At 43.8% G+C, this 72,089-nt stretch overlaps 1 protein-coding gene across 1 annotated transcript in view; it reads left to right on the top strand.

Annotated features, from left to right (window-relative positions):
* Pthlh (parathyroid hormone like hormone) overlaps nt 1-1,900 on the top strand; it is a 6,137-nt gene extending 4,237 nt beyond the window's left edge. Inside the window, exon 2 of the mRNA XM_059257007.1 lies at nt 1,477-1,900. Within this exon, the coding sequence (XP_059112990.1) occupies nt 1,477-1,900 (424 nt within the window). The remainder of the gene's footprint in view (nt 1-1,476) is intronic.
* The last annotated feature ends 70,189 nt before the right edge of the window (nt 1,901-72,089 follow it).

Raw genomic sequence — 72,089 nt, 5'->3', positions numbered from 1 at the left:
TGGCCTTGCTTGAGCTTGGGAAAGTGTTGGGGGCATTAAAAAGATAGTTTTGACTTTCAAGAATCAGAGTCCTGCTTTGTGGCGTTCCTTATGTGGACTGGAAAAAGTCATCTCCTCTCCACATCTCATCTTTCCCATCTTTAAAATGGGCCTAATGAAGCTGTTTATTATTCCTGTTTCTTTGAGGGTTGGTGAAGTTCTATTAAAAAGGCAGAAAGGCCCCAAACACTCTTATGGGAGTAAAGTAAGAATGATTATAAAGTGGGCCTGCAAAATACACTCAGATACTTCTAAAGAGAAGCCATTTCAGACAGCTGGTCCACTGGCAAAGACTGGGGTTTGGTCCAAAGCTTAATTAAAAGCTTTAGATGGTGGTGCATACCTATGATCCCAGCACTCAGGAGGCTAAAGAGGGATTTAAGCCCAGGCTGGGATCCACAGAGAGTTCCAAGCCAGCCTGACTATATAGTAAGAACCTGCCTCAAAAAAAAAAAAAAGAAAGAAAGAAAGGAGGAAAGAAGAGTGTGTAAGTTGAAGCACACCTGATGGCTGGTGTGACAAGAGGAATGTGTGTCATCCTAAAATACAGATAGCCTCAAACTCAAGGCAATCCCCCTGGCTCAGCTTCCCAAGCATTGGAATTATAGGTGTTCCCCCATAGTACTGAGCCCCTGAGATTTTTAATTAAAAAGAAAACATTGAAGTGCCAAAGGAATAGGGGGATCTCATTGAGGCAGAGTACAGAAATAGACCTCCTGATACTCCTTTGGGGAAAATTTATCTATATTGCCCCCTTTTCCTCGACCTTCACATACAGGTTCCTCTTGCATCTTGGCCCCATGGTTCCCTAGACAACCTTCCCATTCAGTCTTCCCTCAGCCTTTCTTGCCTCTTACTCTCACACTTGCTGTGTTCACCTGTTTGTGTTATCATGGTCTTATAGTGTACATGTGCATAAGCTTGGAGGGTGCTCACTTAGAGCAACTTCATTTGTATTTCCTGGGATGGGATCTATCCCAGAAAAGCAAGGAGAATTCTGGGATAGTGTGATGAGATGCTTGTAGTTAGGGTCCATCAACTGGTTAGATTTTCTGCAGCAATACCTCAGAACAACTTTTTATTCTATTCTTTATTACATATTTCCGGTGCTGAAAACTGAACCCAGGGCCTTGCACATGCTGGGCAAGGACTTCGTGACTGAGCCTTATTTCTATGCCTGAGCATAACAGAATCACAGTGTTTTCAGCAGGCATGGCAGCTGAATTCGATGACCCCTTTACTTTATACAGATGACCCCCATTTATACAGAATGCTCCTTCCTGTTCCTACCATGGCGAGACTTGGGGACTGGCTCCTAGGTCTCCCCTTCCAGCTCCCCTCCCTACTCTAGAAATCAACTACTCCCCACATATCCCTGCAGGGGACCCGCTGGCAGAGCCCTGCGGCCTCTGCTGACACTGCCTTCTCTCCTGACAGCAAACGCGCAGTGTCAGAGCATCAGCTACTGCATGACAAAGGCAAGTCCATCCAAGACTTGCGCCGCCGCTTCTTCCTCCACCACCTGATAGCAGAGATCCACACAGCCGAAATCAGAGCTACCTCGGAGGTGTCCCCCAACTCCAAGCCTGCTCCCAACACCAAAAACCACCCCATGCGATTCGGGTCAGACGACGAGGGCAGATACCTAACTCAGGAAACCAACAAGGTGGAGACCTACAAAGAACAGCCGCTCAAAACGCCGGGGAAGAAGAAGAAGAGCAAACCCGGGAAGCGCAAGGAGCAGGAGAAGAAGAAGCGAAGGACTCGGTCTGCCTGGCCAGGCACAGCGGGGAGCGGCCTGCTTGAGGACCCCCTGCCTCACACCTCCAAAACCTCGCTGGAGCTCAGCTTAAGGTACTAGCGCTGTGCTCAGCAGGGCCCCTGCCTCCCTCTGCCATGTCCAACAGACCCAGAACCTTCTCCAATTCTGAGGCCGCATAATTTAAAACCAATATAGGCCACACTCCCAGCCCTATTTATTATTACTCCAGTAAACAATTTAATTTCTCTGCTTCTCTCCCTCTGACCCAATCAACTTTCCTTCTTTCCTCCATCACTCCTCTTCCTTTACCCTCTACCTTCGGTCCTCCCCCCTCCCCTCCTCTCCTTCCCCTTCCCTTCTTCTGGTTTTTGCTTGTTTGTTTCCTTCCTGAGGCAGGGTCTTCCTCATAGCCCAGGCTGACTGCGAGCTCAAAGCAATCCTCTTGTCCCAGCCTCTCAAACGCTGGGACTATAAGGTTCTCCACCAACAGAATTACAGTAATTCCATTTCTTACCTGAGCTTCTGAACCTAGTAAGCCTCATCATGGCTGGCTGAGAAATAATTCATGCTCTCCATGTCAACATCTTGGAAAACCTTCCTGATAGCTTTTTTCTTATTTTTCTTTCCTTCTCTCTTCAAGGAGGAACTCAGAAGGCCCTGATAGTCTCCACCAACATGGCCAGGCAGTATCTCACATACACCCTTCTGTGCCATTCACACATTATTTAATTAAATGTATTTCATTACATTTTTGACTTATTTTGATGTAAACAAATTAAGTTATTTTTTAAACACATTTATTTGATTTTTAATTACATCTAATTCTGGTTTCTACCAGCTTAAGAAAATGGGATGGTTTCTGACATTTTTCAGTCTTAGTTTAGGTTTAAGCTTCCCTGTGTACTTCTGTACCAGCAAGTTGGCGTGATTTTCTCCTAGTAACACAGCAAGAAATAAGGCACCATCACATCTAGAAGCTGGCTTCCCTTTCACACACAGATGCAGAGACTCATGTCACTCACAGGTTATAAAGTCAGGTAACTGAGGGTTAGGTCTTGGTCCAACATTAACATCCACCACCTTGAGCAAATGAAGACTCAGTCTAAGACTTGTTTTTGTCTTCTGGGAAGAAGTTCCAAGCTCATGGAGCTGAGTGATTACAGAGCTGCAAGCACCCAGAGACTCAGTTCTGTTTACTTGATATACATGTGTGTATGCTGTGCATTTTATATGGCAAACGGTCAGGTTTCTGTGAGGCAAAAGGGGATAAATATTAATTTCATTTTACAAGACAGAAAACCAAAACACCTCACAATTGGAGACCTTGGGTTAGTTCATGCAATTGGACAATGCATCCCCACCCCAACTAGGCTTGTTTCCCATTGCCTAGAGCTTGGGCAAGTGTTGTGTTGGCACAGACCTCCCCATGTTCAGCCACTGAGGGGACCTGCTGGAGTTTTCTTTTGGGTTTTGTTTTTTGTTTTTGTTTCTTTTTTTATTTTTGATTTCTCAGTATAGAATTTCTGTGGGTTTTGAAAGAAAGAGGGAAGCCACACAAGAACACATCATATGAAATTCATGATCTCATTATAGAGTTCAAGGGGGAGTTAAAATCAATGCTCCATCATTTCTCTCTTAAAAAGTCCACTAAGAAACAGTAAATAAAACAGAAGTAACATTGAATACATTACAGATTCATTATTCAGTGTGCAACAGCATTCAAAAACTCTCAAGCACAGTGAATGGTCTATTCTGCAACTGGCTAATGGGACCTGACTCACGGACATAACACGTGTACTTTAAGACATAAATATCATGTATATATTTATAACTAATGCAAGGACTCTATGGCCACATCCCACTTTCATCAATTATATCACAGTATACATATGTCTATATTAGAACTAGAAAAACAGAAGCATAAATGACTTTCACAAATATGTTTTTCCTTTAAAGTTTTCACTGGTCTTCAGGTATCTGAAAAATTACTGACAATCAATGCTCATTCATTCTTCTGCCCAGAGATAAGACTTCATTAAAATGCATCTAGTAAAAACGAGGTTGTGGCCTAAGCAAACCCAGGCACAGGCTGAAAGGAGTCACGACACAACCTGCCTCCCATGTGTGTGCTGCTCAGAATATGCGGTGATATTCAAAGATTGAAAGGTCTGTAAGTGACCAACCTTTTAAGAACATCACTGCCATATGATGACTTAGATGTCTGACAGATCAGCACACATGAGCTTTAGCATATATTATTATATAGTTTATTAAAGAAAATGACCAGGGAAATTTAAGTTTCCCTTCTTACTGTTTAAAGGAAATATATAACTTTAAGTTTTAAGATTACATTAAAAGATTTGATATTTAATACAAGATATCCAGGTGCAGTGGGGACTCATTTATTGAAAATCATGTTTTGACCTGCAAAATACTAAGTTAGAAAAATATGAAAACTTTTCAGTTGTCAAAAAAGCTGAAACTCTAAGTTCTCTCTCTCTCTCTCTCTCTCTCTCTCTCTCTCTCTCTCTCTCTCTCTCTCTCACACACACACACACACACACACACACACACATCACACACACACACACACACACACACCTACTTTCATGTTGGTCATGTAATCTTTTTTACTTGGCTTTTCCAAATATGTACCTTTAATAAAGAAAAAATTCAGAAAGAAAGATCTAAGTAAGACCTAGATAGGGTGAAAATTTAGTCCTTGATATGTTTTTCCCTTTCCTTCCTTTTTGAGAAAAATAATTGTTCAAAATACTATTAATTCCCACTTTTGTTACTCTTTAACTCAATTCAATAAGTGCCATTTAGTAAGACACATTTTTGCCAGTGCAATACACAAATTAGTGAATTTTGAAGTATTAGTTATTTATTTTGCTTTACTGCTGACATCTATCCAGTTCAAATATTCATCTTAAACTCTCTTTTTCTCTGTACTTAGGGGCTGTTTAAATATACCAACCAAAACTACTGGTGAAGAGTCAGCCCCTTAAGACTGTATGTTGACAACTTTTCTTTCTTTGAGTTGCAATGTGACACTCCAAAATGGTCAAGAGTTTTTTACTCTTACGCCCACACATGTCTGCAGCATACAATTCCACCCACACATCCGTCTGTTAGTGACACAATCAATTCCTACTCTGAAACCATTTCCTTAGAAATGTGTTCATTCACTGAAATAGACTTTACAGACAGAGAGCACATACACATGACACACTGTCACTGCGACCACACTAATTAGAAAATACATGAGCCCCAGCACTAACTCTGAATAAATACACAAAGCAATGGTAATTCAATTTATTCCTAGGCATCTTATCATTTAAAATAGACTTTATGCAGAGTATAGTGATACACACCTGTAATCCCAGTACTTGGGAGGGTGAGGCAGGAGGATTACAAGTTTGAGACTGGCCCTGGATATACAGTGAGAAACTCTCTTTAAAAAAAAAAAAGTTTGTTTCTTTTGAAAAACCCATTCAAACATACCAGAACACGAGAGACAAATAATTATTAGTTTTGTCTTTGAAGAATGAAATCCAATATCAGCCTCATTATGAGTGTATAAAGACAGCTCAAAAGTGACAGATCTTGTCCAATGTCCCACACTCACCTCCATCATTGAGCACAGCCAAATGAGCATCCACACAAAATAAAGGAACTCTGAGTCACTCAAATCTGATATTGCCGGGAAGTAAACTTCTAAGTGAGGAGTGCTGATGTTTGGTGCCCCAGCCTGGCTTCATCTCCAGGTTCTTCACTGAGCTGCTTTCCTGACATGCTGGCTGGCGGGCAGCAGTCATTCCCCTTTCTGGGTGACTACGGTTAGATATTCAGGACCTCTTTTCTCCCTGTGCTACACTGACCTTTCAGTTGGATCAAGGACTCTAGCTGTAGCTGAGGTTCCTGAGACACGTCCCTTCCATGGGGTACGGCTTGAGGTCCCACCATCCCTTCCCTCTGAGTCCCCACACTTCTCATTCACATCTTTATTGCAGGTTGTGCCGTCTGTAAGGGAGATTAACCTCTTTTCTTCCCCTTCCTTGTCTTCACAGGACGCATTGAAATTTTCATCGCAGATCTTCCAAGGACACGTTACAGGATTTTGTAATAGTAAACATATGGAAAGTATTAGACATATTTATTGCCTGTACATACTGTAAATGCATTGGGATCAAACTGTCTCCCCAGGAAACTGCACATTGGTCATGTGAATATTTTTTTCTTTTTTTGCCAAGGCTAATCCAATTATTATTATCACTGTTACCATAATTTATTTTGTCAAATGATGTATTTATTTTGTAAATGTATCTTGGTGCTGCTGACTCTGTCTATTTTTTGTAACATAATGCACTTTAGGTATACATATCAAGTATGTTGATGAATTTAACATGAAAAAGTGTCTCTATTTTGTGGTTGATTTTAATGAATGCTGAAATATAATTATCTAGACTGATTTCCTTCTGTGCATGTAAAAATGGCAGTATTTTAAATCTGTAAAGAATGTCTAATAAAATATAATCTAAATACACCATAACTCACAATGTGGATTTTTATCCTTTAAAATTTCTAATCTGAAGAACGTAGTGAAATTTTTTTAAAAGTCTACTTGAATATAATCCTAAGCTTAATATGTTGATATGGGCGTCTATTCCAACATGCCCACATTAGCTTTTAGTTAAAAACCACTTAAAGTGTACTTCATCCAATATTTCAGTTCAAGTCAATAGAATGGCTGAACAACCTGGACTTCAAGTTGAAATGAAGACAAGACAGAGAAAAAATAAGCAGAGAAGTCAGGAGAAAGGTCAAAGAGGACTGTCCAGAGTTAAGACCCAGATAGAAGAGGGCCTGAGACTTCAAGACTCTGAATAAATGTTGCCAACGTAAAGTTTAGTTTGTAAGAGCTTGCTGTCATTCATAACAATAACAAAGATCTGCTTGGGAATTCTGCTGGTTACGGTTCCTGCTAGAGGAAGAAGAGTGAGTGATTTGAAAGCTGCAGGACAGCTCGGAAGGCCTGGGGAGTGAGGGCCTCTCTGCGGCGGCAGCTTCAGTTCTGGAGCACACTGGAAGCAGCACAGGGAGCCCCTTCTTCACTTTGAACATCACTCTAGCTCTTCCTCTCTCTAAATTCAGGTGAAATTGTGTTCTGTTTTGTTTTGTTTTGTTGTTTTTCAAGACAAGGTCTCTCTGTGTAGCCCTAGCTGTCCTGGAACTCACTCTACCGACCAGACTGGCCTTGAACTCAGAGATCTTCCTGCCTCTGCCTCCCAAGAGCTGAGATTAAAGGCATGTGCCACTACCACCTGACTTGAAATTGTGTCCTTTAACCATGTTCAGTATAGGACACACAAGCAAAATCCAAACCAAACACACACATGCTCGGGAATGATCTGTCAATGCCCAACCTCCTACTCAATGTCTATCGGGTGTTTGAGGACACTTAAGAAGTAAAAATGGAGTACCTTCCTTCAGGGTTTGTCCACACCAATGCACAGAATACACAAATCAACACAACACTGTCTACATGAAACTATGAAATGTTGCAAACACTGTGTGTATTTTTAAAAGGAAAAAGAAAGAAACGTAGGGAGATCACAACAGGAGTTGGACTGGCTTTATCAATGTTGTCTCTGGCTTCATAACCTTCAAAACAAGATTCTTCTTACCATTTGTAAGAATTCTAAACCTATATTGACAGATAAATACGAGACATTACACTTATTTTCACTTATGGTTGTCAGAGATGATTTCACATCTACAGGATATTCGGAGGTTAAGGGATGCTACATTAGCCCTGCATAATGCAAGTACTTTGGAACACTTCAACAAACAGCTATAACCCATTTTACAAAACTCCATCTGAGAGTCTAAACCTTGGTAAGAATGCACTCAATCTTTCTAAGGTGTCCTCATGAAAGAGGTGTCTCTAAGCCAGGCATGATGGCACATGCCTCTAATTACAGCACTTGGGAGGTAAAGACAGACAGATCTCCATGAGTTTGAGGCCAGCCTGTGAGTTCCAGGCCAGCCAGGGATAATAGAGGGACCCTGTCTCCTGTCTCAATGACTTTAAAAAAGGGAAGGAAGAGAGAGGGAGGGGAGGGAGAGAGAGAGGGAGAGGGAGAGGGAGAGAAATGAAACGAAAAACTGTGTTTCTGGAATGTTCACTTGGCAAATACTCGGATAATGAGACATGGTTGACCTTTAAATGCAAGCCACCTTGAAGTCTGTCTTTCTAAGTAGCCCAGTGCTAGGAGCAGTAGAGAGCAATGTGTAACTATCTACACCTACTCTTGCCAAGGCATGCTTGACCCCATCATCACCTTCAGACATACCCTGGCTCCCCTGGGAGTGGTGCAAGATGAAATTACAGAACAATATGATATGAAGATAAAGGGAACAAGATTACCTTCAGAAAAAAACACAAACACAAAATTAAAACTAAAAAAAAGAAAACCAACATAAATAAATGTAGCAAATTACATTCTGCATCACTACTGCTTAACCTAGACCTAGATAATATTCATAAAGCAGCAGAAATTTAAGTAAAGGTGAACTGGCCTAAGTACTCTGAAATTACGAAAAAGAAGCTAAATCTGACAGTAGAACACTTAATCTTTATACATCTGGTGTTAACTAAGCATCCAATATACTTATAAATGTAGAGTTAGCTCCAAAAGATGCACACCTAACACGCTTGTATGTAAAAACTCTACACTTTCCCATGTTTCCTTAGCCCATCATTGTGAGACTTTATAACACAACTCAGATGTTCTGAGCAAAAACTCAGGTTAACAATATCATCTGGAAAAGTTAAAAGCCAACACTGGCATCTTCCTTCCTTGTTACAAGCATTACTTTGGCCTACTGACAGTGTCAATCTAAAAATGTAAAGAATTTGAACATTAAGAGAAGGCAAGACTGTATACAATGTTGGTTAGGGTATCTCTATTCACAGTGCTGACTGCTCAAAGCAACTTCTAGTACTAGTACAGTATGTCCACTTCACACAAGGACAAAGAGAGCCAATGTTTCCAAATCCAAGTTGCTCTAATATACTATGTAACAGGCTCAAGAGGAAGACAGGGATCAAGTGTGGCTTTATTTTCTGTCCTATATCTGTCCATTAACTAAACACTGAACTACCTATCACAGATGCCCAACCATCCTTGACACACCTGAACTACTACAGCCTTTTATAAGACATTGCAGAACTCTTATTCCATCCAGAGGTGTTACCTTTGGATAACCTACAGCTGAATTCTAAAACAACTTCCTTATGGTTTAGTTGCTACTTTTTCCTCTGCCCACAAAGTTCATGGTAAGACAGAACCCACTGTGGACAGAAGCCAAGCCAGCAAGGCCTTATCTTCTCTAAGTGCTGGAGATTGTATTGGGAACTTGAACTAGGAAGTGTTCCTAAAGCACGTCCTGGAATTAAGGATGAAAGTCATCCCAAGTGCCAATGTTTCCCTTCCTTCCATGACCCAGAAGGTATTACACACAAGGCTACCGTGAAAGATTCTATTATAGAGTTGCCAGGTGCCAGGTTACTCATGAAGTCTCAACTGAGCTCTTCAAAGGCAGAATAAAAACTCTAAGTGCCAGGGACTAAAGTGATATTCCAAAGAGTTCTGTCTCTGTGTGCTGGGGTTCACCACTAAAGACAAACACTACCCCTTGCTGCCTGCTAATCATCTTGTAGATCTCTTTGTTCAATATCCAATCCCCAACCACTACAAGGCAGCCTTAGCACACAGTAGGTGTCCAGGAAATTCTCCTTGAGATTTCAAAATACTGAGATTAAACAAAGCCTCTGCTGGAGGCAGGAAATGGTTCTGAGTTTGGGGTGTTTCTCACCTCAAGCCCTTCTCTCATTCCAGTAAAGGGAAGCTTAGGGAGTAACAGCTCCAAGCTCCACGGTGCACCAGAGTATCCTTTGTTCCTCAGCCTCCGGTTTCACAGGGACTTTTCCAGTTCCTTAAGCACAAGAAGTAAGGCGTTGTGTTGAGGGTACAGCAACCTCCCACAGGAAGGGAGGGGAATTTAAAATATCAGGTTCTCTTCCCGTGAATACACAGCATAGAAGTTACCCACAGGGCCCAGTTGTGCAGACGAGGCACGCTGCACTTTTGACAGAAGATTAATGTACACAGTTCCCAACCGGACCCACCAGCATCAGGATGCGGACATTCACGTCTCTGTGTAAGTCCCTAAAGCGCGTGCAGTGCAGATGGGTTTTGTTTTTAAATTGCATTTTAATTAAACTTTAAAACGTCTTCCTAAGAGCTGGAAGACATTTATAAATTGGAATAAGCAGAGGGTGTGTCACCCTTGAAAAATGGGTTGTTTGCTGGAGAATCCTAGTCCCTGCCGGGTACACACAACTTTAGGGGTCTGAAAAAGAAAAAGTCCATACATCTTCCATTTGAGTAAGATAATTGATGGTCACAGATCACCAAGGTGTCATTGAAAAGCTGCTGGGAAGGGGCTCTGTTGAGGTCCATGTTGTACAAAACAAATGCAACACAATAACAGACTGAGCCGCACTGCACTTAGCAAGTCCATGTTCCCATCAATCTTCCTTTCACCCTCCCAAGGCTTCATGAAGCCAGGCATCAGCACAAAATGTAAAATCCCATACTGAAGAGCTGTAGCCTGACTGGTACAACACATGGAAGAAGAAGACCTTTAGATGTCTCAAGGAGGGACCCATGATTGTCACTTTCCTCTAGAACTAAAGTCATGTTTTATAACAGTTTACATTATAAAGACTACTGTGTCAAAAACAATAAATTATCATAGTTGTGGAGTGAATATTCATTGTTTCCTGGGGGCCTGCTATGTGTGTGCCCCGGTTTGATTTGGATCCCTCACAATTTGTGTGCCATCCACAGAAGTGGGATTCTTAGTCTGTTTTGCGGACTGTGCAAGTTTGTCTTTGTCATAGACTAGAGCTTGCCCGGTCAGTAAGATAGAAACAAGTTCACAGCAAGCTCCACTGACACCAGCGTATCCTGTGGCAAAGGCTCACCCACTTCACAGCTGGGTTCTAGGTGCTTGTCAGAGAGTTCAGGGAAATCATGGCTCTGAGAATCACCTTCCAGGCACTTCCTGCTCCCTGAGGGCAGTCTGTCCAGCTTCTGTCCTGAGGGGACTCTGCCAAGGCTTGTTACTTCTCTCTCTCTCTCTCTCTCTCTCTCTCTCTCTCTCTCTCTCTCTCTCTCTCTCTCTGTCAAGGCTTATTACCTCTCTCTTTCTCTTCTCTGTGTGTGTATTATTATGTCTGCCTCATCATTCTCTTTGATTTCCTTTCTGTCTTTATTTTCCTTTTTCTTTCTCTTTCTGTCTCTAAAGGTCTCTTTATTTGTCTCTGTCTCCCTATATCTATCTCTGTCTTTGTCTCTGTTTCTATTTCTTTCTCACACTCTCTTTTCTCTCTACTTCTATCTCTGTCTCTGTGTGTGTGTGTGTGTGTGTGTGTTTCCGTTTTTTCTCTTTTTCTGACTTTCTGTTTCTGTGTCTTTCCCTACACACACACACACACACACACACACACACGAGAGAGAGAGAGAGAGAGAGAGAGAGAGAGAGAGAGAGAGAGAGAGAGAGAGAGACTGAGAGAGCACGCCAGGAAGCCCAGGTGCTGCAGAGCCCAGAAGTGAGCAGCTATTGCCCTAAGGGAGGTGGCAAGGCGGGCGGGAGCGCTGGCTGGCAGGCAGTGTGTAAGCATACACAGAGAGCCACTTTTTGTAAGAAGGTTAAAACATATTTAAAATGGGACCACCTTGGAGAGGAGACCGTTCCCCTCCTGTTACCTCTCAACCTGCTCCAAAACTTCAGCATTCAGTTTTTCCGAGGCCCGCTCTCCCTGCCCCCTCCCCCTCTGGCGCGCTGGTTTTCTGTTGAACTGGGCTTCTTGCAGAGCCTTTTCACTCCTCCACGGACACTCAGAAACGCTGCTGGCCATCACCCATTCCACCAGCTAACTGGTGTGTGTGCCAACTGTCACACGGGGACAAACAATGACCTGCATCAAACATTCTTTTCTCCAGGTTTCTACTTCTGGGTTGGCTTTCGGAGACTTATTTACTCCTAAGGACACAGAAAAGAGGCAGAAGGGTGTGTTCTGTCTGCTTCCATGGTAACTATGGTGTTGTCTGTCCACCTCTATAGACAACACCTTTCCCCTAATGTCCCAGGCATTAAACAATTAAGGTGACAGGTTCCATTCAGGTCTACTTGATTTAGGAAAAAGGCCACCTAATGTCATGGAGTGTGGGGTGTAGACATTTTTCTTTTTGGAAATCAGCCAGAGACTGATAACAGACCAGTGGGTGGGTGGATCACCCCAAATTTCTCTGGGAAAACCTGGAACTCCCCCAGCTCTAAAATCAGTGGCACACTCTTTTTTATGTCTCTCAGTACACTGGTGAGGTTTCCTGAGCTGTTCAAAGCTGGCTGTCTTCCCACTTCCCACTAACAAGTCGCTTAAAGAAATGGTCCAAATAGATGTTACTGCCTCCCAAAGAAAAACACAGACTTGGGGAAATAGAGGGTTGGACTTTTATTGACTCATTAAATGGGGAGAGATACGTGTGCCTCTAACTGCAGCAAAAGATAGCATCCATCAAACAGGCTTATCTTTATCACAGTTCTTTGTGCCATGTGTTTCCAAGAGTCACAACAGTCTACTTGTTCAAGTCATGAAGCCAATGAGCCTAAAGGCCAGCAAGGTTCCTGATGCTCTACTTGGCCTTCCGGTCACATCTTCCCACAGTGTCACAGGCAAGAGCCCATCAGGGTAGAAAGCAAATGTCAAAATGGATTAAATGGAACTCAGGCAGTCCTGCCATTGTTTGATCCTGGAGTACAATTTGTACACCGAATAAACATTTAATATGTATCATTTAATATTAACATTTAATAAATATTTACCTGTTCTTGCTGTCTGTACATTTCCAGCCTTTACTTTCTAGTGGGTTGATGGTTTGCTTAAAGCAGTGCTCCAGCAGTAGCTTGCTATCTCCTGAACAGTTGTTGTCTGGCTCATCAGAACTGGGAGTTGGTTGTATCTAATCCAGGCTACAGCTTAATGTGTTACAAATCTCTGCTACCATCATTTTTTACTTTTTGTTACTTTTACCATAGGAACAATGTGGTATAATGCCATTATGTAACAGCAACAAGAAGTTGTCATTATAACCCTTCATTCATGTTTAGTGTAACTGTAGACAATCACCACAGAAACATGTCTATGTAGAACAAAAGTTAGCCCTAAGAAATCAGTAATAAAAATCCGAACACCCAACATCTCACATGCTGTGCATAGGCAACACGGTTCTCAAAAAAAAAAATGTAATAATGAATTTAGAGTCTGTGGGATGGGAAAAGAGCATATGTGGCCACAGTGCATGTGTGGAGGTCAGAGGACAACTTGTGGGAGTAGGTGGGTCTTTCCTTCTATCATGTGGGTTTGAGGGATACGCTTAAGTTCCTGGGCATGGTGGCAAGCACTTCCACCCTCTCAGCCATATTTCTGGCCCTTAACAACATATTTCTTAGCAGTAAGAGAATGGCTTTTGGGGCTAGAGAGATGACTCAATGGTTAATTGCAGAAGACACAGGTTTGGTGTCCAGCACCCACATTGGGTGGCTGATAGCTGCCTATAAGTCTAGTTCCAGGGAATCCAGTGGCCTCTTATGGGCTCTGTGGGTACTGCATATAGGTAGCACATATATACTTAGATAGACAGATGATAGATAGATAGATAGATAGATAGATAGATAGATAGATAGATAGATAATCTCTTTTTTAAAATCTTGCAGCCTTTCTCTGCAGCTGATGGTGAAGCGCCTCTGACAACTGAGTTATGTAGAAGCAACACAAAGGTAAGGCTGCCCATTGCTGTTCTAGAGGAGAGGCACACAGCAGGTGTCTGGTGGGACAGGCATCTTGCACATTTAACAAGTATTTCTCATGTGTTAGGAGGCCCAGAGGGCTCAATAAAGACACAGAGGCATGGACCTGACTCAAGGACCAGTAGACTCCCCTTACTACCCGACTTTAGGTGTGCTGTCTGCTGGTGCATCCTAGAGTTAGGAAGGAATTATTTCTCCTCTACAAGCTGTGTCTCCAGTTTAGTGAAGGCATGGTGTGTGTCTGCCTTGGGTAAGCAGAACATCTGTGTACCTGGGCTCAGCAGGAAAACTGCCAGCATCATCCGAGTGGACAATACAGGCTACTCCACAGCTTTGCAACTTATAGGTAATTGTTGCCACATTTTTTCCTGTCTGGTAAAGGTTCAATAGACTTTATTCCCCACACTGTGGAGAAAAAAAATGTATGTCCAATTAAACATTCATTTCAATATCCCATATCAGTTTCTCATTTATGAGCAACATGATCCTTCATTGATTGTTGAATAAAATAAATCTTTAACACAAGTCTGCCTATATATCAGTATAGAATATGATATTACTTTTTAAATTAATACTTTCCCTTTGAAGGATCTACCTTTTGCCATTCCATGTGCTTTTTAAAGTCAGGTAGATTAATAAGCCTCTCATTCCACAAAATCTTCCAAGTTACAGAGTCAGAAAGAGCCTGACCTTAGTTGCACAAGAAAGTGCTTTCTGCCCAACCACAGTGATTGGCTTGGGGTGAGCACATGATCAAAAGTACCCAATTCCAGTGCTGCTGTCAGCCTGACCAGAGCCCTGCAGTGGATGGTAGTTATTGCAGAGACTCATCACTGACTAAAGTGTGGGGGATAAGAACTGTTGCATGCTTAGTCATCTAGAACCTCCCTGTGATCCCCTTCCAAGGCTCAGGGGACATCGAGGAAGAGAGGGTGGAAAGAACACAAGAGCTGGAGGGAGGGGTGGAGTGCGGCAGAGCTCTCTGTTCTGTGTGTGGCATGTCCACAGCAGTCATGGAGGAGGAGGGACTGACAAGACCCCACCTTCTCTGAGATTTACAAGCAGTTGATTGCTTGGGGAGGGAGAAGGCTTCTCTTAAGTAGTGTGACAACTGGTAAGGCTCTTGTGTTCCTGCAATCAACTCTAATTAAACTCATTGGGTCACTACCAAACAAAAAGACATGAAAGGAGAAGGGGAAGTCATCGAGAAGAGAAAGGGGGCCAATGGGAGCTAAGAGGGGCAAAGAGAGGGAATTGAAAGTGAATACGATCAAAATACGTTGTATATGTATGAAAACATTATAAGGAAACCCATTATTATGTATAATTAATAAATGATATTAATAAATAAAAAACAGCAATCCTGTCAAGCATGGTGGCACACTCCTCTAATCTCAACTCTCGGGAGTAAAGGGTAGGTGGATCTCCGTGGGTTCAAGGCCAGCCTAGTTTACATAGTAAGTTCCAGGACAGCCAAAGCCACACAGGGAGATGCTGTCTCAGAAAACAATCCTTTTCCAGGGCCCTTCTAACCGTCTTGGGAATGGATTCCTGATTCCTTTGCTACCTTGGGCTCTATAGGAAGAATGTCAGCATTTTCCCATCTCCCCTTCCTCATGAGAGAAGATGTCCGTGACAGGGAAGGAAGCCTGTCCTTCAAGCACTGTGTGCCTGCCCCCCAGCCACTTCCAGGCCTGTGACCAGTTCCCCTGGCAACAGACTTGATTGGCATCCCCAGTGATGCTAAGGAAAAGTGTGAAGAAAATCAGCTTTCCTTAGAGAAGAGTTGGTGATCCCTGCTGTGCTCAGGCCTTGCTCCTTAGTGGTCTTGCATGCCCTACTGCAGATGCCATGGCTCACACCCATCCCCCATGAGGACTGCTCCTTAATGGGCATGCTCCCATCCACCCCTCCAGGCTAGCTCTGCATTGGTTTTCCTCCACAGGTGTTCTTTTTGCACTAACTACTGACTGTTTCCTCACATCATGAGAGATTGCACATTTTACAAGGTCTATGTATTTTACTCTACCAATAGTACCACATCCAGTAAGGATTTGTTGGGAGAGTATGAATGAATGCATTATCTCCCTAATCTTATCTACACTCTCTACTGTGATTTCCTCACAGTAGTGGCTGGCATTGTATTTACCTCATTCACACATGCGTGTTTGTAATTACTATTATTCCCCTTGGGTCTCTCCTAGGAAGTGTCTGACAAACCTCTGCCTTCACTATGGGCTCTTATAAGGAATTCTGTAATTCCTCCTTTAACATGATCCTTTGTTCGACTACCATTCCTGTGCATACACTCAACAAATACCATTTAGTTGATTTAAAATCTATTATAAATGTATTATTACATTTATGTATTGTGCTTGCAGGACAATGGATTTCCACTGTCATTATTTTTCTCTTTCTCTCTCTGTTTTATCTTTTTGACCTTATCCTCTAATGACCTTATTGTGAGTACACCTCCAGCCAAACACAAATGTTCTGAGGTTTTCATTCAGAGCCCTTTCTGGCTGTCTTCATATCCTGCTCTGTCCTGGCCTTCACCTTCCAGACCAGCTAATTTATTGTTGTGTGGCTCCTTTTGCCCTGGGTTCTTCCTCTCCTGGCTCTGAGCTTTTGCTCAATTTCTTCCATATCTCTGGAACAACAACCCAACCACAGCCTTCTCCTCTGAATCACAGCTCAAGGTCCAGCTGCTTCCAAACATTTTCCCACCCATCTTCCAATCCATCACATCATCACCAACACAGACTCCTACCACAGGACAGCCTTGAAATGACTGGACTTATAAGTATGGGGTGGCTGTAGTTCAATTTCTGGCTTACGTCAATTCTAAACGCCTAATCTCAGAATTAATCAATGTTAACTTGGAGAAAGAACCAAAAGAAATGTTCAATAGTTCCTGAGTCAGCACTGCAGAAAGTTGAGAGTGGTTCCTTCAAGATTAATGAATTTATTCCCTGCCTCGTTCCCTCAAAGAATCTGGGAGAGATCACAATCACACAGGCACAATACAACTGCAAATAGTCACAGTCAGGAAGATAGTGGACAGACTGAGATGGCGATGTTACGGAGAAAACTGGTATATACATAATCTATTCACACAGTGCCATGATCACTGAAGTCGAAATGCCCACTGGCTCCAGTCAATTTGCCACTAAGATTATCAATCCCTGTTTTTACCTAACATTTAACTAACTCATGCTCCTTGAATGAGCTAACCCATGCTCCTTGAATGAGCTGACCCATGCTCCTTGAATGAGCTGACCCATGCTCCTTGAATGAGCTGACCCCTGCTCCTTGAATGAGCTGACCCCTGCTCCTTGAATGAGCTGACCCCTGCTCCTTGAATGATGTGAAAGCTACGAAGTTACTTGTACTTTTATGGAGTTCAGGCAGAAGGATGACATAGATCAATGTTCCCCAAAATGTCTTAACTGAAACATACTACCAAAAGGCATGGCCTGGTGCAGGGTTCCTGTGCTTAGCTGGGGAAATTTCTGAGGAATTCTGCAGAAAATGACCTTGCTTTACTTTTTTAAAACCCAGTACTTTCCAAAATAATTTAAGCCAAATCCCCCCAATTTTTCTCATTATGTTCCCTGTCAGCGTGCCCAGGGACCCCGATGAGAATCAAAGTCACAAAGACGCTTCCCCTCCATTTGTAACCTTTTTATTCTTAAGAAGGTGGCTCTGGGGTACAGGCATTCATTTATACATTTCTCTGGGTTTTTGTTTTTTTTTTTTCATGTGATTTATGTGTTGCCTAGTTACAAAAACAAACCCCAGCAGCTCATGGCCTCCCACATGCTAGGCAAGTGCTCCACCTTTTTACTTAAAATTTTGAATGGCTAACTTTTTACTTACACTTTTGAGATAGACTCTCACAAATTTGCCCGGGTTGGCCTTGTCCTCTCCATTGCCCAGACAAAGCTTTGAACTTACAATCATCCTACCTCAGCCTCCCAAGCAGCTGGACTTGGCAGAAGCACCAGGCCTTTATGAGAGATACATCTTAAGGTTATCTACTAGAATTATTTCAGTCATATTCTTAAATTGTAATTATTTGTCATGAAACAAAATGGTTTTGGCAAGCTTAACTCCATGATGGCCTGGAGTGACCAGTAGGTGGCAGCACCAGCGCCAGCCAGCCTGGAAAGGACCAAACTTGGTAGATTTCTAACTGTGTGCTCTTGCTAGCCACACTTTAGGCAGCTTAAAGAAGACAAAAATTGAAAAAAATGTTTAAGGGAGATAAAAATTGCTCATATGCTTGTTCCCTTCATATTTTTACCCAGTTATAACACACACACACACACACACACACACACACACACAATTTGTTTCTGATCCTTCTAACACTGGGGTCAGCCTCACCTTTAAAAACTTAGGGAAGTTCTAGTTTGCCTCCCTTTCTAAACCAAGTAAGGCTTCTCTGTGCAGCACACACACACACACACACACACACACACACACACACACACACACACACACACACACACACACACACTGGAACCCTTCCAGCCTTCAGATGTTCAACACCATCTTCTGACCTTGCATTGAAAAGCACTCACTTCGTATTGGTCTGATCATAACATATTTTAACCATCTCACCCATTTCTAAGTGTGCAACCAATTCTGTGACTCACGTTGCTGTGTAAAAATCCCAGAACAGGTAATTCTTGTAGCCCTCAAACTCATCCAACCCACGAAACAATCCCACTTGCCCCCAAGCCTAGCAGTCCTCCCACTACCCTGTAATTCTAGGTTCCTCAAACATGCAGAGTCAGGAAGCGTTTGTCTTTCATGATTGGCTCACTTTATTTAATATCCTCAGATCCTCCAGGCTGTAGCTGTGTTTTCTTCTACTTCAGTGATAAACATTGCATTCAACTGCCACATTTTGTTTATTTGCTAATCCATCAGTAAACATCTGTGTGGCTTCTCCCAGCTGTCTACAGTGACTAGTGCAGCTGTGACCCTGGATATCCCAATATACTTTTATCCTTCCTTCTTCCAGCTCCTCTGGATATACAGACACTCATTTTTGTCTTCTTTCTGTTACTGTGATAAAGCACCTCAGCCAAAAACAACTCAGGGGAAAAGGGGTTTATTTGGCTTACAACTCCAGGTTACAGTTCATCACTGTAGGGGAAACCAGCACAGGAACTTCAGAAAGCTAGTCACATCACATCCATAGTGGAGAGCAGAGAGAAACAGTGCACATAGGCTTGCTTGCTTATGCTCAACTGTTCTGCCACTCTTACAGTTTGTGTCCCCTGTCTAGAGAATGATGCCACCCACAGTGGGCTGGGTCTTCTGATCTCAGTTAACATAATCAAGACAACCCCCTGCCCCAGACATGCTCACAAACCAACTCAATATAGACAATCTCTCACTGAGACTCTCTTCCAAGTGATTTAGGATGTGTGAAGTTGATAATTACAGTTAACCATCATGGCCTTCATAGTGTCACAGTCAGACCTTTTTTTTTTTTTTTTTTTTTTTAGGAATCTCCCTTAAAAACTCTTTCCCTTAGCAACTGTGCTGTTTTCATTCCCACCAACACAGTACAAAGATTCTAGTTCCCCCAAGTCTTTACCAATATTATCTTTCACATTCTGATAATAGGGGCAATGAATTGCTTTGATTTTCCTTTGTATTTCTGAGATGATAGAAAAGATATTAAATATCTAATCTCATGCTTGCTGCCCCTTTATATATCATCCAGGAAAATGTCCATCCATAAAGCCTGCAGGGACTTTCCACAGCTAATCCTTTGCTACCTGTGTACACAGGGACCTTCTGCCCTCTACAGAAAGTATCTTCTCTTTCATGATATGCTTTGGCTGTGAAGATGGGACCCCATGTTCAAAGTCCCTAGTTAAAACCATGAGAGGGTAGTGAAGACTTACAGACACTTGAGCTGTGAGCCAAGTGGGCCTTCCTCTGCACAGTCCATCCACAGGTGCATAGAAGACCAGAGCACTGCCCATGCTCATCACTTTCCATCCATAGAGGAGCCTCTGCTTTCAAAGGGGAAGAATTTTTAATAGCAGGGAAAAGTGAGCCTGTTTCTGCTGGTCAAAATCTTTCAGATAGATAGATAGATAGATAGATAGATAGATAGATAGATAGATAGATGATAGATAGACAGATATATATATAGATATATATCTGATTAGGAAACTGGGGTGCTTAACAACCACAGGGTCCCGGTTGATTGCAGTCAGGTGTGTGAGTCCCCTCAGATATGCAGGCCCTGCATGAGTGAGACAATTGAGTCCCAGTGTTGGCTGAGTGTCACTTCCACAGGGGTAACCAGTGCCAAGGAAGGGCTCTATGGTAAGGTGAGTGTGCGCTAGATATTTCTAGGTCTTCTTAGAGTCCTTTATGTGAGCTCCCAAACATATCTGACCAAGAAAATTAACTTTCAGTAGGCTTTATATGTCTAGAGAACTCTTAGGTTCACAAAATTGAGAGATCCCAAGGATTTCTCATATTCCAGTTGTGCACATGTAGCCCCCTCCTTTATTAACACCACAGTACGGTGCTTGTTGCAGGTAATGAAACTATGGTGGCATAGCCTCACCCACAGCCGGCACTCGGCATAGTCAGTCACCTTTGGTGTTACACGTCCTGTGAGTCCCAACAGTAACCCAAGGATGATTTCACAGCCCTAAGGGCTCTCTGTATTTTGCCTCTTCATCTTCACCTCCCCATCAAGAAAGCATGGATCCTTTCACTTTCCCTGCACTTGGGTCTTTTCTGGAATACCGTATCTCTAAATTCATCCAGAATATAGCCTTTGATTGGCTTTGACGTGTGCACTTCTGCTTCCTCTGTGACATTCCATCTTTGTGTGCTGTGCTTTAGTTACTGCTTTGGTTTCTTTTCCTGTTGCTTGTGGGGAGGGACTCTGAAAAGGCAGCTAAACTGCACCCTCCATCTGGGCTGCAGTTTCTATCTCTTGATCTGCGGTCCAAGATAGTTTCTGTTCTCCCTTCCCAATCTGTGTGCCTCTTACCTCATTTATGTCTGCTCCTGCTGTTTTATTGCAGGAGCAGGATTTGCTGTATTAAAAACCAGTATGAAAATCAGCTTTTTCAGTATGAAAAAATGGGCAAAATAGAATTTATTTCCTATTTTTATGAAAAGCAATTTAGCTATTTTTTCAGTTGTTTATGTCATTTCAAAAAACTGCTGCCTAATGAAAGTTAGCAAGAACATACCTATCTTTTTTTTCTGATGACTTCAGCCTTTCAGCTCTTATAATTATTTTATGGCCCATTTTGAGCTATTTTAGTATGTGGTATGAAGTAAGGGTCCAGACTCATTCTTCTGCGGGATGATAACTGGTTATCCCAACACCATTTGTTTTATTTATTTGCGTGCTTGCTTGCTTTTAAAAAACTTTTATTTAAAAACCTTTTCTTCAAAAACATCCTTTTTAAAAAGATTGTCTTTGGTTGCTTTCTGGAGCAGGTACTTGTTCCAGTATCCCTGTATGCTGTAAGGCCCCTAATGCTTCAAGGAACTTTGCTTTAAAATTTTTGTTTTAGGGGCTGTAGAGACTGTTCTATTGTTAAAAATAAGTTGGTTACTCTTATAGAGGACCTGAGTTCAGTTCCCAGCACCCACATGGTGGCTCACAACCTCCTGTAACTCCAGCCCCAGGGTATTGGGAAAACTCCTCTGCCTTCCCAGGGCACCTGCACACACGCAGCATACCCACCCACAGACACATACATCTAAGGAATTCCCAAGTCCAGTCTTGGAAATAGATAGGGTTAACTCCATTATGAGACACACAGAAAACAACAACCAAAATTTATTTATGTATCATTTATATTCATTCTTTAATATATTTTGCATTGTGAATCGAAGCCAGGGTCTTATATAAGTATACAACCTACCACTGAGCTGCATCAAAGCTCATAATGACCTCTTTAAACGGATTCAGACAGCAACACTAAAAACCCTAAGCAGTTGCCCCAAGGTGGAGACCAATGCAAGAATCCAAACCAGAGGTTGGCAAGCAAAGAGGTAGCAGGAAGAAGTCAACACCTGAAGTGTGGCCTGGAGTACACAGTGTGCAGGGCCTCTACCCAAGCCTATGGGAAAAGAGCTGCTGCTAGAAGGTCGAAGACCAGGGCTCAGCTCTAGCTTGGTGAATGGTACTTTTCCAGTCTATTCCTGGGGAAGATGGTTAAATATTAATATTTTAGATAGACATTATATATTCACAGGAGACCCCTAATAACAGTCCCAACACATCTGCCAGAATGTACTTTAAATGCCCCACACAGACGGGTTGCAGTGAAGGAACAAGCCAGAATTTTCCACCCTAATTTAACGCAGGCCTGGCATCAGGGAAGGTCTGTAGGTGGGATTAGCGCATTGTAAATTTCTGTTGCTTTTGCTGGGTCCTTCGACCAGAGCCATGCTCTTCACACCCCCTTGTAGCTTTGAAACTTGGAGTCTCTTCCCTTTCACAGACCACCCTGACCCAGGAGAACCAGCTGAAGCCCTCCAGCTCCACAGAAGCAATGTTTGGCAGAGCCCTGAAGACATGATTCACAGCACACAGGACACTTTGCCCCTTCCTCTCAGGGCTACTACATCTGTTACATCTGCTTCTACAAATGTCTCCGCATCCGTTCTTCTGTCTGTTTCTACGCTATTGAACGTTCTTGATCATGGACATCTCTAGACACTTGCTCTCTGTCATTGGGGGAGGGGCAGCCATGAAAAGTCCTGCCACCGCAGCTGCCAGGGGACCACCGATGGTGCTGTTGTTGGCAAGCATCAAGCCATTAGGAACCAGCTCTCTAATAAAATGCAAACTCTCTGCCTGGAATCTTTGAGGATGTCCAAGAAATATTGTCACCATTTAAACCTGGAGGAGGCCTCGTGCAAAAGGCCTAAGGGAGAACGCCAGCTCGGCTCTCAGGTCATCATAAAACTGACACATACATTTCCAAACATATGAGACTGAAAAAACATAAATGCTGTCAGTATTCTTAGCTTTTAGCTTTTTAGTTGGTAGATTTTAAGGAAATGTTACCATTTGGTTTCTATAATTATCTGATGGAGAGGAAGGAGTGAAGGCGAGGAGCGGACAGAAAGAAAGAAACGCCCCTGTGATGGCAAGACAAGGACAAAAATCAAAAGCCGATGGCTAAGAACACACTGCTTGGTCAGGGCTTTTAAGCTCGCACTGCTACTCTCCAGGCAGAAGGCTTGGACAAGTGACTCACCCTTCAAACTGACTTCATCTATTGTAAACAGGAATGATACTCACCTACCTCATGTGGTTGCCGAGATAAATAAAGTAACCAGGCAAAACCATTGGTTAATCAGCTTTCCCCCACAATAGGAATAATGGAGAAGGGATAGAGAGAATGAAATAAGGTCACGTATTCATTCATTTCCGACAGTTTTACATGTATATTCTCTCTCTTTGGTGTCCAAGGAGAGATGCGGTAGTAGATTCGAAGAGTTAGAAAAGGGCTTGCTGAAGATACCACATACTCTGGACACAGGACTTGGAGGAACTGACCTGGAAGCCTCCACCCTGAGGACTAGCTTTCATAGCATCTAAAGCTGCCAAGGGAGGAAATCAGCCAATAGTTCTACCCAGCTGTGAAGCGGAAGAGCCACAGCCACCGGCACAGCAAGGGTGCAATGGCACATTTAGATCTTCAGGATAACCAACAGCTCTCTAATTGGAATTAAGGCCCATTCAGTAAGAAAGAAAGCATGTCTGTAGTATAAACCCAGCCAACTACCTACAACTGGTGAGGCCTGTAAACCCCAGAGGAGAACCCACTTCTGCCACTTAACCAGCACAGTCCCTAACTTCGTTCTGAAGACCGATCCTTATCCACACAGGTAAGTACAGCTCTCACCCCTCCTCCAAGAATCTTCTTCTGCAGCAGATGGAGATGGTCACAGAAATACACAGCTGGTCAAAATGCAGAGAAGAGCTGACCATGGAGAAGCCGTTCCCAGTTAAACAATACAATCCCTGCACAAGCACCAACAGACACAGGCACACAAGCACACACACTCTCACACTCACAAGCTCTAAATGAACCCATTAGTCTGTTATTTACAGATTATATATATATTTATGCTTATATGTGCCAATAATTGAAGAATAAGAAGCCATGGATTTGAGGAGTTGAGGGTCATAGGAAGAACTGGAAAGGGGAGGGGGAAATTTTGTGGACTATTGTTTTAACTAGGCAAAGATGTGTTACATTTGTATATGCTGCAGAATATTACATTAATTTTACTGTAAATGTGTGTTACTTTTGTTTATGCTGTATTTGTTTAACGATGTAAGGATGTGTGTTTAATTATGTAAAGCTGTGTTGCATCTGTTTCACCTTGCCTGCCTAAGGCACCTGACTGGTCTAATAAAGAGCTGGCCAATAGCTAGGCAGAGAAAGGATTGATGGGGCTGGCAGGCAGAGAGAATAAATAGGAGGAGAAATCTAGGCTTGAGAAGAAAAAGGAGGAGGAGGAGGAGGAGGAGGAGGAGGAGAAGGAGGAGAGGAGAACAAGGGAGACACCTGGGGCCAGAAGCAGGCAACTGTCAGCCAGCTGGATGTAGAGACAGCAAGAAAGTAAGAAAAGGTAAAAATCCCTGAGGCAAAAGGTAGATAAAAAGGAACAGATTAATTTAAGGTAAAAGAGCTAGCCAGAAACCTGCCTAAGCTAGTCCAAGCATTCATAACTAATAATAAGTCTCTGTGTCATGATTTGGGAGCTGGTTGGTGGCCCAAAAGGAAAAGCCTGGTATGAGGAATGGTGTGGCAGTTTTAAAGCGAATGGCCTCCAAGTCTCATGTGTTTGAATACTTGGTCTCCAACTGGTGGAACTGTTTTGGGAGGGACTAGAAGGTGTGGCCTCATTAGAAGAGGGGTGTCACTGAGACAGACATTGAGGTTTAAAAGACTGGCCCATTCCCAGTGTGCCCCTCTCTGCGTCATGGTCTTAGATCAAGATGTGAGCCTCAGCTGTTGCTTCCCTCTGCCATCATGGACTCTAACCCTCTGAAACTGTAAGTCAAATTAAACATTTCCTTTTATAAGTTGCTTTAGTCATGGTATTTTATCACATGAATAGAAAAGTAACTAAGACAGATAGAAATAATATAAATACAATATTCACGCATAAAATTCTCAAAAGATTTTTTAAAAAGGAAAAAGTTTTTCAGAAGACCACAGACTGAATGCTCATGTTTTTCCTGAAGTCTCCACTGAAATCCTAACAGCCTTGCTTTGTGCCGGGTGTGATGTAGCGCACTTTTGGTCCCAGCACTCAGGAGGCAGAGGCAGGTGGATCTCTATGAGTTTGAGGCCAGTCTGGTCTATGAAGTGAGTTTCAGGATAGCCAGGGTTGTTACACAGAGAAACCCTGTCTCAAAAAACCAAAAGAAGGAGAAGGAGGACAAGAAATAGGAGGAGGAAGAAGAGAAAGAGAAGGAGGAGAAGCATGAGAAGGTGGAGACTTGTTCATAAGGTTGAGCTCTCATAAATGGTACTAGTGCTCAAATAAAGAAGACCCCAGAGAGCTCCTTCATCCCTCCCACCATGAGGGACACCGTGAGAAGACAGCCATCAGTGAACCAGGAAGCACATTCTCACCAGATATCAAAGTACTAAGACCTTGGACTGCCCAGCCTCCAGAACTGGAAGAAACTAGTTTAAGCAGTGTGGTTCTTTGTTATAGCAGCTCATATGAACTAAGACAGGAAACAGAACTACAAAGTTATAAACAAGTACATGGGACCACACCCATGTTACAGAAATAGACCACACAGAAGTAAAAAGGAAATTATAGGAACATGTCTCTTAACAATAATTTCCCCAAGATTTTTAATTAGAGATTTCATTCTCCTTTTTATATAGAAGAGAAAGGAAATGATTTATAGGTTTGCTCTCCATGTGACAAATCACCATCTCTGAGAGCATCAGGCTCCTCTCCTGCATCTCATCCTCTGCAAAGCTGGGGCTGCCTGGGGCAGGATGACATCAGGGGCAGGATTTTCTGTCTGCTAAGCTGCTGTTTGGCTGTACTGCATCCTACCAGTAGATAGATCTGCCTCATTGTTAGCTATCTGAACAAAACTGGAATAAGAGAGAATGGGGAAGAAGTCTGAAGGCAGATCCTGGTCCTTATCTAGAAAATGTGCAGTTTCTAAACAAGGACAGACCCAGACACATTTCATTCAGATGCAAGAGCTGCAGCAAGAACCTTCCCTGAGGAAAGAGTCTCTTCAGCTAAAGTTAGTCTGCAGCATCACATCTAGCAGATATTCCTGCCATGAAGCAATCTGGATGTGAGCATTCTTTGCAAACTGAAGCAAAGCAAATGGTTACTGCCTTTTGGTACCTGCGAATGTCTTGGCTTTTCTTTTTAGAGGCATATCTGCTTACAGCATCTATTGTCTGTCAGAAAGTCTAAGTTACAGAGATAAGCTAGATGTGGCCAAGTGTGTACCAACTGCACACGTGGTGCTCAGTTAAATGTCAACTCACATCTGCACACAACTTTATGTAGGTGTGACATGCACGAACTCATCCTTATCAAATCCCACCCATAAGTAAGAGTAGCACAGTCTTTACAGATTAAAGTAAAATGTTTCTGTATGTGTGGGCATGAGTATGTGTAATATATATATATATATATATATATATATATATATATATATGCACACATTTCAGGTACTGTTTTAGAATATCTCTACAGTATAAACTTTATGAATCTTAAAAGGTCTTATAATAAAAATCTCAGAGCCAGATATTGAGGTGAAAGCTGAAAGACCAGAGAAGCAGAACAAGCCAGCCACAAGCTCTTACCTCTAGGAAATCCTCAGTCTCAAGACAGTGAGTTCCTGTTTCCTCATGCTTTATATACCTTTTTCTGCTCTGCCATCTTACTTCCTGGGATTAAAGGCGTGTGTGCTTCCTAAGCAAAGGCATGAGATCTCAAGTGTTGGGATTAAGTGTGTGCCACCACGCCTGGCTGTTCCCAGTGTAACCTTGAACTCTCAGAGATCCAGATCTCTGACTCCCAAGTGATAGGATTAAGGGTGTGTGCTACCACTGTCTAACCTCTATGTCTAATCTAGTGGCTGGCTCTGTCGTCTGATCCCCGAATAAGTTTTATTGGGGTGCATAATATATCACCACATCATGAGGCAAAACTTGTGCATTTTTAGTAAATTTTTGATACTTATTGACTGAAAGAATACATATGTAATAAATTATTTTATTTGCTCAAGATAATCTTTAATAATCAGTTGTCTTTTACTAAAAGTCAAATATTAATTATTACTACAATGTGGGAAGTGGAAAGCTGATTGCTAACAATGCTTGCCCATGGTAAAGTACAGAGCTTTATGCAAGTTCCCAGGTAGATTTGTAACCCCTGAAAATACAGATTTTTTTTAAAATTTGTGTGTGCATATTTGCCTGCATATATGCTTGGTGCCCTAGAAGGCCAGAAGAGGTCATCGAACTCCCTGGTACTGGGGTTACAGATGACCGTGAGCTGCCATGCGGGTGCTGGGAATCAAACCTGGGTCCTCTGGGAGAATAGCCAGTGATCTTAACTGCTAAGCCATCTCTCCAGTCCCGTGATTTTCAAAGGTTATTCTAACTCATAGTCAGCTCTTAGGCTGAAATGCTGACCTATCTTTGCTTCCAGAGAAGGGAAGAGAGCTCTTAATGAAGCAATGGCCCACACACCTTCTCAGTGGCCACGTGCTAGAGAATTCTGATTAGATTAGTTAGGAATAAAAAGTCAGACTGCGGTTGATCAGTATGCTGTAGTTCAAGGATCTTCAGTGCCTTAGCCAAGTTCACTCAGATAGAAGCCAGGCTATGTTCTTATCCCGGGCTCATGGCGTTCAGTGAGAGAATGGCAGCTTTAGCTCCTTCTCTAGATGCTGTTGCTGAGCTGACTTGGTTTCCTCTGCTGTGCCTGGTTTTCTTCAGGTTAGTTTTAGCTGGTGGCTGGGGTTGAGAGGTTCACTATCCCACTGTTCGGGGTGTTTTAATTCCTCCCTTTTGAATCAGCTCAGAGACTGCAGGACCCCTTCAACCCTCCCACTCTCTTTTCCTTGTTGACATGTCTCTGTCATCCCTGCTCCACTAACCCAAGCAATTACTAAATAAAAGGTGAACATACTCTCCTGAGTGGAAGAGAACAGTCTGGAATCCTTTCTCTTACCTTAAGATCTCCATACATTGTCATAAGAAGCAATAGAAAGACAAGAAAGAAATTTCACTTATAGGAAAGAAGGTAAAAGTAACTATAGCTAGTTAGTGCTCAGTCCTACACTCAGAGACAAGGCACACACCCTGTCAGTCAGAAAGCTTGGACTTGAGAGATGAGAGGGTTCTGAGAGAATCATTAGCTTCCCATGTCTTTCTTCTTTCCACCACCAATGAGGAACACTGGGTAATGTTTCCAGCAAGTTGCTTTTTCATTAACCACTGATCGTGGAGGGAGAGGGAGAGGGAGAGGGAGAGAGGGAGAGGGAGAGGGAGAGAGGGAGAGGGAGAGAGGGAGAGGGAGACGGAGAGAAGAGGGAGAGGGAGAGGGAGAGAAGAAGAGGGAGAGGGAGAGAGGGAAAAGGAGAGGGAGAGGGGGAGGAGAGAGGGAGAGGGAGAGGGAGAGGGAGAGGGAGAGAGAGAGAGAGAGAGAGAGAGAGAGAGAGAGAGAGAGAGAGAGAGTGACCTACATGCTCAAAAGAAAAAGAAATGATAGACAAGAATTACGAGTTTTCTTGAGACTGTTTTTCGCTTGAGGAAACAGTGTAGCGGTCCCCGCACTCACAGAGTCCGATGGCATGAATGCCCACTTAGTATTTAGCTTGTTGGATTTCTTGCTTCCAGATCCTCCTGGCCAAATTTATTGCCCATGGCTGAAGAAAGGATTTTTTTCCCTCATGAAACTTGTTTTGGCTTGAAGTAAAGTTCAAATAATATTTACCAAGATTATTAAAAAACTCTAAAGCTTTTTTCTTCTTCAACATCCAGGGATGGAATGTCAGAAAGTGTTGACAATAATTTTTTAAATTAATATTTTTGGAAGAATTCTCTTTAATAAAAGATCAAATAATTACCACAATGCTGGAAGTGGGCGGCTGACTGGTAACAATGCTTGCCCACAATGAAGAGCAGAACTTCAGGCGAGCTCTGGGGTGGCTTTGTACTCGGTGGAAATATAGATTCTCTTCTTAATGAGGAATTAAAATTTTTATTCCAGTTGTGCTCAGCTCTAAGGCCGAAATGCTGACCTCAAAACCACCTTTGCTGCTAGCAGAGGGAAGAATGCTTCTCAATGGAGCACACAGCCCACACACCTTCTAGATGGCGGCACACTGGGGAATTCTGGTCCGTTTATTAAGGAAAACAATTACAGCCTGTTCTACACTCTGCAGTCTTCCTTTCAACATCCAGCCGAAGCAGCTGGGTGTGATGATGCATGCCTGCAATCCTAACACTTGGGAGGTGGAGGCAGGAGGATCAGGCCTTCAGAGTAACCCTTCAACTATAAAGGGGGTTCGGGTCCAGCCGGAACTATATGAGACATTATCTCAAAACAAACAAACAAATGAAAACTCCCAGCCAGGGCAAAGAACTGTGGATCTTACAGCAGGATCACCACCACTTGGCCCCAAGGAACTGTCTCCTCACATGAAAACTTTACCCAATGAGATGCCTCCCTGCCCTGTCAGAGTCATGTGCCCCCATACCTTTTCATCTTATTCTCCATTCTGCATGTCATCTTCTTAAACCCCAAGTCATAGTATTTACTTCCTTAGCTTGGCAAAGCTCTGTGCCCTCCCATTAGAATGCATGCCCCATGTAAGAGTGACCCAAGGCTAGGTCTCATGTGACATGGCCAGTACTCTGCAACCATTTCCTGAGTTCCCACAAATGAAAGCAGAGTCTCTAGTCAGATGCCTGGCCCAGCTCCTGCTCAGCTCCCAGGAACCCCATTGTTATCACCAAGACACACAGGAAAAACAGGATGGAACTTTCTATCGAGTGTTGGGTTGTTGAGATGGTAGGGAAAGATGCCTGCTGCAAAACCATGGCACCTGCGATCTATCCTTGAGACCTACACGGTAGGGGGCCACTGACTCCCTCAGACCTTCGTACATGCCTTGGTATGACATGCACGGACACACACATGCACAGGCACATGCTTGCAGACATACATATAATGAATAAGTGAATGAATGAATGAATGAATGAATGAATGAAGTGTAATTTTTTAAAAATAAAGAACGTGTTCCTCTCCTGTTTCCTTGCCGTCCTGCTTTCTGTCACAGCACTCACGGAGAACCCCATCTTCCAAGTCTATACTCTCTGGAAGATTCCAAGTCAGAATGGAAGCATTGTGGGATTGGTGAGGGAGACCATGAGCAGACCAACTTACATGTTATCCGCTGGATTGAGTTTCCTTCTCTTATTATTTATATCTGTTTCCTCAAAAGAAATATTCTGTTTCTCAAAAAGTTTTCTTTCCCACTCTTAAGAGTTTGGTCTAGTATGCAGAGCCCATCTGCTTGGCTAGTTTGAGGTATCACCCATACCAGCTAGAGATGCTGCACCTCTTCATGGCCAGGCATCAGGAGTGACCACAGGGAAGACAAAGATAAACCCTGCATGTTAGACAGGGTTCTCTAAAGGAACAATAGATAGGGTGAATATATACATGAATATATGGTGATATTAAACTGGCTACAGGACGTAGTCTGTGTAGTTCAATAATGGCTACCTCATGCTGGAGAGGCTGAGAATCTGGAAGTTTCTCAGGCCGTGAGGCTGAATGCCTCAGCTGTCCCAATCTGGTGTTGAAGGCCAGGATTCCTGGTTTGCTGCTGGTCTTTGGTCTACATTGGAATCCCTGAGACGTTGGTTCTGAGAACAGGCAAAGGAAGGCCAGTAACAGCCTAAATGAGCTTACCAGTGAGGTGAGGGCAAACAGACATAAAAGCTTTGACTGAAGGCATACGGGCTATGGGCCCCAGGTCCTGTCTTCTAGGCTGCCACCAGACAGTCCTACCAGATTTAGGAGTGGGGATATTCCTATCTCAAATAATCTGATCAAGAAAATCATAGGGTGCCCAATGGCTTGTGTCTTAGTTGATTCTAGATGTGGCCAAGCTGACAGTCGACTGCCCATCGCACCCTGCTTTGTCAGAGTAGATGGACTCAAGGTATCCACCAGTTCCGAGAGCCAGAATCCTTTCTCCATGGGAGTTTTTCTTTCACCTCATAGTGGACAAAGTGGAGACCCTAAACGTTCTCAGTGTCAAGACAGGAAGCACTGGAGGTGGCCAGACCTAGGCTGGAATCCTGGCTCCCTTGATAGAGGTCTGAACAACCCTGAGGTTAGTTTCTCTGAGTAAAACAGGACAGGAACCCGGTCTCCTTGGGTCATCATAATTACCCGAGTTAGGGCTCGCGTGGCCTTGGCACAGTGCCAGGTCCACATTTCGGCTGCCACGTGTGCTAAGCTAGTGTACCCCTCTCATCCTTACCTGGTGTGGCTCTCACTAATCCCAGAAGACAAACATCTAAATATACTCAGGAGAGGAGGAAGTCAAACTGAAAGATGAACCCACTCCAACAGATGTGGAAATATGACAAAAAACCACAAAAACATATGATACAACCACCCCCCGTGAGCCCATTGTCCACAGCTGGCCAGCCTTCCTGCCTCCTAGCATTTAGGATTCTCCTAAACCCAGAATCACTGAGAGGTGAGACATCTGAGAAGAATCCAGAGCCTTACTTTTTAAAAGAAGCGGCAAACATATGGAAGACAAACACAAACCAATGCACAGATTCAGGAACTCTCACAAGACCTCTACAGGACAGTCTTCAAAGTGAATGAAACAGTTGTTAAACTAGAGGGAAAAAAATCCAAAATATGGAGGAAAAAAACCAGCAAGGAAATTGAAACACTGGAAAACACCCTTCATGAAGCCAAGTCTGAGTTACAGGGACACACAGAGGACGCCAACACCGGAGTAAAGATATCCAGGGCTGGCCAGGGCAGGCTACGTGGAGTCAGAGCCACTAATGTGGAGCTGAAGCCCTGGATGCATGGGGAGACTGAGGGTGACCTGCCTGACACTTCCATCCTCTCCCTGACTCCTCAGAGATGACAGGCACTCACACATCTGCCCCGAGTCCTGCTGGTAAAGGGACTTCAGACACACAGACACACAGCCTCACTTTGGCTTTGGAGCCTGTTTGTCCCAGAGTCTCTAGGTCAAAACATCGGCATAAGCTCTAGAAAGAGGACAGGAAGATGCCATCACCCCTCAGAGAGGGAGGCTGAGTGCTAGAACCCCCCTGGTCTCTGCTTCCACCGTTGCCATGCTGTAGGGTCAGCCTCTTTGCCCTGCTCATACCTGCAAGCTGCATGCTACAACCTGCCCTGGCCAGAGGCACATGTGAGGCTTCTGGCTGCAGCTACTGTGTTGTTGCAAGGTATCCCTTTTTCAGGTTTCTCCTGCCTTTGTCCTGACCCTCCCTCTCTACTCCGTTTAGCTTTCACCTCATGAACCCAGAGTTTCCTGGCTTCTTTTAACTCCCGACTCCAATTTCACCCTCTTTGCCAAGCTCTGGGCACTCGAAGCCAAGCCGAGTGCCTTGTCTGGCCCTGAGCTCTCCTCCCAGGCTTCCCAGGGCTCTGCTAGTCATGATTCTAATCTCTGGATCCTGGCATCTTGGCCCTTACTTGTTCTGGTTTGATGCACACTCACCAAGCAGCTAAGGCCATGCATCTACCCCAGTGCAGAACTTCCTAGACACCCTGGTGCAGACAGACCCTGCAGCATGAGTTCTCTGAGCATAGCTAAGAGGGGTAACACGAAAGGGACAGGAAGAGTTTTGTGGTTTAGAAAAGGAGGAATGAGAGAAGTATTTGGGGAACCTGTTATCCAGACTTTGAAGTCTGTAGGGAAAGCCTCCTGACACCCACTTACTTCCTTCTGCTCAAAGGAACTGCATTTCAGAGCAACGGGGGCATCAATACTCAAAATGGAACCCACTAGAACCCCTTTCAAATCTCTGTATCTTCTCAAAACTGTCGATCATTTCAAAGCTTTGAATCATTTTCCTCACTCCTCTCCTGTTTCATATTCACTAATTCATTTAACATAGATTCTTGATATTTCAAAATATATTAATTTATGGTGTGAAATCATATATTAAAAAACTATATGTCATTGACCAACAATAGACATTGTTTCTGAACCAACGCTTGTCTGAACATGGGGAATACTGATGTCAAGACAAGAAGGACATAGGCATTATACCTCATGGAGCCTGGGAAAGCTGAAATCAAGGTGGGGGAAAGACACAGGCATTCCACCTAACCAGGTGAAAAGTGCAGGCACGGTATGTCCATTTCTGCATGACAAAGACACAGCGTCTCAAACTCTCAAAGCCCTGGCATGCCTAGAAAATGGTAATTTTATAAGGTACATTGGGATAAATGGAGCTGTCTGCTTGGAGCAAGACATAATTGTCCCCAGACACTCAGCAGCTGCCTGGAGGAGGAGGTGTCAGTATCTCAGCACATCTGTAACTCATTTGTGACCCAGTAAATGGTCCTGACAAATGGGTAAGCACTAATCAACTCAACAATCCTGAGGAAAGTCCATCCACGACACTAGAAATCTGGGATATAACCATGAACAACACAAAGAATGACTCTGCCCCCAGGAGTTTTTTTTCTAATGTGAGGACACAGCAACACACACACACACACACACACACACACACACACACACACACACACACACGACACATACATAAGCATACGCTACACAGCTCTTGGGATGCATTGAATGAAGATGTAGAGCAGGGCAGGGGATAGGAAGTAGACAGAAAAGTAAGTGGAGTGGACAGGAAGTGGACAGAACAGGAGAAGTGACTAGAACAGGAAGTAGAGAAGACAGGAAGTATGGAGGAAAGGAAATGAACAAAACAGGAAGTAGTAAGGGCAAGAAGTAGAAAGGACAAGGGAGTGGGCAGGAAGCAATGAGGAAAGGAAGTAAAGAGGACAGGAAGTGCAGAGGACAGGCTGCTGCCTGACAGAGAAAGTAAAGAAAGACTTGGGGAGAATGAGGCTCTTCATCAATTCCAGGCTGTGGAGAAATCCAGAACAAAGACCTTCTGAAGAAGGAGTGCTTCCCGGCTTCCTGAAATATCGAGGAAGCCCAATTGATGCAGAACAAGAGAGGAAAGAGAAACAGGAGCCATGTCAAGGTCCAGCTGAAGTTATAAAACCAGGAAATGCCCAACCCAACATCAATAGAGGAAAAGTAATAAGATTGGTACAGAAATTAATGAAATGCAGACATACAAAGATTCGATGAAATGAGAAGCTGATTCATTGAAAAGATGAACAAGACTGACAAACTTTGGCCAAATTCACCAGACAAAGAAGACCTAAATAAAGAAAATTAATGACAAAGGAGAATGTACCAGATAGTACTGAAGTCTGGAAGATAATGAGGGAATGTTTTGAAAACATGTTTCAATAAATTGGAAAATCTTGAAAAAATGTACATATTTCTAGACACAATCACCTACTGAAATTAAACCAAGCTGATAGATGATATGAACAACCTACAGAGATCAGAAGAAGAAAAAAAAGTGAGAAGCAGTAACAAAGTCCCAAACAAAACAAAACAAATAAACAAACAAACAAGGACCACATGGATTTGCTGTTGAGTTCTACCAGGTGTGTAAAGAAGAATAAGTAACTAATACTCCTCAAAATAGTCAAAAAATCGGAACAGGAAGGAAAGCTTCCAAACTCATTCTATGAAACTTGTATTACCCTGATGCTAAAAGCAGACTAAGGACACAGTGAAGGGAAAACTACTAACCACAGAAAATACACATAGAAATCCTTAATATAACACCTACAAACTAAATTCAACAACACTTTCTATCTCAACACCTTGACTAAGTCGGCTTCATTCTGGGGATGGAAGGATGGTTTCACGTATGGAATCATTAAGTATAGTACAGTGCATAAAAAGAATCAGAGACAAATATTACATGATGATAATAAATCCAAAAATATCAGTATTATGAAGTTCCAGAAAAATGGTAACAGAAAGATGATACTTCAGCATACTAAGGTTTATTCACAGCAGCCCTGAAGCCAACACCACACTAAATGGGTAAACTGAAAGCATGCCCTCTAGGATCAGAAGACAAGGGTGTCTACCTTCAGCACTCTCAACAGAGTAAAAACTCCAAAGATAGAACTAGAAAAAAATCATAACATTCATATAGAAGCACAAAGGCCCTAAATAGTCAGATCAATCCTGAGTACCAAAGAGCAGTGGTGGAGGTCTCACAAAGCTAGGCTTCACATTATATACATGGCCACCATGGCAAACCATCATGGTTCCAGTACATACACACACACACACACACACCAGGTGAATCGGCCAATGGAATGGAATAGAGCCTACAAATAAACCCACTCAGTTAAGCTATGCAATTCTTTTTTTTTAATTCTTCTATTTTAAACTTCTTCATTTCTTTCTTTCATTTTAAATTTATTCTTCTCTCATACATTACATTGTAGCTAGAGTTTTCCTGCCTGGCCCACAGTCAGGACAAATCTCTCTCACCTGCCAGCCCCACAGTCCCTCAGACCCAACCAAGTAAACACAGAGACTTATATTGCTTACAAACTGTATGGCCGTGGCAGGCTTCTTGCTAACTTTTCTTACAGCTTAAATTAATCCATTTCCATTAATCTATACCTTGCCACATGGCTCGTGGCTTACCGGCATCTTCACATGCTGTTTCTCATCATGGCGGCTGGCAGTGTCTCTCTCACTCAGCCTTCCACTTCCCAACTTTATTCTCCTCCTTGTCCCGCCTACACTTCCTGCCTAGCCAATGGCCAGTGTTTTATTTATTGACTAATTAGCAACACATTTGCCATACAGATCATCCCACAGCACTTCCCCTTTTCTTTTCTTAAAAAGGAAGGTTTTAATCTTTACACATCTCCAAAGTCAGCTTGGTATATTTGGGAATTTGGGCGTAGCTTCTCTTACTACTTCCTGCTGGAGGGGGGGCGCTGTATCTTATGAGGACACAAAGAATATTTTAGGATTATGGAGTAGTCCATGAGGGTGTATCATCTGAGCCAGTTGCCTTGAAATGGTTCTGGATGTTGGATCATCTGGGCCATGGTGTCATCGGAGACCTTTCAGGGGGTCTTGGCTGGTCAAACCTGATGTATCTTAATCTGGAACAAATCCATAGCCTCTGGCTTTCTGTAGAAACAAAAGCAGAGCCTTCTTTCCAAAGCAACATATCCTTACATCCAAATTTTGAAGTCAAGGTACCTTTAAAATATACATTTTGGCATAACTCAACAGCTTTTGTAATCAAATGTTTTTCTTCAGTTATGAATATCAAAGAGAACATAATCCAGATTATCTGTGTGGTAGCCATCTTTATGTGGTTTATTTTTTTATATTAGCTTGAGCCTATTGCTTTAAACTGCAGCCTTCTAAGCCTGAAACGGCGCTGGCGATATGGCTGCTGGCTCCGCCCACTTCAACTTCCCAACATGGCGGTGGTACATTTTCCGCCAGCTCTGGGAGCCATCAACTCTCAGAAATAGTGGGTCTATGCTTCTATCAAAGCAGCGTGTAGCCCAGAAACCTCTTTTTTTTTTTTTTTTTGGTACTAGCAAAGGCTAAATCCACCACACAGCTTAATGTGCCACTTGCAGAGGCCTCATTCCCACCATACTGCAGGTCGAGCGTGCACGCCAGGAACCCACCATAGTAGCTCAAACACAAGGCTGCCGCTAGCTTGAAAGAGACAACTAGGAGCTGTTTTTAGCTCTGTTTTAGAATCTTTTTACTCAAGTTTTAGGTGGAAACTCTTGCCAACACGTTGGATGCTATGATGAGAAACAGCATGTGAAGATGCCGGTAAGCCACGAGCCATGTGGCAAGGTATAGATTAATGAAATGGATTAATTTAAGATATAAGAACAGTTAGCAAGAAGCCTGCCACAGCCATACAGTTTGTAAGCAATGTAAGTCTCTATGTTTATTTGGTTGGGTCTGAGTGGCTGTGGGACTGGCGGGTGAGCGAGAGCAGGAAAACTCTAGCTACATTACATCCTGACCAATTTCCTCTCCCTCCATTCCTCCCAGTACCCCCAACCTCCCTTCTCCCCCAGATCCACTTATCCTCTGTTTCCCTTCAGAAAAGAGCAGGTGTCTCAGGGATATCAATTCAACATGGCATAACAAGTTACGATAAGACTTGGCACAAACCCTCCTAGCAGGGCTAGCTGAGGCAACCTAGTAGGAGAAACAGAGTCCCAAGAGCAGGCAAAAGAGTCAGAGATACCCCTACTCCCACTGTTAGGAGACCCACAAGAACACCAAGCTACACAACCATAACATATATGCAGAGGACCTAAGCCATCCAATTCTTAACAATAATATCAAAAATCAATCTGGAGAAAAGGTAGCCTCTTTAACAAATGATATTGGGAAAATTGAATATCATATATAGAACGAAACTGAATTTCCATCTATGTAATAGTATGAATGTAATTGCCCCCCCCCATACACTCACAGGGAATGGCATTACTGGGAGGTGTGACTTTGTTGGAGTAGGTATGGCCTTGGAGGAGGAAGTGTGTCACTGTGAGGATGGGCTTTGGGGTCTCCTATGCTCAAGTACGCCCAGTGTGGACACAGAGTCCTTCTGCTGCCTGTGGATTAAGATGTAGTACTCACTGAGTGGTGGTGGTGCATGCCTTTAATCCCAGCACACAGGAGGCAGAGGCAGGTGGATCTCTGTGAGTTGGAGGCCAGCCTGGGCTACAGAGTGAGTTCCAGGAAAGGCACTAAAGTTACACAGAGAAACCCTGTCTCAAAAAAAAAAAGATGTAGTACTCACAGCTGGAGCACCATGTCTGCCTGCACCCCATCATGTCCTGCCATGATGATAATGGACTAAGCCTCTGAAACTGTAAGCAAACCACCCCAATGAAATGTTTTCCTTTATAAATAGAGTTGCCGTGGTCGTGGTGTCTCTTCACAGTGATAGAAACCCTAAGACAATCTCTTACCCTATACAAAAAGCAACTGAAGACAGATGAAAGACCTTAGTGCAAAGCATAAAACTTCTGAAGAAAATCAGGGAAGACACTTTTAAGTAGACATGTATGCAAGGATTTTTCTGAATAAGACTCTAATAGCTCGGGAAATAATGACAGAATTGATGAATAGATTACATCTAATTAAAAAGCTTGCCATGGGAGGAAACAATCACCAGAGTGAAGAGATGATCTACAGAATAGTACAAAAGGGTGCCAGCCGTTCACCCAACAGGATTCATGTCCAAACTACATAAATAACTCAAAAAGTCAAACAGAAGAAACGAATAATACAATAAAAAAACAGGCAAATGAACTCAACAGACAATTCTAAGGCCAGTTGCAGATGGCCAACACGCATCTCAAAAGTGTTCTCGTTAGCTGCCAGGGAAATGTAAATTAAGCCTACAGAGAGATCACATCTCAAACACCTGCATCGTTACCATCAAGGAAAAAGAAGACAAATCCTGTGAGAATTTAGTTAGCAGAAGGCTAACAGAAAGGGATGCTCACACAGTGTTGGTGGGAATGTAAATTAGTCTAGACTCTATGGGAATCAAGACAGGGACTCCTCAGTAAAGGAAAATAAAAGTACTCTCTAGTATATAGTAGGTGGTGTCCAGGTATATTGCTCATTACAAAAAGGGCTCTCTGTTTACTGTGGCACTGCTCATAATACCCAAGTTACAGAATCAGTCTAGGTGCCACTGAGAGACAAGTGGATAAAGAAGACGTTGGGGCTAAAGAGATGGCCCAGCAGTTAAGAGCACTTGTTGTTCTTACAAAAGACCCTAACTCTTCCTTGCACAGCTTGTGTCCTAGAACCAAGACCAAGACTAGGGGCAATAAGGGAAAGCAGAAATAACAGATAGGCACAAACACACACACACACACACACACACACACAGAGAGAGAGAGAGAGAGAGAGAGAGAGAGAGAGAGAGAGAGAGAGAGAAAGAGAGAGAGAGAAAGAGAGGGTTCAAGTGATCTAGGCTCTCAGATGGAGAAGCCACAGCTCAGTGTGAGGAAAGAGGATCCCAAAGTGACATTTTCTACACACACTATCAACATTCACACTCGACCAGAGGCAGGCTTTGCCATCCTTTTGAGCCCCACCCAAGGGACAAAAGCTTTGCCTTTGCCCGTGGGTCTGAGGCTTTGGTCCTTGATGTGGCCATGCCCATGTCAACATTATACATTCATTCACTCAGGGCATCACTTGATCCCTACAGGTCCACACTTCTGTTCTCTGCCTCCACATGAAGGCTCACAAACATCCATAACTCCAGTTTCAGGGATTAGAATCCCTCTTCTGACTGTACAGGCACCAAGCATGAACAGGGTACACATACATACATTCAGGGTAAATACTCGGACACATAAAATGATAAATTTTTAAAAAGAAAATGTGGTACAATTTACATGTACAAATAACCAACAATGGAATATTGTTGGTCAATATAGAAGAATGAAATTGTGTCACTTTCATGAAAAGGTGTAAAAACCAGAGATCATCATAATAAGAAAAATAAGCCAGACTCAGAAAGTCAAATATTTCATGTTTTCTGCTATATATGAGATCTAGGGTTTTATTTGTTTGGTTGGGTTTTTTGTTTTGGTTTGGTTTGGTTTTTGGTTTTTTGGTTTTTTGGTGGGTTTTTTTGGCATGAAAGTGGGAGTGTTGTTCAGAAAGAGGCTGGGAACCAAGGAGACGGGGTAGAGAGGCAAAAGAATCTAATACATCAATGACACCTACTAGTTCATGCAGTTGACATACACTAATAGAATAGTTTAAATCTGTTCATGAGGGGGATTTCATGACTACAGATGTCAGCTGAGGGGTCACGTTCTTCGTCTGTCCACTGAGCCCCAACAAACCCTGTAATGGCCTCTTCTGGTCAAAGGGCCAAATCCCTTAGATAAGGACACTTCTTGACACGACAGGAGAAAGCAGATATTCACACAACACTTGGGGAAAACAGCATTAAGACTAGAGTAGCCAACATACCCAGAAGGCAGTGTTCCTGACCTCCAGCAGACCACCATGTGGGGGGCTGCCCCCAGTTTTTCCTGAGGAACAGAATACCTGTGCTCTCTGGGAAATGACTGAATGTCCCTTACATGTTCCCCTGCTGTTCCCTCAATGTCCTGACTGATGAATCCTCATCTGTGTCTGTCCCCACCAAAGCTCATGACACTCTCCTCACTCAGGAGAGGGAAGGTGTTAAGGGGGCACAATGACCTTCTCTCCCCAGTCAACGGTCAAGGTCATGTCGTCTCCCTGGATTCCTGTTTCCCAACTCTGAAAAACCCCTGGCTGTGAGCAGAGGACAGCTGTAACAAGATGCGACCCCTCTGCCTGGCCCGTGTCTGCTCGACTGCCTTAGAAGGAAACGACGCTCACAGCATTTATATTTTCCATGCTGTGGTGGATTGGAACCTCATCCAGCTCAAGACAGAATAAATTTACTCCTGCACAAATCTCTCGATCGTTTCTCCTTCAAATGTGGGAGAGCAGCGCGGAGAAGGCGGGAAGTGCAGCGCACGTCGTAAATCCAGGGACGCTGGAGCTGAGGGCTGCAGGAGGCGCATAAAGGAATCTCTGTGTTTTCATATGATTTTCTGTTTAAAATCGACATGTGTGGTTCCGGACAAAGACGTTTTAGTGTGGAGGAGAGAGGGTTCAGTGTCTCTCTTTCTGGAAAAGTGGAGGAGTGTCAGAAAGAGACACTGCTGAGATGTGCTCTGGGGAAGAATCTGCAGGAAGCTAAAAATAAAACCAAGGGCTTTCGAATAACTGTTCTTGGGAAATACACACAGGCAGCCAGCTTCCTGAGATGCCAGCTGGCCTCTGTGTGTCAGTGACTTCTGCATCTTGCCTATCACATCTGAATGGGGACAGGTGTTGTCAGCCTCCCCAAGCTGAGTCAATGTGGTGGGGAGTATTGTCACTTTAAATCTCCCCAGCATGGGTAGGTTATCAGAGCCCTGTATTTTCTATAAAACACTCATCATTGAGGGGTTGGAGATGTGGCTCAGTGGTTAAGAGCACTTGCTTCTCTTGCAGAAGATCCACATGGCTCACCACCATCCCTGACTCCAGTTCCAGGGCATCTGGCACACTCTTCTGACCCCCATGGGCACCAGGCATGCACATGGTACACATACATACATGCAGGCAAAACACATACATAAAATTAATAAAATCTAAAGTATCTTTGAAGTAATTTTTTTTTTACTACAAAGGGCTAGATGGGGGCCAGGGAGATGGCTCAGTTGATAAAGCATTGCCTTGCAGTCATGAAGTCCTAAGTTCAATTCCTTAACACTCGTGTAAAAGGTAGATACAGTGGCAAGTGCTTGTAATTCCAGTATTGGAGACATGGAGACAAGCAGGTCCCTGATGCTGTCTAACAAGCAAGCTCAGCTTAATTAGTGGGCTCTATGCTCAGTGAGAGACCGTGTCTCAAAAAGCAAGGTAGATGGCACCTGAGGAACTACGCTTGAAATTATCTTCTGGCCTCCACATGCAAGCACACCCATTCACACATGCATAGCACAGAGCCAACTGTAGATGGCCCTGTGCATCCGAGCCCACACTGACCCACACTGCCAGGCTGGAGTTCTGACACTGCTCTACACAGTACCAGCTACATCTTCTTGGGTATGTTGATTAATGTCTTCCTGACTCAGTTTCCTTCTCTACCTGTCTCTCTTGACTGTTGTGAGGATTGATTGGTTAACATCTAAAAAGCACTTGCAGTGCACTAGCTCGGCATTCTGATGCATTTGCCGTCTGGCCCAGTCAAGTCTCTTGAATAGCCCAGCCTTTGGTAGCCCTCTAGTGTCATGGCTTGAATACCAAATGTCTCTCAAAAGGATCATGTGTTGGAGACTGGGTCCCTGGCTGGTAGTATTCTGGAAGGCGGCACAAACACTACAAAGTGGGGGTCTAGCTAGAGGAGCTGGGTCACGGGAGGTGTCTCTCTGAAGGGTGTATGGTTCCCTCTTCTCTCCCCGTCCCCCTTTTGATATCTGTGACCCCTGAGTATCTACAGTAACCTCATTCTGCAGCAAGTCCATCAGTTATTGTTGACGGGAGTTATGACAGTCTAGAAAACAAATTACAAAGGAAAAAAATATTTCTATTTCCTTGACTCATGCACAGATTTGCCTTTTTTAAATTCATTTTACATGCCAACCACAAATCCCCCTCTCATCCCTCTTCCTGCTCCTCCTACCACCTCCCCCCCCCCCACCCCCTGCCACCATCTCCTCCTCCAAGAGGGAAAGTTCTTCTGTGAGGGCACAGCTAAGTCTGGTACATTCAACTGAGGCAGGACCAAGCCCCTCCCCAATTTATCAGGGATGAGCAAGGTGTCTGACCATAGGTAATGGGATCCAGAAAGCCAGCTCATGGACCAGGGATAGATTTTGATCCCACTGCCAGAGGCCCCTCAAACAGACCCAATTGTCTCCCGTATGCAGAGGGTCTGGTCCAGTCCCATGCAGGTTCCACAGCTGTTGGTCTAAAGTTCATGAGTTCCTTTGAGCTTGGTTCAGTTGTCTCTATAGATTTCCCCGTCATGATCTTGACCCCCTTGCTCATGTAATCCCTCTTCCCTCTCTTTGACCGGACTCCCAGAGCTTGACCTTGTACATGGTTGTGGATCTCTGCATCTGCTTCTATCAGTTACTAGATGAAGGCTCTATGATGACAGTTAGGGTATTCACCAATCTGATTACCAGGGTAGGCCAGTTCAGGCATCCTCACCACTGTTGCTAGTAGTCTAATCTGGGGTCATTGTTGTGGATTCCTGGGAATTTCCCTAGCACCAGGTTTCTCCCTTACCCCATAATGTCTCCCTCTAGCAAGATATCTCTTTCATTGCTCTCCCACTCCATTCCTCCCCTAGCTTGGCCATCCCATTCCCTCATGTTCTAATCCCCCATCCCCTACCCCTCTATTACTCTCCCCTCATCCCCAGTTTACTCATCGTGATCTCCTCTGTTTCCCCTTCCCAAGGTGATCTATACATCCCTCTTATGGTCCTCCTTGTTTCCTAGCTTCTCTGGAGCTGTGGGTTATAGTCTGATTATCCTTTGCTTTACATCTAGTATCTACTTATGAGTGAGGACATACCATGTTTGTCTTTCTGGTCTGGGTTACCTCACTCAGGATGATATTTTCTGGTTCCATCCATTTGCCTACAAATTTATTGATGTCATTGTTTTTTAAAGCTGAGTATTTAAAACAGTCTCCAACACATGATCCTTTTGAGAGACATTTGGTATTCAAGCCATGACACTAGAGGGCTACCAAAGGCTGGGCTATTCAAGAGACTTGACTGGGCCAGACGGCAAATGCATCAGAATGCTGAGCTACTCCATTGTGTATATGTACCACATTTTCTTTATCCATTCTTTGGTTGAAGAGCATCTAGGTTGTTTCCAGGTTCTGGATATTATGAATAATGCTGCTATGAACATAGTTGAGCAAGTGTCCTTGTGGTATGCTTGAGCATCCCTCGGGTATATGCCCAAGAGTGGCATCATTGAATCTTGAAGTATATTGATGGAAAAAAAACAGAAAACCTAGGATATCTAAAACTATAATTTACAATAAAGCAAATTGTAGAGGCATCACAATTACTGATTTCAAGCTATACTATAGAGCTATAGTAATAAAAACAGCTTGGTATTGGCATAAAAACCGACATGTGGATCAATGGAATCAAATTGAAGGTCCTGACATTAATCCACACAACTATGAACACCTGATTTTTGACAAAGAAGCCAAAACTGTACAATGGAAAAAAAGAAATCATCTTCAACAAATGGTGCTGGCATAACTGGATGTCAACATGTAGAAGATTGCAAATAGATCCATATCTGTCACCATGCACAAAACTCAAATCCAACTGGGTCAAAGACCTCAACATAAATCCAGCTACACTGAACCTGGTAGAAGAGAAAGTAGGAAGTGGTCTTGAATGCATTGACACAGGGGAACACTTCCTAAATATAACACCGGTAGCACAGACACTGAGAACAACAATTAATAAATGGGACCTCATGAAAATGAGAAGCTTCTGTAAGGCAAAGAACACAGTAAATAAGACAAAATGACAGCCTACAGAATGGAAAAGGATCCATATCAACCCCACATCTGACAGAGAGCTGATCTCCAAAATACATAAAGAACTCCAGAAACTAGACAGCAAAATACCAAACAATCTAACTAAAAAATGGGCTACAGATCTAAGCAGAGAATTCTCAACAGAAGAATCCCAAATGGCCAAAAGATATTTAAGGAATTGCTCAACATCCTTAGTCATCAGGGAAAATGCAAATCAAAATGACTCTGAGATACCATCTTACACCTGTTAGAATGACTAAGATCAAAAACACTGATGACAGCTTATGTTGGAGAGGATGTGGAGCAAGGCGAACACTTCACTGTTGGTGGGAGTGCAAACTTGTACAGCCACTTTGGAAATCAGTATGGCGGTTTCTCAGAAAATTGGAGATCAATCTACCTCAGATTTGACTTTTAAGGTGAACGATTTTAGCATGTCATGATCATACAAAGAGGAAGGCATGGGTAAGAGTATAATAATAAGGAGGGCATAGAGTTGGGAGGGAGATGCAGTGAGGTCCTGGGGGATATAGATGAGAGGAATAAGAAATGGATATGATTAAGTACATTGTATCCATATATGAAAGTTTCAAAGAATTAAAAAAGAAAGAAAACTTTTATTCACCCAACCCCTTTGGAAGAAGTAGAAAGAGGTAATGTGCTGCCGATGTGGAACTAACGGGGTGGCAAGCAACAGACTAAAGGGAACAAAAATAAGGAAACATTGGGAAAGGCACATTCTTAGACTTCACACTTTTGGCTAGCCTTGGGAGCTAGTGACATGCTACAGGGTGGGGAAAGGGCTATGGCACAAGAAGAAGTAGAAAAACAAAGGAATATGAGAGAGTAAAGAAAATGACAAGAGGATGAAGAACTCACATATACAAAGGACCAAAGACTGTGTACCAACAAGGATATGGTGCCTGTACAAAGTGCTTCCGGGTAAGGGAGTCCATTTGGGAGAAATAGCTGTCTGTTCCATGAAGAGAGCAGACGTCCCCCTTACTGACAGCCAGGGTATTTGTAAGATGAAAATATCCATGCTACTTCAGCAGGGTGTCAATATTCCACTTTTACTCTGCATAACCGTGTCCAGACTTAACTTCTCAGAAAATCCATGATCTCTATAAAGTTTCTTTCAGCCCGTAGTGGGTACCCAACTCATCTTGGCTAACTAACATCTGAGAGAGGGACCCAAAGGGACATAACCACACAAAGGGCAAGACACATAGCAAGATTAATTAGAAGATTTGGGGCCCACATACCATTTTGGTAGGAATCTAGTCCAAACAAGGAGAGCCAAATCAGGCCCCAGGGAGGAGTGGTGCCTAGAACAGATGTTCCTTTATCCTTCTAGTGGAGACAAGTCCCCACATGGAATGACATGACGCCTACACAGTACTGTGTATTTTCCAATTATTAGTGACGGATGTGGGATACACAAGGGAGATTTCTGTGTGAATTACAACTTAATTAAAACTTTTAAAACAAAGGTTTTTAGCACCTCTCTCTCTCTCTCTCTCTCTCTCTCTCTCTCTCTCTCTCTCTCTCTCTCTCTCTCTCTCTCTCTCACACACACACACACACACACCCCACATTTCTTGCTGTGGTTCATATGGCCTACTTCTCACAATGACACGATGTCTCAATTCAGATAAATGAGAACCATTAGAGACCACATCCAGGAGACATTCTGTGGGTAAGAATTTCATTTTAAGAAAAAAGATGTGGACATTAATACTCTTATTTTTAACTTGGCTTCATCTAGTATGGATTCCAAAACTGGATGTACAAATCTTTTGTTTCCAAGATCAACAAAAAAAAGTTATCTTTTTTCCAGAGTGCACTTCAAAGGGGAAAAAGTCAACCTGTGTTGAAAAGATAAACAGCTCAACTTCAACATCTCCTGACTGCCCGTGTCAGAGCTTATGTGACATATGTGAGTTGCACTTTTAAAGTGACCATGGTACTTTTCCTAGTGATCTGATCTGATATTTAGGAACATTTTGCTTCTAAGGACATGGGTTGGTTCTTCATTCTAACATGATCTCAGCGCTCTCTAACACAGCTTGGTTCCCACCCTCACTGTGAAGTTCAGATGCAAGGTGATGGTCTACCCAATAAGATTTATATAGAAGGGAAGGGCTAGGTTAAGATAGTGTTAACCTCTATTCACAGGAATCTCATATATCGCCTGCTGACAGACCTATATTAAGAATAATTTTTTAATTGCATCATCATTTACTTTTCTAATTATGGAAAAGTTAATATATCCAAAGTGTAGAAAACAGTATACCAAAGTTCACACACCATCACCAAACTCAACAATTACCAACTCACAGTTTATTTTTGCCTCATATTCTCTGCTACACACACATACTATTTTAAAGTAAATTCAATCTGTCGTCCACTTCATTACAAAATATCTGTCTCTGGCCTCTATGTCTAAAAGATAAATACTGTTTGGTTTGGTTTGGTTTGGTTTGGTTTGGAAGGTGGTGCTGGCATAGGGTCTCGTGTAGCCCAGGCTAGCCTCTAACTCATTCTATAGCCAAAGATGACCATGAAGTTTTGATCCTCTTACCTCTGCTTCCCAATGCTGAGACTATAGGCCTGTGCCCCCACATTTCACTAAGAGCAAACTTTAAAGCATGGCTGTAAGGAATCATGATACAGGAGAGAAAATTAAGTCATTCTAAGTCTCCTCAACTCTTCTCAAGCATTGACAAGGGCATTGAATTGTCCTGAGCATCTGTCCCACTACACGTGAGGGGTGACCCATTAGCTGTGTGATGCCAGCCATCAGCCATCGGTGTTTTAGTCTTTCCCCTCAGGGGTATGCACCTTTCCCTGGGACAGCCACCCTCCAATAAGGGCTCTGTCAACAGCCAAGGGCTAGGACACAGGGGGCAGGGGATAAAGGTCATAAGGTAAGCAGGGTCTCTGCCTGATTTCTCTGTCCAACCTCTGAAGGTATTGATGACAAGAGGACTCAGCAGCAAACTCCTACAAGCCATTCTTTGTCACATTGTCTTCCTCACAGGGAGCACCATGCACCCTTCCATCTTCCTCAATGATCCATGGTTTTAGCAGATTCCTGATTTCACCCAAACAAGGTGAGTATTGAAATTGATGGAGGAGAAGGAGTCATCTTCCTCTTCCTTCTTCCTCCTCTTCCTCCCTCGCCCCTGCCTCCTTGCAATCTATTTGTTGAAGAAATTAAGTTGAATAGAGTCACTGGTCATATAGCATTTATGAATAACTTGAGTTTCTCTGTTGTCTTGACTTTCCTATAAATTGGTGGAGGGCTCTAGAAGCCCAGTCACTCTCAGCTCGATTTGTTTGGCATTTACTTTGTATCGATAAGTTCTTCCATCAAGTACCTATGTTCTTGGTATGTTTCTTTTCATGATATTAACCACCTCTCACATGGCATTGGCTGGATGAGTCTATCGAGGGTAACTGACTAGGGAGTCCACCTCTCACATGGCATTGGCTGGATGAGTATATCGAGGGTAACTGACTAGAGAGTCCACCTCTCACATGGCATTGGCTGGATGAGTCTATCGAGGGTAACTGACTAGGGAGTCCTCCTCTCACATGGCGTTGGCTGGATGAGTCTATCAAGGTTAACTGACTAGGGAGCCTACCTCTCACATGGCATTGGTTGGGTGAGTCTATCAAAGGTATGCTGTGGATGTCTTTCTGTACACTATGAATATGTGTTGCTCTGATTGGTTAATAAATAAAATGCTGATTGGCCAGTAGCCAGGCAGGAAGTATAGGTGGGGATAAACAGACAAGGAGAATTCTGGGAAAAGGAAGGCTGAGTCAGTAGACACCAGCCTGCCATCCAGGGAGCAGCATGTAACAGCATACAGGTAAAGCCACGGAAAACGTGGTGACATATAGATTAACAGAAATAGGCTGAGTTTAAGTGTAAGAGCTAGTCAGTGGTAGGCCTGAGCTAATGGCCAAGGAATTTTAATTAATATAAGCCTCTATGTGTTTACTTGGGTCTGAGCGGCTATGGACCGGGCAGGACACAGGAAAACTTCAGCTATAAGGGTAACTGACTAGGGAGTCGTCTCTTCCCACCAGGCCTCCTCTGCTTAAGTCACTGTTGTTGTCTGGTGTTGTGATTTACACTGGAAAGCCAGAACACCTTTTTCCTTAACACTTCTCAAATTCATAAGGTGAATTCCTAACATCTTGCAAGGCTGGTGCGGTGTTTTGAGTGAGAATGCCCCCTACCCCTGCTCCCAGGGATCGTGGTTTTGTTTTGTTTTTCATTTTGAATACTTGGCCCCAGTTGGTGGAACTGTTTGGGAAGGATTAAGAGCTGTGGCCTTGTTGGAGGAGGGGTGTCCTTCGGGGCAGACCCCATCCCCAGTGTGCTTTCACTCTGCCTCCTACATGTAGATTAGAAAAAAGCTTTCAGCTCCTCCAGTCATGGCCTAACCTTCTAAAATCAAAAGCCCAGTTAAAGGCTTTCTTTCATAAGTTGCCTTGGTCCTAGGAAAGCAACTAAGACAGATGTCCAGCTCTGTGATTACAAGCCCAGAGTTGAGCATTCCATCATTCTTGTCTATGCCACCCTGCCCTCCATGTAACACAAGTCCAGTTCCTGTGAATCCAAGTGATACTTGGAAGCTTCTACTCTGTGGTCTAAGTTTCCAGTACTCTTGATGCCAACTGAGTGTCCTACAATTCAACTTAATCCTGACACTAACTGTACTCAGATCACACAAACCCGACACACACAGTAAATCCCACAAGACTGCCCACTCCAATACCAGCTGCAGATAGGTCCTCAGGATGTCACCGCTGGGGGCTCCCAGAGACATGAAGACTGACCTCACTCTACAACTGCGTGTTATTACAGTGATGGCCAGATAAAAAGACGCAAGGGCAAGGGGCTCCTTAACTATATGCTCTCTTGGCATGCTCCCCTGCCTCCACACCCAGAATAACCAGGCAACGACAGCAGCTCCCTGGGTCTCCCTGTTTCCAAGTTACTACAAAAACTGCATTCTGTGGATACAACTAATTAGGCCCAGGATTGTGGAAGAAATCCAGAGTTCAGTGTCCCCCACTACAGAGTAATGGGGGGGGGCGTGCTTGGAACACCCAGGCTGTGTTCTAGAGATAGTAGACAAGAGACTGGACCCATAGAACAGATAAGAGGGTGGGGAGAGGTCCTGGTAGAAGAATTGCACCCAAGTGAGAGAGAGGGCCAGACCTAAGGAAAAGCCATCTACGGCCCTTACTGTGACCCCACTAATTGCACTTCCCCAGTTTTCAGCAGCTTTGCTATCTGGGGCTTTAAGGAATGTCAGGGAAGGAACTGGAGGCAAGGATGTGTCAAAGAGAAGTAAAGCTGCAGCCCTAGGGAGTGTGGACAGGGACAAGGTCTGTTGTGGAAATGTGTCCTCATCCCACATTGGTACCCTCATGTGCCTAGGAAAGGGGCTGATCCTACAGAACACTGTATGGATGTGTAGGGCAGCAGCAAAGAGGTTATAAATATCTTTCACCTTCTGGAGACAGTGAAAGCAGATCTCCTGTGTTACCCAGAAGCATCACTCCTGAACTCATATCCAGAGAACACTCCATCAACACCCAACAAAGACACCTGCTGTCTTCAGCCCCAACGCCCAGCAATGCCTGAGGCCAGAGGAACACTAAGTTTATAGCAAGAGCATGCAACTTGTGAAGAGGCTGTATCATAACATTTTTAAATTGAGGGTGGAAAGCTATAATTATCTTATTAGGTGTGATGGCACATACCTGTGATGCCAGTACTCAGGAAGAGGAGGCAGGAGAATCAGGGGTTCAAGGTCACCTCTGGCTATGTAATGAGTTCAACTAGGGATACATGAGAACTTTAAGGAAAAAAATCTACAATTAAGAACATTTTGGTCTTAGTTACTTTTTCATCACTGTGATAAAATACCCTGACAAAAGCAACCTAAAGATTAGAGGGTTTATTTTGGTTCACAGTTCAAGCGGGACAGCATCCATCACGGCAGGGAAGGCATGACAGCAGACACAAGAAGCTAGCTGGTCACATTGTGTCCACACTCAGTAAACAGGAAGCAGTACAGTCTCAAGGCCCGCCCTCAGTGACCCAAAGATTCCACAGCCTTCCCAAATAGTGCCACCAGCTGGTGACCAAATGCTCTAACACATGAGCCTGTGAGGTACATTTCACATCCAAACTACCCAACCTCATCCTTAAATGCAAAGAGTGAATGCTTTTGATTTTCATATCTGGGAGCAACTCTGGTATGCTGGTATGCATCTCAGAATCCCACTGTGAGAAGCCAATAGTTGTGAGTCCAGAGAGGCTGTGCAGGTCCTGGGCTGGAGAAGACAGATAGGAAGCAAAGGAGGAAGTAAATGTCTGTGTATGAGATCTGCACCTGTGCTTCATTTGCCAAGTGAGGCTGCTCAGATCCTGGCTATGGTGGCTAAGGGAGGCAGAGCTGCAGCCACCTACCATCCCAGGAGAGAGCCGGATTTCTTCTCTCTTCTGTGCATCTCTCTCTCATAAAGAAATAATATTTATTAAATGTATGCCATTCTACTAGACACTTTCTAGATCCATGAATAATAACAAATGTACTTCTCTCACCAGCTAACAGCTCTGTGAATAAGTCAGCCTTCCGTTCTCAGACATCTTCAAAGAATATTCCCAAGTGTTTTTCTTTCTAAGTGAATCCAGTCAAAAGTCTCAGGTTTCTGGCACTGAAATTAAGTTATTACTGTTATCACACATTTTCTTTTTTCATTTCACATCATGACACACACATCTCATTAGGTTTCTCCAAGCTATGGGAGTGTGCATGTGCACGCGCACACATACATACACTCACACACACACACACACACACACACACACACACACACACACACAAACTTCAAAGAGACTAGTTAACATAACCCACTTTTAAAAGTTTCTTTCCAGAATATAACTTCATTTTTTCTAAGTTTCATCTTTGTTTCCTAAAATTAAGAGCTAGTATAACATAATAATGCCCAAGAGTTAAAGAAATGGCACACTCTCTTAACATATGAAGTCCCACTTTAGAAAAATTCATAAGTGAGACCTAAAGACAGGTTTCCTCTCATGCATGAAATACCTTGGAAGTTTAAAGGGCACCAAGCATCTTGTGATCGTCCTAGCTGGTGATGGGATCTTGGATCATTCACTGATTTATTCACCCATTCACTTTGTTAATGATTAACCACCTCGTGTTCTGGACACCATGCAGGGATGGAAGGTGGAGAGCAAGCAGACAGGAGCCTCTTTTTCTTGGGATCTAGAATGGGAGATAGACAACTATGGAGGAATCATAAAGGAGAGCTACTGGGACCAAAATGGGAAGATTTGACTCAGTGAAGGGGGTGGAGAGGAAGTCTCTGAGAAAATGGCTATGATCTGGAACAAGAGTAGGAAGTGTCCATCATGAAAGGGGAAGAAAATGGTCAAGGAGAGGGAACATGTGCAAAGGTCCAGTGGCAAACTTGGTCAGGGGAAAGGAGTAACAAGAAGCTGTAGAAGAAAGGCTGGCCTCTCTCTCTATACCCATCCTTCTCATTCTCCACCAAAGACTTTGACTCTAGATTCACCAGACATGGATTAACATTCAACACCATCAACTCAGCTACAATTATATCCGAATTCCTTACCTCTTTCTTTTTCTTGGAGAGCCACAGGCTCTTCCTTATGCTCAGAATCCCATGAACTTTCTCTGAGGCTCAAAGAGAATGTGAGCTTTAGCATCAGAGTGCCTGAGGGGCTCCTGTCTCTGCCTCATCCACTGTGGAACTGAAGGTGGGTGGGGACCTGCTGAAAACCCAGTTTTCATGCTTGTACATGGGGACAGCAATACTACACAGAGTTGTCATGCTCATTTATAAACACCCCATTGCTTGGTATATGGTAAGTACCCAAAAGATGTCAACAGCTATTGTTCGTCCAATCTCCTCCAACATCTGTTTGATGAATTATTCATCCTTTTCCTGTACTGTACTGTCAGATTTTTCTCATTCTGAATAAGACCAATAACAGAGTTTTAGGAAGAACACAGTTGTTAGTTGTTATTACACAACTTGGGAATTCATTAGCCCCAGGTTTAACTCCTAGCTTCTCAAACAACTTAACAAGTGACCTCATTGAGTAAGCCCAATAGTGACTTCAGGGAACATTTTCCTCCTGCTGAAAATAGAGAAAGACATGCCTACCTTGCATGGCTACTGTGAAGACAGGTCAAAGCTCCAGAACAATGCAGTATACAGAGGTGATGAACACTATGTTGGCAATGTATCTTGACTTTCCACGAAACGTTTTGTTAACTGGGGTGGTCATGATGACAATGGTGGTGAAGCTGGGTTTTGTTTTGTTTTGAGACAGGGTTTCATGGAGGCCAGGCTGGTCTCAAACTTGCAATGTAGCTGATGACCTTCAATTTCTGATCTTCTTGCTTTACCTCCCAAGTGCTAGGATTACAGGTGTGTGCCACCACACCCAGCCTGTAACAGTAGGTGTGGGGGGCGGGGGGAGGTTGAGACTGGTTCCTACTATTTGATCTCAAATGTATTTGACCATTTGATCTCATGCACCGGCCTCCTGAAAGCTGAGATCACAGGCATGCACCATCACATCCCAGTGGGTGACAGCAATCTAACTCCTTCCTTTTCACTCTTTCCTAGAGCAGAAAAGCCTTCACTTAGCCCTTCTCCTTTATCCAATGCCTGCCTCTCCTCCTATTCTCACTCAAGCTCAAACATAAGAACATTAACGTCCTAGGCTCCACCTCTCAGAGCCCAGTCACTCTCAGTAAAACTACAGCTAGGTTGCCTTTCCATTGCCAGTCTTCTGGACAGGGCACTTCCAAGCATGTGCCCTTGGCACAAGAGATGCCTCCTTCTCTTTCCCTGACTCTTTCTCTAAGTTCATTTGCCCTAATCTTTCTTCCCCAGACTGCTTTTCTCTTCAGTCTACACCCTGTCATTGGGGAAATCTTACAGTCTTCATTTGCCTATATGCTGGTAATATACACAAAAAAAATCATGTATTTTTTCATTTTCCTTCCTAGGAGTTATGAAGTGAAGCCTAAGCTGCAATGGAGTGTGGGGACCTGCCCCCACTTCTTCCCCCAGGGTACTCTTGAGCAAGGAGAAACAAAGAAATATAGCTAGAAATACAGAGGAGCGCTTGGGAGGGCCTGGGTCAAAACCCACTAGTCCCTTCTGTCTCTACTAAAGGGCTTTTAAAGGATGCCAAGAGGTGGGGCAAAAGACCTCCCCTCAGCACAGCCAAGTGCAGACCATCTCAAACACCTGGTGACCATGCACATGGTCAAGCCATCCCCTAATGCAGCCCTGCTGCATTAAAGCAAGTGTAAAGCTGTGTAAAGCAAGCTCAGATCTCACTAGGAAGCTTTCGTGGGCTCCCACAATGGAGACCCCAGTATGCTGAAAAAGTTGCAAGTACTAAAATCCATGAAGCCACATATGCTGCAGGTGGCAGAGCCTCTGGGAGCCCCAGATGCTGGACATGCACCTTCACGACTTTGTGTTTGCTCTTCTGGATTTTGAACTCACTTTATTCCAGTCTTTCCTCCTCTTTAGAAGACAAATGTTTACTCTGTGTCATCATATGTTGAAAATAACTTACATTTTGCTTGTATACAGGCTCATAATTAAGAGATTGCCTTGAATCTTAGAAGAGAATTTTAAATTCAGGCTTTGACAGTATGAGAGCTGCAAAATCATGAGAACTGTTGAAACTGGGATAAGTGTATTTCTCATTATGAGATGGCCATTTGCCTCTGGGAACCAGGATCACAATGTTATGGTTTCAATATGGAATGTCCCCTAGAGGCTCTTCCTAGTTAGGTTTCCATTGCAATGATAAAGACCATGACCAAAAGCAACTTGGGAAAGAAAGGGTTTATTTTACCTTACAGCTTTCAGGTCTATCAATGAGGAAAGTCAGGAACCTAGAGGCAGGAACTGAACCAGATACCATGGAGGAATGCTGCTTATTGGTTTGTTCCTCCTGGCTTGCTCCGTTTGCTTTCTTATACACCCAGGCTTCCCTTCCCAGGAATGGCTCTGCTCACAGTGAGCCAAGCCCTTCTACAGTCACTGATCAGAAAATGCCCCAAAAGCTCGCCTACAAGCCAAACTGATGTGGCATTTTCTCAGTTGGGGTTCCCTCTTCTCAGATGACTCTAGCTTATGTCAAGTGGATAAAAACAAACAAACAAACTAGCAGAACAAGGTTGGCGTCTTTGACTCTTGGATCATGGCTTTTAGCACTGTTTTAAGGAGATGTGACGCCTACCTGAAGGAAGTGGACTGGTAAGAGTTAAGCACTGGGGATGAGAGCTTGGCTCTGCTCTGAGCCTACTGTGATGTGAGAAGTTCCAGCCACACAGTCTGCTGCATAACCTCTGCCATGACCTCCATCCAAGGACGGACTGTGCCTTCTTAACCCATGAGCCAAATGAGTGCTTCCTCCCTTGTTCTTGTCTGGGATTTGAGAATGAGAAAAGTAACTGATAAAGCACACCTGTGAACAAGTCACTTCCTTGCATGTTAAGAAGCAAACAGGGTAAAGAAGCTGCCACCGGGGCCTCAGGCTTCATTAGTATAAGAGAAATGCCAGAACATCCCCACCTGCCTTATATTTCTCTCTCTGCCCAGCCATATCACTTCCTGTCTCCACCTTCCTAGTGCTGGGAATAAAGGTGTGCAACTCCCAAGTACTAGGATTAAAGGTGTGAGCCATCACCCTCTGGCTCTGTTTCTCTTTTAGACTGGATCAATCTCATGTAGCCCAGGGTGGCCTTGAACTCACAGAGCTCTGTCTGCCTCCGCCTCCTGAGTGCTGGGCTTAAAGGTGTGTGCACCACTATGTGTCCCTGCAAGTTTTATGTGGAAACCCAATCCCCAAGGTTCAGATGTTAAAAGTTGGGGCTTCTGAGAGGTGACTGAGTCACAGACAGATAAAACATCCTTATAGACCACAGAAAACCTTTTCCTCTCTCCTTCCACATGAGGAAGAGCAGGAGGTGAAAACATGGCTTCCAATGACAGGAAATGGGTTCTTTTCAAACTTGTGGGCTTCTTGCTGTCAGGTCACTCAGAGCCAGGAGCATTGGGCTTCTGCTGTATACGAGGCACCCATGGTATTCTTTAATAGCAGCATGGAATGTTGTGGGATATTTGTTTAACTATGTAAAGATGCACTGCATTTGTTTAACTGTGAAGATGGGTTGCTGTTTTACCTTGCCTGCCTAAGGCACCTGATTGGTCCAATAAAAAGCTGAATGGCCAATAGTGAGGGAGGAGGTACAGGCAGAGCACAGGAGATTAAGTAGGAGGGAGAATGTAGGCTCTAGAAAGAAGAAAGAAAAAAAAAAGACAACAGGGGCCAGACAGACAGATATGGAGGAAGCAGAAAAGTAGGATATACAGAATGAAAGAGAGGTAAAATGTAGATGAAGATAAATAGGTTAAATTAAGTTAAAAGAGCTAGTGGGACAAGCTTAAGCTAAGGCTCTGCATTCATAATTAGTAGTAAGTCTCCATGTCTTTATTTGGGAGTTGGTTGGTGGCCCAAAGAAAATGCTAACTACAATGGATGGTCCAAGCCAATTGACTATTTTGTACACTGGACTACAGCTAACAAAACTGAGCAATGATGGGGCCTATGCTAGTGTAGTGGCTGTGAGGAAAAACAAGTCCAACTTCTCAGATATTTCAGAGGTAGCGTTGAATAAGAGTCACAAAAGGGGAGAAACCAAAGATGGTGCTCAGGCCTCAGCTTGGGCTGCAAAACCCGGTTTCTGTCTTCACTGGGGTCCTCTTAATGCTCTAGCCTCCTTCTGCAAACCCAAGGTCCCCAGTTCCTCCCATTACATCTGAACTAAATAGATCACCACCCTCTGAATGTCTCTTTTGTCCCAATGTATTTTAAAAGAGATACTTCTAAATTACTTGAAAATCACTTTCTCAGACAACGGGCATCTCACCAATCTACATCTATGTGGACAATACTGAGGTGTCCTGGGATAAAATCTCCTTATCAGTGACTTTGATTTCTTAAGCTATATAAGTAGACACAAGCATCTTAAGTGCAGAAGATGGCTTAGCTGTTATAGACACTGGATTCTCCTCTGAAGGACTCAGTCCCCAGCACTCACGTTTGGCAGCTCACAACCCCAGCCCCAGCAGATCCCATGCCCTCTTCTGATCTCCCTGAGTCCCTGTACACCTGTTTTACACACACACACACACACACACACACACACACACACACACTTTTTAAATTAAATTAAAAAATAACCACCTTAAAACATGAAAAGTAGATCAACTTAAGCTAGATCAGACCCCTTCTGACTGACTCAAGTTATCACCCCCACAGCTGTTAAATTCTTTACCTGCAGCAGAGGAGAACTGCAGAGGTGAGAAATTCCTTCCTGCCTTTGAAATTGCCAAGGGAAAAACCCAAGAGAGCAACTTCCAATATGAGCCTTAGAAATCCAACCTACAGAGTACCCAAGACAGAGCGCCAGAGGGAAAAGCACTGTGGGCATGGAAAATAACCGCCTGGACAGTCCGAGGCCTAGTGTTGATTTTATTTAGAAGTTACCTCCTACTGTGATGGTGTGTGAATTCAGCCTGTAGTGCTGTAAAACAGCAGACAGCCATGAGAAGGGACAAGAGAGGAAAGCGGTAGAGGGTAGTCTGGCATGCCCAAGGCCCTGGGTTCAATCCCCAACATCGTAAATCATCACCATCATAATCATCAATATTTCCTTTTCTCAGGATAGCCACTCTCTACAGTATTTTTCACCCATGCATGCCAAATTCAAGTATGAACAGAAAAGAAAAAATGTGTGTGAACGATCAGAAACATAGGACACGCAATGGACAGAGGTGAGGAGACGTGACTGAGAGAATACAAGAGCTGAGGTGTGGGGGGAGGAGGGGAAGGGAGACGGAATTCAGAGCTTTGTGTGTACCTTACCACTGAGCTACAGTCCCGCCCTTTAATGGTTTGCTGGTTGGTTTAAACTGGTTTTGTGAGGTCAGGTCTTATCATATAGTCCAGACTGGATTTGAATTCATCCTGCAGAGCAGGAGAGCCGTGAGCTTGTGATCCCCCAGTAGCTAGGTTGACATGCCTGGTACTACCATCTTTTTAAAGATTGTGTGGCTGGCAAAAGCCTCAGAGGGTGAAGACACCTGCTACCAAGGCTGATAGTCTGAGTTCAGTCCCCAGGACCCATGTGGTGAAAGGGAAGAGCCACTTCCCACCAGTTGTCCCTGACCTCTACCCCACTCCGGTGTCACCAGCCCCCCTTCCCCACCTCAGGTACGCATAAAGAATTAAAAGTTTTTAGTTTTAAGGATGAGGAACTCAGGAGAGGCAAGGCTTTCCCACGTTTCTGGGAATGGCCTGTCTCAACACTTCTGCCTCCCCAGAAAGCTCACTGAAATTTCCATTGACATCTGTCTCACAGAAGAATGAAGGTTTTTAGCTAAGGAAGTGTGCAGGGCCAATGGAATCCCAACAAAGCAGACAGCACTGGCATCCATCCTGGGTGCCTCTTGTCCTACAGGTGACAACAGCTGTTAGAATCCAGTTCTGTTACTGCTGCAGTTTAACCCTTTCTGTACCATCCACCCGTGCCACAAGAAACACTTCCAGTGGGACCTGGTGAGTCATGGTGAACATGAAAAGCAACATTTGAAGATGATTGAAACCAAAACTTTGGGCCTCCATACTCCTCATACGATTGTTGAGGCAGCTTATACCCAAAACTGAAGCATAAAAGAAAAGGCTGAAGAAGAGTAGAAAGATCTGGAAATATGACAAGAGGGAGGGAGGGAAAATTCAAATTCATATTCAAAAGGGTAAAACTCAATGATATTTGTAGTTACATAAATCCAAGTTCACATTAAAGATTGAATGTTGTGGGATATTTATACATTGTGTGAAAATATATTGCTGTGATAAAAAGCTGAATGATGTAATAAAAGCTGAATGGCCAATAGCTAGGCAGAAGGTATAGGCGGGACTTCAGGGCAGAGAGAGAACTCTGGGAAGGAGGAGGAGACAGCTAGACTTGGAGGAAGCAGTATGAGCAGTACAAAGAGATGACATAATAAGTCACTGGACAGAACACAGATTAAAATAGATGGGTTAGTTTAAGTTATAAGAGCTAGTTAGGAATAAGCCTAAGTTATAGGCCAAGCTTTCATAATTAATAAGAAGTCTCCATGGAGTATTTGGGAGCTGATGGTACAGAAAAAGACTCTTTACAATTTAATGATTGGGGGTTATTTTTGTTTGTTTGATTTGGTTTGGTTTGTTTTTTTGAGATAGGGTTTCTCTGTGTGTAATCCTGCCTGTACTAGAACTTACCCAGCAGATCAGGCTGGCCTCCAGTTCATAGAGATCCACCTGCCTCTGCTTCCCAAGTGCTGGGATTAAAGGTGTGCCCAACACCACCCAGCAATTGAATGATTTTTTTTTAAACTGTATGTTTTCATTGGAATCAGCTTTACCAGGGTGTAACAAAGGAAACCAGCTTTCCTTTGTTCTTATTTCTACAGAATTCAGTTTCATTTTGTTATGTTATCCATCTTGAGAAAGTCTGTGTCTGTCTAGAAATCAGACACAAAATAGTACTGAGAAGATAAAAATGTGAAAACAGGAACTAGGTGTAGGGAACAAAAGGCCATCTCCAGTTTACATGTAGACATGCGCTATACAGATTATGACATGGGCCAAGATCCTAATGCTACAAACCAGGGGCAGGACTCAGTGAAAAGCAGCTGACATTGGGTGTCCAAGGAACATGTATTAGTTTCTTTTCCACTGCTGTGATAAACACCATGACCAAGTTTTTAATTGTAACTTACAATTCCAGAGGGATAGGAGCCCATCACTATTACAGAGGGGAGCTTGGCTGCAGAAAAGTAATCACGGCCCCACAGCAGCTGGAACCTTCCATCCCCATCCACAAATAGGAAGCAGGCAGTGCACCGGGCATGGCAGACACTACTGGACCCTTAAGCCCGCCCCCCAGTGACACACCTCCTCCAACAAGGCCACACCTCCCAATTCTTCCCAAACAGTTCCACCAACTGGAGACCAATTATTCAAGCATATGGGGTCATTCTCAATCAAACAACCACAGACCCAAAAAGTAAACAGTGATGTAATCTGTCATAAAATTATTTCTGACAGAATGCCACTTTTGGGTGATTCTATATAAACATGGCTTAGAGGTCAGAAGCCAGTGGCCTTTGCCTTTTGTCTCTACCAGCCAGCCTATGTAGGCCTGTATCCTGGTCTTTGTGTGTACCTGGGTACCTGCTGGCATCTGGCTCCCTAGTAGTCTGTGTGCCCTGGAATAAATTGTGTCTTATCTACCTACAACTCCTCATACTCCTTCCTGTACTGAGAGCTTGGACATTGTAGTAGGAGAGCAGCTTGTTGGCAGAGTGAGGCTCTTGGCTCTGGGTTCAATTCCCACAAGTGACCATCCTTGCAGTAGCAAGGATATTCTAAGAGAGACACTGGTGCCCCTCCCTTTAACTGTCAGAGTATTGAGACAATGGGCCCCAGAAAATTGAAATTCCTCAAGAATCCCAAGCAGGGGGAAAGAATGGCTGAAGTCCTACTGCCAGCCAGAGCAGGAGCTTGTCTTGCAGGAAGAGATTTCACCAAACACCTTGCAGGAGAGCCTGGGCTGAAAGGATGATTATCTTGCTTAACCCTTTGGCAGAAAAGACTACATGTCTTCTACACTTCCCACATCACCAATTTCTGTTCTCCAGACTGTCACAGTAGACACTGGGATGACCTCCAGGTACCAGTAACATCACTTTTCAACTTCAATTGGCATGAGCTGTGTCTTAGAGTTCTCTAGAGGAACAGAACAAATGAAGTGTGCACGCGCTCACGCGCACATACATACATACACACACACACAAAAGACTGGGATGCTTGGTCCTTGAGGCTCCGTTTCTCAGCAGTCACATCTGGCCCAGAAAACCTGCAGACTCCCAGAGTCTGGTCCTTAGTCAGTGGTGTGGGCCTGAAGTGCTGGTTCCCATGTCAGTGAAGGAAGCAGTAGCCAACAAGGTAGACTGGCCAGTGAAGGCGGAAAATGTTCATTCCTTGTGCCTCTCTTGATCTGGGCTGCCACCAGAAGGCACTGCTGTTGGATTGATGAGGCTCTGTGGAAATAGAAAGCAGGCATCTCCAGGAGCAGAATTTTCTTCTAAACACAACAGCTGAAGGGCCACAGTTGGTCTGTAGAAGAGGAGACTGCGCACACGGCACAGGGGCTTGAGGGTTTTATAGGATGGAAGGGGGACTTTGGGGATGCAAGGCTCCATCTGCAGGTCAGTTCCCCTACAGTTTGGTAAGTACCATTCGAGGAGGTCTGCTGATCCTCTCATCAGAAGCATCCTGGAACCTAACAGGGATAGCAGCAGGTGCTATCGGAGAAGATTGCGTTCCCGTCCAGAGTTTCTCAGTCCACCTGGAGTGTTAGGTCCTAAACCCTTTAGTTCAGACCTGAGGACAGATGAAAGGATCAGGACAATGTATTCTCTCATTGGCTGCTTCCTACATGAGGCAGACAATGAAGCAGGGGCTAGACTCTGTCCCCAGGGTCTGAGGGGTTAGGTTGAGTTGACCTCACGTGGCAGGAAGAGACTTGAACGAGTCTGGTGGCTCATACCGTTGCTGTGGTCATGTGCTCCTGAAGAAACCCTTTAAAAACAGTTAATTAGAGCCAGGGCTCTAGTGCCTAAGATGAGACTAAAGACCCGTTAGGGGACCTAGCCAGGACAGCCTCTGTCCTAACAAGGCAGTGATTGATCCAGGAGGAACTTCTGTTCAAGGGTTAAAAGACAGAGTAAAAACAAGGATGAGGAGGAAAGAGTGACCAAGGGGAGGAGCTGGAGTGGGAGAAGGCTTGTTGTTGAACTTTTTGTCTGGTCCTAAGACTCTGGGTCCCATCTTGCACCAGAGTAGATTCGTTGAAGAAGCAGTATCGTTCCTGGAGGAGGACACAGATCTAGTCCTCCTTAGTTTTGGAGCGCTGTAGCAGCCAAGAGCAGAGTTGGTCCTGAAAAATGCTAAGGTCTTCTGAGAGCGGGTGAGCAGGGATATTAACTGATGCAAAGACACCTCAGTTCTGCTGGCTCGGTCCTGAGTCCTGAAAAGATGCCCACAGCGGCAAGAGGATGCCGTTAGATGGCCTGTTGGCCCTTTTTAGAGGTCACAGATCTAAAAGGGGCTTGAGGGCACAAATCTCTCTCAACTGCTTTGGGCTGGCAAAAGAGGTGATGTAGAAAGCACAGCAGTTAGAGTCCCTCAGAGGAGGGTCCGGCTAAGGGGCCACAACAAAATTTAACAGGTGGCAAAGATCCAGAACATAAGGCAGCCATGTGATGGCAGCATGAATCCTTGGAGTGTGTTATATGACTGAGGTAGTGTGTGTGACATATATAAAATGGGACTGTTGACACTGTTATGAAATTACTGAGTGTTGTTAGGAAAACAGTTAAAGTTTTGCCCTTACTGGAGGAAGAGAGCAGGCGGAAAAACCATCCAGAGAACCCTTGTAGGCTTTGCCACAGGTGTTAACAAGACTGAGGATTCTTGTCACTGTTGTAGCTTTAGACATTTGTCATTGGCCAACACAAGTTCAGAACTGGCCGTCAGGTCTCCTCTATTACATCCTTGTGGGGAACATTAAGAGACAAATGAATGAGGAAAATCTTTTCAGATTCTTTTTTAATTAATGTATTCATTTATTTTACATCCTGATGCAGTTTCCCCCTTCCTCTGCTTCCACTCCCTCCCCTCAACCCTCTCCTCTGTTCCTACCCCCCAATTCACTCCTCTGTTTCTGTTCAGAAAGGGGCAGGCCTGCCATGGATATCAACAAAGCTTTGCATATCAAGTAGGACTAACCTTGAATTAAGGCAGGGCAAGGCAACCCAGTATGAGGAATAGGTTCCCAAAAGCCAGCTAAAGAGTTAGGGACAGCTCCTGTTCCCACTGTTAGGAGTCCTACAAATAGACCAAGCTACACAACTGTCCAAATAGAGGGCCTAGGCTGATCCCACACAGGCTCCCTGGTTGTCAGTTCAGTCTCTGTGAGCCCCTATGAGCCCCTGTGAACCACGTTAGTTGTTTCTATGGGATCCCTTGTGATGTCCTTGATCCATCTGGCTCCTACAGTCTTTCTTCCCTCTCTTCAGCAGGATTTCCTGAGCTTGGCCCAGTTCTTGGCTGTAGGTCTCTGCATCTATTCCCCTCAGTTACTGGATGAAGGCTCTCTGATGACAACTGGGGTAATCATCAATCCCCCGAATTTCCCATAGGCAGGACAGACTATAGGTCAAAGGTTGTGTAGCTGGGCCTGAGTCCCAATCCCTCCACTGAAGACCTGCCCAGTCACAGGAGATGGCCAGTTCAGGCTATACATCCACCATTGCTAGGAGTCTTAGCTGGGATCATCCTTGTAGATTCCTAGGAGTGTCCCTTGGCCAGGTTTCTACCTGACCATGAAATGCCGCCCACCTGCCCTTTCCAGTCATTTATTGAGGAAAACCTTTTAACATCAATGGTTAACATACATCTTGTTTAGTAAGGTGAAATGTAATTGTATAATGGGCTGGACCATGGACCAGAGCCCTGTGGAAGGATAACTAGCCAGCTGTTTGTTGTGTCAAACTCTTGTGTCAGCAACAAGCACCTGGAAGCTTTGTATGAGAAGTCAGTCAAAGTCAACATCTAAGTGACAATTTAAACGATAAATAGAGTCTTTGGGGGCCATTGTTATGGGGTTGTCTTACAATGTTCCAAGGATATCACTTGAGTATTCTGAGTCATTTCCCAACTTGTGAGTTTAATGACAGTATCTGGCAGTCTCCTCTAACCAGAGGACATGGGTGGTTACAATTCAGGGACATGTCACAGCTGCGAGAAGTACTCTTCCAGAAAGAGGTAATGTTCCACAGTTGACGAATACAGTTTTTAGAATTTTGCCTCAGTATTTAAGAAGATGGGCCCATTTTCTCAGCTTCAGTTGACACTGCTGTGCTGAAGTAATCCAGGGATGGTCTAGTCCTCTATCTGGGTGGTATTGTTATGGGAGCCCATCAGAGATGACCACTATGACATGGTTTATAGCCAATTGAAAGTCTTTATTCCAGCCCCTGGGAGTGCACTCAGGGATTTGGGACCTAAGTGTAGGCCTGAACATTTAGACCAAGGGGCTTTTAAAGGCAAACCCACACCCTCTCATCTCACTCTGCAGCTCCGGGGGGGTTTGCAGAGGCAGGCTGTTTAACAGAAGCTAGGACAAGAGTTTAACTGGGGCATCTGGGCCTCCGATTCCTAAAATAGTGTGTGGGTTAATTTCCCATTGGATTCTCCATCCAAGAGACCAAACTCTAGTCAAACCTGAAATGGCCTGAGTAAGAATACAAGATGAAGAAGCCTCCACACTGTCTTGCCCTGTGTGTGCAGGAGAGGGGATGTGTGGGTGTGTGAGTGTGGGTGTTTATAAAATCAGGAAGAAAATTATTAGTGAGAAATAGTAATCCAAATAATAACATTCACGTGGTTAAGTTTAGTCTGAGGACTGCAGTCCCTTGAACTGTTAAACATTTTGATTCTGGTTATACTTTCCTGCTGGGTGTTGAAGGCCATGTGGGTAGCCAGAACTAGTTTTTGTACTGTGTCAAGGCAACTGAGGTTCTGGTCCTCAGGGGTTGCTTGGGCTTGTGAGGACTCTCGGGCTTCTTTAGCCTCTCTTGTCCACCTACAGAGGACAAGTGGAGGCCTTGCCTGGCCTGGCTGTGGCTTCCCCAGAAGCACTGAGCAATCCTTTCCTCTGTGTTGACCCTCCTCTTTGCAGACTGGACACTGATTAGAATTCAGAGTGTGGTCTCCATGGCCTCTACAAACAAGAGAACAGGTGACTTCCCACAGATGCAGAACATTTCTAGAGACAGCCACAGTTCCCTAGAACCTCATTGACCCAGGAGGACAAGGGGAAAATATCTTTCAGTCCCTCTGACCACATTAGAGCAGCCTCCAAATATGATCATTAGACACCTAGAAGACCAGTTATATCATTCTGGTATTTATAACTGCTGGATAATATTTTAATAGATACTTCTTTTCTGTTTCATTTTGAAATTGTATTTTAGTTACATTTCTCCCTTCTCTTTCCTCCCTCCAAACTCTCCCATGTACCTTTCCCTACTCCCTTTTTCATGAAAAAAATCCATTCTTTTTTCATGATTGTTATTACATGCACCTATGTATTCCATACACATATACAACCTCAAATGTGTTTAGTCCATATAATGTTACTCATATGTGTGTGTTTTCGGAGCTGACCGCTGGGCACTAGACAACTGCTTGGTGGCTATTTACCTTGCTCCCCCTTTCTTCTCTGCCTCCTGCCCAGGCATGGGAGAGCTTGGTTACAGACACATACTCTGAACCCCCTCTTCCTCAGAGAGTTTAAGAAGAGAGCTCCCCCCTCCAACTCCTGCCTCTTCAGCCCTAACTCTTCAGAGTCCCTGCCATGCTGTTTACTGTCTGTCTGTCTGCCTGTCTTCCCATGGTATTAATAGCTTTTCTAATAAGTTTCTTACCTCCAATAACCTGTCTCAGTATTCCCCTTGAACCTACATCCTAGATTTTTCAAAATGAGAATACATTTAGCCATAAAAGTTTTGTTACATTACTAAATCTTATATCAACTACATAGATTTTGATAGATTTTTCCCCAAAAGATTTTAGAAAGAACTTATAATTACTTTAAATAGTCAAAGAAAATGAAAAGACATAAAAATGCTTTATGTCAAATAAAATATCTCTAAGCAATATACATTAAAAATTATTAGATTTTTTTTCTAGGAATATTCTTGACTATGCAAGTTATAAATGTGTCATTTTTATTAAGGTTGTGATAATGACAAAATGATGGACATATATGTTTGTCAGATATCATTATGTAATTTTTTTTCAATAATAGGAATCACAAAAGACTCAACACCAATCAACAGTACCATTTAGGACTGGGTATACTTGCCCTGCATGTGACAGGAAAAAAAAAAGCTACATTGTCAAATCTGTCCAATAAAGAACTCTCACACCTAAAGGGTAACTAATTTTTTTAAAATATGCTTTTGTTAAATTCTCCGAAAAGTCTGTATTCCGTTCTTTGCTAGACAAACTTAAGAAGTAAATTTAAAAGATGAATTTACGTGAGAGTGGGGAAGGGGCAGTCACTGGGCACTTTGTTCCTCTTCCCAGTGTGGCCACATGAGCAAATCTCCTTTCTCTGTTATTTGTCTCTTTAATTGGCCTATTGAGCATGAGTAGCTAAGCTGAGCTTGTGAAGATGTCAGGGCCCAGGCTTTGACCTTAAAAACTCCAGTAGCAAGCACAGAAAAAAAATCATTAAACAAATATGCAAAGAGCACCCTGGAGGTTCTCTGAGAGGGAGGCGGTGATGTAATGGCTGTGGCACGACCACCCTTGGCTGCCATGCCCAGGAGCATGACAGACATAAACAGCACCTCCACACTGAAACACGTCACCCAAGCCACATGAAATGCAGGCCGCTGTGCACTCACCCTTGCAGTCACCATGGATCATTTCGGCTTCGCCTCTGCTGATGTGGAAGGTGAGGTTGAGGAGAGAGAAGCCCTTATGTCTACCAACCTCCCTGTAATGAAACTCATCCTCAGAATTGGGATATTGGCTCTGATTACATGCTAGGGTTTACATATTCAGAGCTTCTGGTAGCTAACAAAGATAACTACGTGCTCTCACTTCCATATCTTAGTGGGAGTCAACAGGGAAGAGCTACTGATGCCAAGGTCTGTAAAGGATCAGAGGGGTATGGGCAGCCTTCCCCTAGGTGAGTGTGACCTACAGAAAGGGGTAGAAGGGTCCTGGATCATTTAACATGGCTGGGAATGCATACGACCTGATTCTGCCCCTTACTCCCTGTGTGGCCTCAGGAAAATTATAAATCCTTCCAAAATTCAGCTTCTCCCTTTGTCACAGTTAATGTAGGTTCAGGAAATCATCAAATCAAGCATATGTATGAACATCTTAATGGCCACTCTGTGGCATGTATTCAAGTGGCCAACAATGAATGAATCAGGTGTTTAGGAGGAAGTGGAGCAATCGGGAGAGACCTTCAGCAAAGCAGGTACAGTGAGGCAGGTATCTCCAAGGATGGTGTTGTGCTCCAGGCCGGTCATGGTGGCACCCGTCACATACCCCTCAGCTTAGAGGAGCTACTGAAGGAAGACTGTGATGCTCTGGTCTGACAAGAGCTACAATTCCCAGCCAGGAAGAGGCTGTGAGATGACCCAGTCACGCTCTTCCCTCTAGCCTCCTGCCAGAGCATTTAACTGGTCAGACCATGGAACTTGGAACATGAAAGCTCCACCAGCCTGACTCAAGCCAGGATGAGGAAGGCTGAAAGGGCAAATATCACACTATAAATATGGAATTTTATAACAAGCTCAATTTACTAAATGTGGGTTGTGTGGTAATTTCCATCTCAGAAAGAAACATCTTTTCCTCTAAGATACAAGATGTAAAAAGGAAGGCAAAACAGCAAGCTGTTCTCAGGGGAAGTGAGCGCTCCATCCTACAGAGGAGCTTCTGGAGCGAGAAAGGAAACACCTCAAAACAGCTTCAGGAAGTACCTGAAACAGATGGGGTTTACTCTGCCGCACCTTTCCCATGCGTGTGTAAGTAGTAAGGGCTGAGAGTCACTCACTCTCAGCCAAGCTGAGCTGCTTACAAGCATCTCAGATCCAGCAGCCTGGAAAGAACAGAGACCAGCTGAACTGCCTGCAGTCAGTGCAGCATACTCACGTTTTCAGTTTTCATGAACTGTCACCCCATGCTGGGGTGATTTGCTGTCTTTGAGTCATTTCTGTTCCTTTAAGTAACCCCTCACGGTAAGCAACCACAGTGAAACCCTTTGGTTCACCAATTTGGACTTTATTGGTGTCCACACTTTGGTCTGCCATTGGCTCCCTATCTGGGCTGAGTAGACATTTGTTCATGTCTCACAAGGAATTGTGCCACCCAACAGTGCCTAAGAATGTGTTATACAGAATAGGTACCTGTGGTAATATTTTATTTGTGCTCTGACAAATAAAGCTTGACTAGAGATCTGAAGACAAAGCTAGCCACTATATTATACATAGAAGTCAGGCAATGGTAGCACACACCTTTAATCCTAGCATTCATGAGGCAGACATTCATCCAGATCTCTGAGTTCAAGGCCACACTGGGAACAGAGTCAGGCTTGGTGGCACATGCCTTGAATCCCAGCACTAACCATACAGGTCTGGAGGTCTATACAGACAGACAGGAAGTGATAGAGCTGGGTGGAAAGAGGAAGTGATGTAGCTGAACAGAGAGGAAGATGTCAGGGCACAGAAAGGTATATAAGGCATGAGTATTCAGGGAGTAGCTCTCTCTTGGGCCGAGGATCTCCTAGCGGTAAGAACTTGTGGCTTGGCTTGTTCTATTCCTCTGATCTCTCAGTTTCACCCCAATATCTGGCTCTGGTTTTTTATTAATAAGACTGTTTCACAATTTGTGTTACAGGTACCCAAGACATTTTTTTAATGGTTCAATCAATTACACTGTGAATCAGATTCTGGTTTCCTTATGCATTTCGTATCTTTTCTAGAATATATGTGGCAGACAATTATTTATAGGAATTAAACCATTCCATAATTTAAGTCTAAGTCTTAATCTAAAAGTAATTATATCTTAGTTTTTCTTCTATTGATATCAGAAAGCCTGAAGCTGGGTAATTTATACAGAAAAGAAACTTATTTCTCACAGTTCTATATTCTGGTAGATTCAAGGTCATGGGACCACATGTGCTAAAGAGCTTCTTAATCATCGGAACTATCAGAAAAATGTATGTGTGCATGTGTGTGTGTGTTTGTGTGTGTGTGTGTGTGTGTGTTCTGATAGTCCCTATGATATATATGTATGTATGCACATATATGTATATATGTGTGTATATGTGCATGTGTGTGTATTGTGTGTATGTATGTGTGTGTGTGTATGTGCACGTGTGTGTATTGTGTGTGTATGTGTGTGTATGTGTGTGTGCGTGTGCATATATGCACATGGCATGACATGGTGAACCAGAAGAAGCCTGCCAAGGAGTTCATCATTAGAGCAAAACCACTCTCAGCATAACCCGTTGTTCTAGTCCCATCCTGTTGCTTGGGAAAACATCATGGCCAAAGGCACCTTGGAGAGGAAAGGGCTGATTTGCCTTACACACCAACCACACAATCCGAACAAGAACTCAGAAGAAAGAGCCTGGAGGCAGCACCATGGAGGAACACAGTTGATGGCTCTCCCTCTCTCCGTCTCATTCACAGGCTCATGTTTAGCTGAATTTCTTATACAGTCCAGGACCACGTGTCCAGGGAATGTGCCACCCACAGTGGGCACGCCTGTATCAACGAACCGTTAACCCCACACATCCACAGCCAATCTAATCTGTTTAACCCCACACGTCCACAGCCAATCTAATCTGTTTAACCCCACACGTCCACAGCCAATCTAATCTGTTTAACCCCACACGTCCACAGCCAATCTAATCTGCCAATTACTCAGTCGAAGCTTTCCTCTCCAATGACTCTAGGATGTATCACATTGACAAAGCTAACTTGGACATACATTAATCCACCAGGAAAGGAATTCCTTCTTGAGGGCAGAACTCGGAAGACCCAGCCTGAGAATACAATTAGTGATCAATTCAGAAACTGGGTGCCTGGCACATGGATTTGGGAACAAAAATTCAAATCATAGTGAGACCCACAGCAGAAAACACAGAGTCTAGAAAAGACTGCCAGGGACAAGAGAGCAAAGTGTGTAGATGAGGTTGTTCATGGAAGCAGAGAAGGAATTCCCCTCCTCCCCCAACACATACACATGCACACGCCCCCCACACCCTATACACCCCACACATAGACCCCTCACAAACACATAGCCCCCACACACACCCATAGCCCCCACACACACCCACACATAGCCCCACACCCACACCACCTAGACAAGACCTGGGATGTTTTCTACCTCTTGAGCCTCAGTATGCATGGATAAAGAGTCATCATAGTCCCAAGCATCAGAGTAAGTGGCTGGAATCCAACCCACGAAGCTCTTCTCTCCCTTGGTAAGAACATGAAGGGGCTGCTGCCAGCTTCCACACTGGAGAGGATTTCACACAAAAACAACCCAGGTGGTGCTTGCTCAGTCCACAGAGTGCTGAAGCAAAAATCCTGTCCAAGGGGATAAGCTGCGGATGAGGACGGGGCGGAGCAGGGGCCAGCTCCATGCTACACAGTACATCAAGGGACTTGACCCAGTGAGAAACCAAACCTGTGCAAAGAAAGCAACACTCACTTTGAGATGTATTTGAATTCTGCATGAATGTTAGTCTATAATTTTAAATGGTTTTAGAAATTCTGTTACATAGAATGTAGCTTTAGGTAGACAGTACTAAGACTCCGGAAGCAGTGATTAGCTAGGCTTCTCTTCCCATCACCAGAACTGAAAATCTGCAACAATGGGAAAGACTCAGCCTAAACTTCAGGGAGAAAAAGATAATATAAAATTAAAATAAAATAAATGTTAGCTCTTATCATCTATAAGTCAAATACCAGGATCTTATCCACGGAACCCCTCAAATAAATATCAGTGGAATTGCAACTCCAACTCATCTAGCCTTTGTGCTTTTAAAAGATTTACTTATTATTATGTGCAGATGTGTGTGCCTGTGTGAGTCGTGTGCACCACTTGCTTATAGAAGCATGTAGAGCCAGAGGGAGGCATAGGATCCCTGGAGCTAGAGACAGAGAGGATTGTGAACAATCATGTGGATGCTGGGAACTGAACTCAGGTCCTCCACAAGACCATTAATGCTCTTAACCTCTCAGCCTCCCTCCAGGCCCCTAAAGATGTTCTTTACATGTCCAACATCATAACACCTACTGTATCTAGGTTGTCAAGACTCTTCTCTGCTGTGATATTTTTAAATCATTTCCAACAGTGTTGCCTGGAACTCTTGTGATGGCACAAGGACAAAACAGAAGATGAGTACTTTGAATTTTTTGCCTTTCTAGCCTCCTATTGGAACATTTACATTCTTCTACTGTGCTTCCTCAGAAAACACTACAGGTAAAATAAAGATTCATACTGTCTCAACAATGTACAGCCAGCCCTTGAGTACCCCGGGAACTGGTGTTAGGATGCCCTGTGGCTCCAGAATCCAGAGATCCTGCTTCAGTCTCTCACATAAGAAGGCAACCTTTGCACAGTCTCCTGAGTGACTTAAACCAGTGACTGGTCAACTTGCGCTGATAGAATAGAACGCATCACCATGGAAATCATTGCCACACCATGAAAAATAAACATGAGAGGACTCTGCACATGCTCAGTACAAGCACAAATTCTCTAGGGGTTTTTGTGGTGTGTTTGTTGAGAAGGGGGTTCATGCGGTAGCCCAGGCTAGCCTGAAATCCACTATATATCCCAGGTTACTTCTAGTCTCACACTTTAAGCCATCCACTTGCCTCAGTCTCCAGAAAACTGGGATTACAGGTGTGGAACACTACACCTGGATACAATTTTTTAAAGGCAGGCTTTTTAAATTTCTTTTATTTTTAATTTCTTATTGGATTTGCTCATTTTATGTGTAAGTGTTTTGCCTGCCTGCATATTACATGCTTGGTATCTATGGAGGTCAGAAAAAGAGATCAGAGTCCTTGAAATTGGAGCTACAGGCAGTTGTGAGCCACCATGTTGGTGCTGGGAATTGAACCCAGGTCCTCTGCAAGAGCAGCCAGTGTTCTCAGCCAACCAAGCCTGCTGTGGCTTCTCTCCAGCCTCTGTATTTCTCTGTGAAGCTTGAGGATGGGGTATGTTTGTCACATTAATGAGCCAGTGGTAATAGATCGTTATTAAAGTCCACTAGGATTTCAAGAGTTCATTCAAAAGAAAGCTTTTCTGTTAGAAACAAGCAGCTGGGGAAATTAATATTTCACAGGAATGAGATTCTACCTTGACTGCTCTTTTCTCTTCCTTGGCACCTTAATTGCCAGTTCAGAGCACACTGGGGACAGTGGACCCAGCACAGCTGAGAAGCGGGTCTCAGCCCCCATTCCTCTGAGCCAAAGTCCTACTTCACGCAAAATGAAGAAATTGAGTTGGGTGTTTTCTGAAACTCCAGCTTGAAATTCTATGATTTTTGCAGACCTCAAAATGTCGTCTTCTTCTGTGTGTGTGTGTGTGTGTGTGTGTGTGTGTGTGTGTGTGTGTGTGTGCAAGCATGCACGTGTGTCCTGGAGACTCAAGGTTTTCTATCTTATTCAGTGAGGCAGGGTCTCAATCAAACCCAGAGCTCAGCCATATGGCTAGTCTCTATAACCAGCTTGCTCTGGGGGTCCCATCTCTGCCTTCAGCATCTGGAACTACAGCTGGGCCACCATGCCCACCTGGCCTTAACAGGTGCTGGGCATCTGAACCCCACCAGTCCTCGTACTTGCACATGAAGCACTCAGCCACTGAGCCATCTCCCAAGCAGGTGCAGTGTTTTTATAGCAAATGATGGGTTAGAGGATTGCAACAGGGGCTTTGAGATTCACTCTGGGCTTGTCCACTCCTACGCTTGCCTACAGGACCCAAACATCACCAACAGATCTGCTCAAACATGCCAGGTACACAAATGCCTTGGCTTAAGGAACATGGCCAAACTTAATAAAATTTATAACATCAATAACACAGAACCCTGGAGACTCTCCCTGAATATGACCTTGCATACTGTCCTGGCATCTTAGTGTTTT

Source organism: Peromyscus eremicus, chromosome 3 (assembly GCF_949786415.1).
Source record: "Peromyscus eremicus chromosome 3, PerEre_H2_v1, whole genome shotgun sequence".
Lineage (NCBI taxonomy): Eukaryota > Metazoa > Chordata > Mammalia > Rodentia > Cricetidae > Peromyscus > Peromyscus eremicus.
The sequence above is the reverse complement of the archived record's forward strand: the minus strand, read 5'-3'. Positions and strand labels throughout refer to the sequence as shown.